Source organism: Taudactylus pleione, unplaced genomic scaffold (assembly GCF_031769625.1).
Source record: "Taudactylus pleione unplaced genomic scaffold, aTauple2 ptg000248l, whole genome shotgun sequence".
NCBI classification, from domain to species: Eukaryota; Metazoa; Chordata; class Amphibia; order Anura; family Myobatrachidae; genus Taudactylus; species Taudactylus pleione.
In genome coordinates, this window is record NW_028284650.1 from 2,059,911 (window position 1) to 2,131,999 (window position 72,089).

Sequence of the window (72,089 nt, forward strand, 5' to 3'; positions counted from 1 at the left end):
TTACTATAGGGAATAAGATGTTAATATTGTAAAAAGAAAGAGAGAGGGGAACTGCCTGAATTATGTAGTGGGAGTGACTGGAAGGATAGATTTAGATGCCAGTACTTGACTTGACTTAGGATTCATAAAACCCAATCAGTCAGGGAACCATTCCTGTCCTTTAGACGCTGCAGGCAGGCACCCTGCCATGTATACAGCTGCCCAGAGCATCGCAGTGCTGCACTGCCGGGTGCTGGCGGTCCCATCCTTTATGCACAATGTCATGACGTCATGCCAAAAAAAAAAGAGCATGGACGGCACAGGGTGCTGTTAAACCCTGTTACTGCCCTGCTGACCCCTTCCCCTCTTTTTCTTTATGATCTCACTAATAAAGGATATTCTTGTTCTATCTTGTCGCTGCTTCTGGGTTGGTGACACTGGGGGAGATGTTTGACACCTTCTAAACAGAACAAGGTGTGAAGTTGCCCATAGCAACCAGCCAATCAGTTTTTTAGCTATCATTTATCAAGTACATTCTATAAAATGATAGCTAGAACCTGATGTGTTGCTATCGGGAACTTCACCACTTATCCTCTTGAGAAAGTTTGATACATCCCCCCATTATGTACCAGTATGTATTTCCTTTCTATTTAATACCCCTTTTACACCAGAGCTAAAACCCGGGTTATTGCAGGGGTAACCCGAGTAGCTACTTGGTGTAAAAGGGGACTGGGTTGGATTCCCAGGTGGAGTGACCCAGCAATCCAACCCTGGTAACTTGCAGGGTTTGTCACAGGAATAACCCATGAAACCCTGCAGTGTAAACGGCGCGATCCGGGTCACGATGACCTAGATCGTGCCATATGCCTGCCGATTGGCCGGCTTCAGTGGCACTTGGAGATGACGTCAACTCCAAGCGTCCACTTCAACACCAGAAAAGCCGGGTCTCTGCAGACTCGGCTCCGGTGTGAACCGTGCCAACTCGGGAATATCCTTGGTCGTCGCCAGCTAAATTCCGGGTCTGATCCGGTTTGGAACCCAGTTCCAACCTCCGGGTCAGACCGGAATTTAGGTATAAAAGCAGTATTAGAAACAAATGTCAGGACTTGTTGGTCACATTCGGTTTTCCTGCCTAGATTCTGTTAATGATGTTTTCAAACACTGCCTCAACAAAAAACACCAGGGGATTTCCACTAATATGAATTTTTTTTCAACATATTAACGTTTATTTATAGTTCTAAATCTGACTGTTTTAATTCACTGGAGTTAAAACAATTTGCAGGAAAAAAAAGCTTTTTAGCGAGGCCAGCAGCTGGGCTGCATTATTGTTCAGGAAATGTTACACGGGGTCTCATTAACTGCAGTTTTCATTGGTCATAACTGGGGTTTACCTAACTGGCAGCTGGAAGGCAGACTCACTAGTGGGGTATATTTACTAATTTGAGGGTTTTTAGAAGTGGGGATGTTACCCATAGCAACCAATCAGGTTCTACTTAACATTTACAGCATCTAGCACCTTCTAGAAGATAATAGCTAGAATAACTAGAATCTGATTGGTTGCTATGGGCAACATCTCCACTTCTTAAAACCCACACTTTTGTAAATATACCCCACTAACTTTAGTTTTTGATCAGCAGAAGATGATTCCTTCTTATATATATATATATATATATATATATATATATATATATATATAGCAAGAAAGCCATTATGAGGGAACTGTAATGGAGTGTGAAATGCTCATATTGCTGGTGATTTTGGTTGATTTGCAAAATTACCAGTTGTATTAAATTTAAAATTACCAGAAAACCATGATGTTAAAATATAATTTGCCGCAATTTGCTGTTATCAGATTTTCAGTGTTAATAACAGACTTGAATGTACTGTACTGTAATAAGTGGAAAATTAAATTACAGCAGAAAAAAACATTGAAGTACAGATGTGTTCTCATGCAACCAGGGGTATATTTACTAAAGGTCAAATTTAATCGATTTTGATCGATTAAAATTGATAAAAATCAATCAACATCAATTTGTTATTTCTGGTCCTAGTACAAACCAAAAATAGACTGTTAGTAAATGTGTGATTTAGCCCCAGAAACACAACATCGATGTTGATCGATTTTAAATTGATTAAAATTGACCCTTAGTATATATACCCCCTAGTGTCCATATGCCATATGCTACAGGATGCCCAGTGTAACTGGAAGGCTCAGAGATGAGCAGCGCACTGTGTTTTTCTTTAAATTTTGCATCTAATTACAAAACAGCACTCACAGTGTACTAGCCATGCTGGGCTGCAACTTCAAACGCACAGGAATTAATTTAAAAACATATATAGTGTCAGAACTTGTTGGTCACATCCTGTTTTCCTGCCTAGATACTGCTCAACGGAATCTGGTGTGAAAAAAATGTTGTGGTCGCTGATTCCTATCACTTCATATAAAGATTCAGACTCAGTTGCACATTAAAATGATCAGTGTAAGCTAGCAATGTTTTTTTTGTAATTGCCAGTTGTTTATTTGTGCAAATAAAACACATTTTCAGCTAAAAAGATGTTCATTGCTGCCAAGTCGCCTGGGATCTGGTGCAATGAGAGGAGCTATTTGCCGTGACTAGAGCCACAGTGAATGAAAACATAGAGGTGATTGTGACAGGACAGCCAATCAGGAGCTGTTTTTCATTGTGAATACTGAAAGACCATACCTCTAAACATGTGTTAGGTGGGGAGTCGGACTTTGTGCGCAAAAAGAGTGTGTGGCCTTGTGGCAAGGAGGGTATCATTCTGGGGGCATCCCCAGTATTTTCCGAGCTCCTAGTCTGCCCTAGTCCCTCTCTCTAATGTTTAAATGCTGCGAGCATGCACAGCCGCAGCAGGTGAGATAGAGCCCTCCCATCCTTTCCTTCCCCACTGGACACTGTAGTATGATTGGGTGGTCTGAGACTTCTCCTGATTGGCTGCAAGTCTATACAGAAGGAGGGCTTGGCAAACTTAAGGCATTTGGGAATTTCTAGTGGTAAAGCTTTATGAAGCAGCCATGTAGCTTGATAAGGGCTTATTTTCCTATACCTTTTTACTACTTTGAATCAAGAAAGAAGATTAAGAAAGGTAAGTATAGTAGCCACTACATTACACTAAATATTGAGGGCAAAAAACTGATTTTTGTAATAAGGGTGCAAAAGGGGGAGGGGGCATAAATACATAAAGGGCCCATATTATCAAATAAATATATTAAAGCAGAACATGAAATATATTCGGGTGGAACATATTATTTTAAATTATAAAGGGCCACACCAGTGGCATAACTCCCAGAGGCAGCAGAAGCGCTTGGCAGGGCCGTAGCTAGGGTAGTGCGGCCGGTGCCATCGCACAAGGCACCACAGGTCAGGGGGCGCTGTTTGGGCCTGTCAAATTTCTGTTTATTTTCATTCTCACTTGTAGCTTCCTCTTATTTCATCCCCAGCATCTCCTGACCTCTCCTATCTTTTCCCTGGCCTTTCCCCATACATATTAATTTTATTTATTAGAGGTGCCCATATTTTTATCTATTAGTATAGATTAGGGGAACACAGGTTTTTTTTAACTCTGTTTTTGCTGGCTAGTGGTACTATATTCTGAGTGTCTCACTCTTAAACGGCCCGTAAATCGCTGACTAATTGCATTAGGACCCTACAAATACCTGGGTGTTGCCTCTGGCTATTTGGGAGCCAGATTTATACCATTACATTTACTCGTACAGGTATGTCACATTTTATACATCAAATGATGTGTATTACTGAGCTGAACAATATATCTAAATAACTAGAATGTTTATACCTAAAAAATTAAGGGGCATATGTATCAAAGCTTGATGTGAGATAAAATTGTGAGATATATACTGTATCACCAACCAATCAGCTTCTAACTTACATTTTGCAGGCTGTGTTTAAAAAATGATAGTTTGGAGCTGATTGGTTGGTGATATATATTTCACAATTTTATCTCACATCAAGCTTTGATACATATGCCCCTTAGTCCACTATACACTTAGGGCCTGATTTATTATGGATCGCTATTGCGATCGCAACTGCGATTATGCACACAGACCCGCTGTGAAAATATGATAATGTTTGCAATCACAATGCCGTTGCAGGCCAACATAAAGATGCCCACTTCCCCTTACTCACATCCATAATACCTGCGGTCTGCGAAACTTCGGTAACATCAAGTAACATCACAGCCTCACACACAATTACACAAGATGACACCTTACTCAGGAATTGCTAACCTTCCTGTACACAGTGAGAGCTCAAGCTGCGTATGGCATCATAGTGGATAATCTATGCACGCCCCTGTGAGTGATGGCGTTCAAACACATTTCATCGACAACCCCCCCTGTCACCACCCCCAAATGCTCACTTCCTGTCAATCACTCTGCGATGGGTCTGTGTGGTCTCTGCAATAGCAACACGCTTACACTGAGACCTCGCGCACGTGCATTGCGATGCATATGCATGCACAGTGTGCAACAATCGGCAGTCTGCATGCGTAATTGCAATTGCGGTTCCTAATGAATCAGGCCTTTAGATCTGTGCACCTGGTTGTTGTTTGGGGAGATGCTTCCCTATCAGAGTAGACTGACAATTGGCACACTTGCTTTGAGCTGTGTGGTCTGTGTCATGTGCTGGGCTACTGGTAGACCTACCCTACTGTGCAGTGGTACAAGTAGCTGAAATCTCTTTGTGGTACGCTGGCCTCTCATCATGGGGGTGTGACCACACATCAAGAGGGCATGTTTGCACGACACAACACACCCCTGTTTATTGTCATTCTGGGGGTATGCCCAGAGCTGCTGGGCTGCTTCCATCACTACATGACCTGGGGTCTGTCTCACCAACAAATGCTGTGATTCACTTAATGATACGCCTTACGGGCACCACTGCTGCTGTATGAGTCTCATATGCCCTGAAGGTCTGTTACTATCATAAATAAGTTGGAGGAGCTTCACCTTTCTGAAGTGGACTGTGGAGGTAAACTATGAACACAACTGAAACTTTACCTCACAAATGGTTATTTATAGAATTGCCAAGCAGCAGGCCCACATCTCAAATCTCCTCTGAGTGATGTCACCCTATCAGCAAATATCTTTTTTTTTTTCTACAGGGAAATTTGTTTTTGGCAGAGACTTCCGACATCTATGGGGGAATTATCCAATGGGAGGAGCTGAGTGGAGCCCTTGATGGCTCCTTGGTGATTGCAGACTGGATGAAGGAGCAATTAGTACGTATCCTAATAAGGGACCATAGGGATTTTTTTTCACACATCCTCAGAGTTGGTGCTACAGATTGCTGTCCCTTTTCTCTTGCATTTTTGTAAAATCTATCTTTTTTTTTGTCAATGACCAATGGAGCACACAATTAACACATATAATACAACAAGCTTGAAGATATCAACACAGCCAAGATTTTGATGTAAACAGGTTCCATCTTCTCTCCCCTGTTTTTTCCTGATGAGTCTGGTTCCGCTTCTGGAAATAAATGATCAAGCGTCAGATTTTGCATAAGAAGAGTTTGATATAAAAATCATAATGACAATAATAATAAAAACTGTCACTGATAATGATATACAGTCTTATAGTATATAAACTGGAAATACTCATATTCTGGACATTTCTCCTCTCAAAATCACTGTAGTGTTTCCATTCCCACAATAACTCTTAAATCTTGTTGATTAATTTCCTTATGTATACAATAAGAAGAGAAAGAGTGTGCTAAGTACACACTAATTTTAGGCGCCTATAGTGATGTTGATACATGAGAAAAAACTATATGCATTGTACAGTGCATTTATGTGTTAATAGATAATTAATAATAATAATAATAATTTTATTTATATAGCGCTTTTCTCCTAAAGGACTCAAAGTGCTTTACATTTACAGTACAAAATACAAAACAAGCTTAAACAAGGGACATTAGTGAAATGCTTGGGTGAATAGGTGAGTCTTGAGTCTATTTTTGAAGGATTCTAGAGTGGAGGCCTCTTGAACTGTGCGGGGAAGTGAGTTCCATAAGGTTGGAGCCACAAAACTGAAAGCTCGACCCCCAGACGAATTCCGTGAGATTCTAGGTACTGTTAATAGTCCTTCGTCAACGGATCGCAGTAATCGAGTGGGACAGTAGGGAATCAGAAGCTGCTTCAGGTACCCTGGGCCATGGTCATGAAGGGCTTTGTAAGTTATTAATCCAATCTTGAAAGCAATTCACCATCTGACAGGCAGCCAGTGAAGGGAGTAGAGAATGGGTGTTATGTGGCTGGAACGGGGCTGGTTGGTTAATAGCCTGGCAGCTGCGTTTTGTACCATCTGCAAGCGGTGTAATTCTTTTGCTGGGAGACCGAGGTAGAGGGCATTGCAGTAGTCTAGGCGTGATGATATAAATGCATGTATGACTTTAGGCAGATCTTCTGAGGGAATTAAGTGCTTGATTCTGGCTATATTACTCAGATGAAAGAATGAGGATTTGATTGTGGCTGATACCTGATGTTTAAGTGTCAAGCCAGTATCCAGGACAACACCAAGATTCCGCACATGTTTAGTGTTTTGTAATTCTGAACCCCCAAGCGTAAGTCCTGTTGGTTGGCTATGCTGTAGCCCTGTCCTGTGACCTATCATAAGAACCTCTGTTTTATCAGGGTTCAGTCGCAGCCAACTGGCACTCATCCACTCCTGAAGCTCAGCTAGGCAGCCATTTAGGGTTGTTATTGGGTCATTTGTACCTGGAGCAAAGGACAGGTACAGTTGTGTATCATCTGCATAGCAGTGGTAAACCAGGCCATGACGTCTGATTATTTCACCCAGTGGCAGCATGTATACTGCAAAAAGCATGGGAGATAGTATAGAACCCTGTGGGACACCGCATGGAAGTGACACTGGTGATGAAGAGTTTACTCCAGAAGAAACTCTCTGTGACCTGCCAGTGAGAAATGATTTGAACCATCTAAGGACTGTGCCATCCAGTCCACAGAAATTTTTCAGGCACTCAATTAGAATCCCATGGTCCACAGTATCAAATGCTGCTGAGAGATCCAGAAGGATTAAGATTGAACAATCACCTCTGTCTCTTGCCATCAGAAGATCATTAAGCACACATACCAGGGCTGTTTCAGTGCTATGTCTTCTCCTGAATCCTGACTGGAATGGATCATAAATATCATGGGTAGACAGGTGGGTTTCCAGTTGCATTGCCACCACTTTCTCAATGACCTTTCCTAGAAAAGGAAGGTTTGATACTGGTCTATAGTTGGTCATGCAGTCGGGGTCTAAATTAGGTTTTTTAAGAAGTGGTCTAACAATTGCTTCCTTTAGTGGTTCTGGAAAAATGGCTGATTGCAAAGAGCATTGAACTATTTTTGCAATTACAGGGCCAATTAATTAATGTCTTAATAAGTAATTAATCTTTACAGACAGGGGATCCACGGCAGGCGTCCCAGCAAAGAGATGTGCTCTCTCTGTGAATATATAAGAGAGATATACAGAAGCGCTGTGGATTCTTCTGTTAGTGTAAAGATAGGTATAAAAATAAATATATTAAAGAAAAATGTATATATAAAAAATACAATTTATAATGTGATAATAAAATCAATATATGGTATAATTGCTGAAATTTCCCAACAGCATTAAGTCTCAATCCTTATACATGTATAGCATTTAATTTAAAATAACATAGGTATGCATTCAGCGAATACAGATTAATCAGGCGCAGTTTCACTTCGGCTTATGAGTGATATGTTACATCAGTTATATTTTACAGCTAGTGAGCCATAAAGTAACAAATTGGTAGCATGAAACCAGCAGAATACATTGTTTTTGAAATCTATGTCTAGGTGCAATTTCCATTATGAAAAATGTGTTTATAACAGTTCAATCAGTCCTTGCATAGGCATATAACAATCTTATTAGTAGGTAACAGAGCTTGAGAAAAAGTGAATCCAGTAAACTAGATTATTTTTATTCTAGTTTTGTAAAATAAAAAGCAATTGTAAACAGATCTTTAGCTATACATGGTATAAAATACAGTCCCTGGTAGGTGTCTGTCTGTTTGTTCGAGGTAATCTCCAGAACCACTGGATGGATTTTTATGCAGTTTTCGCTATTCTATAGAACAGGGGTAGCCAACCCTGGTCCTCAAGAGCTACCAACAATGCATGTTTTCCATTTGTCCTCACAGAACCACCAGTGAAATAATTAGCTTCATCTGTGGATCTTTTCGAATGTGTTAGTGAGTAATGAATACACCTGTGCACCAGCTAGATGGTCTGGAAAACATGAACTGTAAGTAGCTCTCGAGGACAGAGGTTGCCTACCCCTGCTATAGAGCATTTGTAGAGGAGGGTTTAGGTGTATGAAACATTAATGTATGATAATAGGGAGCTGAGCAGTGACCATTTTAGTGAAGCAACTCAATTAAAAAACAGACATCCGAGTGCTTTCTTGGCTTATGCTGCCTAAAGCTTTATAGATATATCACAACGATGGACTTTATATTATACCATGTAGAGATTGATACATATTATCCGGTTTCTCCAGAAAAATTGATGTAAACCCTGTATACTGATACAAAATTTCAGCTTTTCTGTTTTATTACCATTCCTATTTCATTTATGTAAAACAATTCTTTAATTTCAAAAGAGTTCAATTCCCGGTAAGAGTCTGCTCTGACATGACAATAAAGCACAGGGGCAGACACTTAACGTGGCGGGAGTTGACCTAAATGGAGACTGTTTTTCTCATGCACAACTTTACATTGCCCTTTTGCGTGTCACGCCAAAACTAAATCTTTTTGTGTTGATGTCTGGATGTCTGGAGGAAAAACGACTGCTCCTGTGTGAAACCATCAGGGTGGATCACTAGTATATAATATATATATATATATTTGTTTGTTGTTTGTTTGTTGGTGAATAACTTCCACAACTCTAAAGGTAAAGCTGCCAAATCTTACATAGTTATTTAGTATAAAAAAGTAAGCTATTAGACCACATAGCGACAACATACTGTAACAAAGCGACAGTGCGACAAATCTTATATATAAAACTCATTGGTCTGTTTGTTATGCATTCGGACACCACTGCATTGATTGGGATGAAACCAACACGAGGATCCCAGAAGACATACTAGGGAATTGAGGTCCCTTTGGAACCTCCCGTTGGTGTACTCTTGGCAGACTTTTGACCCAGGGATGCTGGGCAGTACTTTGACTCAGGGAGCCTATTCTGGGCCTTCCACTTGATGGATCTGGATGAAAACTTCACAGAAGGGTGGCAATTGGTCTGAGATGCCTAGTGTAGATTGTTGGGTCCCAGTCAGACATCATGACGGAGTGCGCTGGGCTGAGCTTTGACCCATTGAGCCTGTTCTGAGTCTTCCACTGGACGGATTTGGATGAAAGCTTCACAGAGTGGTAACATTGAATTCCAGAAGACATACTAGGGGGGTTGAGGTCCCGTTCAGATCTCCTGTTGGTGTACACTGGGCAGAATTTTGACCCAGGGAGTCTGTTCTGGGCCTTCCACTGGATGGATTTGAATGGAAACTTCACAGAGCAGTAGCAATTGGTCTGGGATGCCTAATGGAGTTGTTGGGGTCCCGGTCAGACCTCATGGTAGAGTGCTCTGGGCATAACTTTGACCCAGGAAGCCTGCTCTGGACCTTACACTGGATAGATTTGGATGACATCACATAATAAAATGTAATTACTTGAAGATACACCCCTGCACCTATTGGGATGAAACCAATGCAAAGTGGTCCAGTTGGATCCTGCACAGATTTTAGGGGGGTTAGGATCCCGGTCGGACCTTCTATTGATGTATGCTGGGCAGAACTTTGACCTGTGGAGCCTGTTCTGAGCCTTCCACTAGATGGATTTGGAAAACATCACATAATAAAACTTAATAACTTGAAGATTTAAACCAGGGCAACACTGGGTACTTCAGCTAGTGTATACATATATATACACTATATTGACAAAAGTATTTGGCCACACCTGTTAATTATTGAATTGAGGTGTTTCAATTATACATGTTGCCACAGGTGTGCAGTCTCCATTTGCAAACATTTGTGATACAAAATGGGTTGTGCTGTAGAGCTCAGTGACTTCAAGTGTGGTACTGTGATAGGATGCCTCCTTTGCAATAAGATCGTGAAATTTCATCCCTGCTAGATATTCCAAGGTCAACTGTAAGTGATATTATTAGAAAGTAGAAGCATTAAGGAACAACAGCAATTCAGATATGAAGCGGAAGACCACATGAATGCACAGAACAGCGTCAATGACTGCTAAGGCGTGTGGTACAAAAAAGTCACCAACGCTCTGCTGATTCCATAGCTGAAGAGTTCCAAACTTCCAATGGCGTTAATGTAAGCACAAAAACTGTGCGGCAGGAGCCTAATGGAATAGGTTTCCATGGCCGAGCAGCTGCATGTAAGCCTCACATCACCAAGTCCAATGCCATACGTCGAGTGGTGTAATGCACACCGACACTGGACTGTGGAGCAGTGGATGTTATGTGGAGTGACAAATAACGCCTCTGTTGGGCAGTGAGATTGGTGTCTGGGTTTGGCAGATGCCGGTAGAACGTTACCCTTCTGACTGCATTTGTTTGGTGGAGGAGGGATAATGGTATGGGGCTGTTTTTCAGGGTTTGGGCAAGGACCCTTATCTTCAGTGAAGGACAAACTTAATTATTCAGCATACCAAGACATTTTGCACAATGCTATTCTTCCAACTTTGTGGCAACAGTTTGGGTAATACCCTTTTTTATTCCAACATGACTGTGCCCCAGTGCACAAAGCGAGACTATAAAGACATGGTTTGATGAGTTTGGTGTGGAAGAACTTCACTGGCCTGCACAGAGGCCCTGATTCAGAGCCGTACGCTCTGACAGAGCGCTCGCTCTGAATCAGGGCCGGGCCTCTTACTTTTTGGAGCGGCCTCCTGGCCGCTCACATAGCTGTGGCCAAAATGATAGTCGCAATGGCATAGCGAGTGGCCAAAATGGTCAAGACAATCGCGACCATCGGGCTTGCGACGAGACTCTAAGGTAGGGTCTCGTCTGCCGCAAACCCTGGAGTGCTATTGGCTCTATCAGAGCCAAAAGCACTCCCACTGACATCACTAGTGATGTCAGTGGAGCCGGCCCCACACGGTAGGCATACCCATGGGAACGCCTCCGTCTGGGCAGCCACGCCCCCGGCACGCCCACCAAAGGGGGCGTGCTGTCAATCACCATCGACACCACGCCCCCTTTGGTGCGAGACCCATAACGATGATTTGGCCGTCATTATTCGGGTCTCGCGCATGCGCACAACGGTGCCGCCTTCGTCGTGCGCATGCACACTTGGGCAACATCGACCCACTTGCGAGCGCTCAGCGCTCGCAAGCGGGTCTGAATCAGGCCCAGAGTCCTCACTTCAACCACATCGAGTACCTTTGGGATGAACTTAAACGGAGATTGTAAGCCAGGCTTCTCTACAAACATAAGTGCCTGACCTCATAAATGCTCTACAGATTGAAAGGGCACAAATTCCCACAGAAACACTCCAAAATCTTGTGGAAAACCTTCCAAGAAGAGTAGAAGCTGTTATAACTGCAAAAGGGGGACCAACTCCATATTATAGTATATGTGTCGCAAGCGGCCGCACTGCGAATGCAGGGCAAGATGAAGACCGGGCAAGCGTTCGCTGAAACTCCTCCCCTACCTCCTGTCCTTCATTATATGGTTTTGGTTCTAAATCATCGTCGTGTTTCGGTTTTGGAAAAACCACCCTCAAGTATTTTCATTCAGTTCCCGTTTTTGGTTTTGGATTTCTTTAACCACTTGCTTGGCACAGTCGTATCAGATACGACCATACCAGACTGGGCTTTCCCTGACATGGTCATATCTGATACGACCAGTCATAATAGCTCAGTAGGCGGCTGCTGGAAGATGATCTTCTAGCAGCCGCCAATCTCGGAGGGACCTCCCGGTCCCTCCGCACTCTTCCGTGTGCCCGGCGCCCGCACCTCCCTCACCCGGCAGCTGCAGAGAAGAGCAGCCGCCTGGAATATAACAGTCAACAGCGCGCTGTTGGCGCTGTCATCTCCCCCCTCCCGCCTCTGCAAGCGGCAGTCCGGTGGGACACGCCCGGATGTCAGAGCAGTCCGGTGGGACACGCCCGGATGCCCAGATGTCAGAGCAGCCACTGGGAAAATGTATACCAGCAGCGCTGTGCTGGTATGTATTTTCCCAGCAGCTGCTCTAACCCTCTGCAGCTGCGGGAAAATAAAGAACAGCACAGTGCTGTCGGCGCTGCCATCTGCTACTTCCCCTGCCCTGCTGGCGGGGTCCCGGCGGAACCCACTCCCGGCGGCTACAGATGTCAGAGCAGCCGCCGGAAGAATACATTCCGGAGGCGCTGAGTTGGTCCTCCTCCCCCAGCCCTCAAGCGCCGACAGCGCTGTGCTGGTATGTATTTTCCCAGCAGCTGCTCTGACCTCTGCAGTCACCGGGAAAATAAAGAACAGCACAGCGCTGTCATCTGCTACCGCCCCCTGCCCTGCAAGCCCGGCGGCACCCACACCCCCTGCAAGCTCCACCCCCCACAGTATACCCTGCCTCAACATATATATGTGTATATATATATAGATATGTATATACATATATATAGCTATATATGTATAGATATATATATATATATGTGTGTGTGTGTGTGTGTGTATATATATATATATATATATATATATAGATACATATCTATATATATATATTTGTGTGTGTGTGTATCTATATATCAGAAGTGGCTCTAGGCACAGGCAAGCTGGGCCATAGCCCGGAGCGCCACTGTATCCAGCGGGCGCAAGAAATGCCCACCCTCCCTCCCGGCACTATAGTGAATACGTAATCTCAGGGGGAGGGAGCGGAGGAGGGAAGGGGCGGCAACACAGGATGGCGCCGGGCGCAGCATAGCCTAGCGGTGGCCCTGCTATATATATGTGTGTGTATACTTTATATATATATATATATATGTATATGTGTGTATGTATATGTATATATATTAGGGGTGTGCACCAGCCCCTTTTTGTGTTTTGTGTTTTGGATCTGGATCTTTCTTCGTGTTTTGGATCTGGATTGGTTTTGCCAAAACCACCCTTCCGTGTTTTGGGTTCTGGGTTTTGTGTTTTGGATCTGTATTTTTTTTAAAAAAAAGCATAAAAACAGCTAAAATCACAGAATGTGTTGGTTTTTCTGCTTCTATGCTATTATTAACCTCAATAACCTTAATTTCCACTAATTTCCAGTCTATTCTGAACACCACGCACCTCACAATAATGTTTTTATGTCCAAAAGGTTGCACCGAGGTAGCTGGATGCCTATGCTAAGCGACACGAGTGGGCGGCACAAACACGTGACCCATCTAGGAGTGACACTGCAGTGGCAGACAGGATGGCAGTTTGAAAAACTAGGCCCCAAACTGTACATAATGCAAAGAAAAAAAAGAGGTGCAAGATGGAATTGTCCTTGGGCCCTCCCACCCACCCATATGTTGTATAAACAGGACATGCACACTTTAACAAAGCAATCATTTCAGCGCCAGGGTCTGCCACACGACTGTGGCTGAAATGATTGGTTCGTTTGGGCCCCCACAAAACAAGCTGGCAATTAATCTGTCCCTGCACAAACTGGCTCTACGGAGGCAAGATGTCGTCCTCATCCTCCTCATCCACCGATTCCTCACCCTCTTCAGTGTTGTGTACATCCTCATCCTCACAGAGTATTAACTCGTCCCCACTGGAATCCACCACCACAGGTCCCTCTGTACGTTCTGGAGGCTGGTCTCCCTGGAAGAGTTGATAATTCATTTTGATGAACATCATCTTCTCCACATTTTGTGGAAGCAACCTCCTACGCCTTTCGCTGCCAAGGTTCCCGGCTGCACTAAACACTCTTTCGGAGTACACACTGGAGGGGGGGCAACTCAGGTAAAATAGAGCCAGTTTGTACAGGGGCCTCCAAATTGCCTCTTTTTCCTACCAGTACAGGTACGGACTGTCTGACATGCCTACTTGGATGCTGTCACCGATGTAATCCTCCACCATTCTGTAAATGGTGACAGTATCATATGTAGTGACAGTAGACATGTCAGAAATTGTTGCCAGGTCCTTCAGTCCGGACCAGATGTCCAAACTTGGTCCTGCCTGCCCTGCATCACCATCAGCGGGTTGCTTAGGATAGCTAAGTTTTTTCCTGGCAGCCCCAGTTGCGGGAGAAAATGAAGAAGGAGCTGTTGATGTGTCACGTTCCGCTTCAGCTAACAGTGTGTTCACCAGCAGGTCTTTGCACCTCTGCAGGCTTGTGTCGGCCGGAAAGGGAGACACCACATAGGCTTTAAACCTAGGATCGAGCATGGTGGCCAAAATGTAGTGGTCTGATTTCAACAGATTGACCACCCTGGAATCCAGGCAAAGCGAATGAAGGGCTTCATCCACAAGGCCCACATGCCGAGCGGAATCGCTCCGTCTTACCTCCTACTTCACTTTCTCCAGCTGCTGCTGCAAAAGCCTGATGAGGGGAATGACCTGACTCAAGCTGGCAGTGTCTGAACTGACTTCACGTGTGGCAAGTTCGAAGGGCTGGAGAACCTTGCACAACACGGAAATCATTCTCCACTGCGCTTGAGTCAGGTGCATACCCCCTCCTTTGCCTATGTCATAGGTGGATGTATAGGCTTGTATGGCCTTTTGCTGCTCCTCCATCCTCTGAAGCATATAGAGGGCTGAGTTCCACCGCATCACAACCTCTTGCTTCAGGTGATGGCGGGGCAGGTTCATGAGTGTTTGCTGGCGCTCCAGTCTTCGGCACGCAGTCGCTGAATGGCGAAAGTGGCCAGAAATTTTTCGGGCCACCCAAAGCGTCTCCTGCACGCCCCTGTCGCTTTTCAGAAAATTCTGCACCACCAAGTTTATTGTGTGAGCAAAACATGGGACGTGCTGGAATTTGCCCAGATGTAATGCCCGCACAATATTGGTGGCGTTGTCAGATATCACAAATCCCCAGGAGAGTCTAAGTGGGGTAAGCCACTGGGCGATGATTTCCCTCAGTTTCTCTAAGAGGTTGTCGGCGGTGTGCCTCTTACTGAAACCGGTGATACACAGCGTAGCCTGCCTTGGAACGAGCTGGCGTTTCTGAGATGCTGCTACTGGTGACGCTGCTGTTGTTGCTGCGTAAGGTGATACATCTACCCAGTGGGCTGTCACAGTCATATAGTCCTTAGTCTGCCCTGTTCCACTTGTCCACATGTCCGTGGTTAAGTGGACATTGGGTACAACGGCATTTTTCAGGACACTGAGGACACTTTTTCTGACGTTTCTGTACAGTCTCGGTATTGCCTGCCTAGTGAAGTGGAATCTAGACGGGATTTGGAACCGGGGACACACTACCTCCATCAATTGTCTAAATCCCACTGCACTAATGGCGGATACCGGACGCACGTCTAACACCAACATAGCAGTCAAGGCCTCAGTTATACGTTTTGCTTCAGGATGACTGCTGTCGTACTTCATCCTCCTCGCTAAGGACTGTTGGAGGGTCAATTGTTTAGTAAAAGTAGTGGTGTTCCTACTTCCTCTCTGGGATGATGAACGACTCCCAGCAGCAGCAACAGCAGCAGCGGCAGCAGGAGGCGTAGCAATGCAGGATCCTCCGGAGGAATCCCGAATAGGAGAGTCAGTCATGCCAGTGACATGGCCTGCAGGACTACTTCCGATCCTGACTAAGGAGGAAATTGACGAGGAGGGAGTTGACGGTGTGGTTTGCAGGCGCTTGGATACAACAGGACAACGGGATTTAGGTGTCCCTGGACTGCTTACGGTCTTAGCCAAAGTTTCTGAACTTGACAGTAACTTTTTATGAACGCGCTGCAGGCGCCGTATAAGGGAGGATGTTCCTAGGTGGTTAACGTCCCTACCCCTACTTATTTCACCTTTACATATGGTACATATGGCAAGACAGTTGTTGTCTGGATTTGGATAGAAATATTGCCAGACCAAAGAGGTGGAATATTTGGTCTTCTGCCCAGGCATGACCGTGATGGGCTTTTTCATCCCACGGACAACAACTGTCTCCCCCAGAGCCTGATGTAAACAAACCACATCACCAACAGAATCCTCCTCGCCAACTTCCTCCTCAGCGCCAGCAACACCAGTATCCTCATTCTGTTGTACTTCAACAGTGACATCTTCAATTTGCATATCAGCAAGTGGACTGTGGGTGCTCCTTTCAGCACTTGCAGGGGGTGTGCAAATGGTGGAAAGAGCCACCTCTTCCCGTCCAGTGCTCGGAAGGTCAGGCATCGCAACCACCACCACACTTGGACTCTCCTTGGGGATTTGTGATATCTTCTTAGAACGCACAGTTCTTCGCTGTGCTTTTGCCAGCTTAACTCTTGATTTTTTTTAGCGGGAGGAGGGCTTCCATCATCATGTGAAGCTGAACCACTAGTCATGAACATAGGGAAAGACCTTAGCCATTCCTTGCCACTCCGTGTCATAAATGGCATATTGGCAAGTTTACATTTCTCTTCAGATGATTTAAATGTTTTTTTCAAGGTCATTTTCCTGAACTTTGCCATTTGGGATTGTATGTGCTCTCTACTATGACATTGGGCATCGGCCTTGGCAGACGACGTTGATGGCATGTTATCGTCTATGTCATGACTAGTGGCAGCAGCTTCAGCACTAGGAAGAAGTGGTTCTTGATCTTTCTCTATTTTATTTTTATCGGAGAAAGTTTGGTCCTCCATTTATGTTATATCGATTTGATATATACGTGCGGCTATGGCGCACACAAACACACAAAATATTTTTTTATTTTTGCTGGAGAGTAGTGAACTTTGTGGGTTACACCTCCCTTTAAGAAATGAGCCAGCCGGCTCTTTACTTATGGGACACAGGCGCACTCTTGGCGCTGCTCCTTTGTTGACGCACGTGTGGCTACTGCGCACACAATTCACAAACAGAGAAAACATTTTTTTATTTGGTTTGGAGTGTACTTTGGGGGTTACAGCACCCTTTAACGGTCAAGCCAGCCGGCCCTTTACTTATGACACAGGCGCACGCTTGGCACTACTTTGTTGATGCACGTGCGGCTACTGCGCACACAATTCACAAACACAGAAAATATTTTTTTATTTGGTTTGGACTGGAGTGTACTTTGGGGGTTACAGCACCCTTTAATGGTCAAGCCAGCTGGCCCTTTACTTATGACACAGGCGCACGCTTGGCACTACTTTGTTGATGCACGTGCGGCTACTGCGCACACAATTCACAAACACAGAAAATATTTTTTTATTTTGTTTGGAGTGTACTTTGGGGGTTACAGCACCCTTTAATGGTCAAGCCAGCCGGCCCTTTACTTATGACACAGGCGCACGCTTGGCACTACTTTGTTGATGCACGTGCGGCTACTGCGCACACAATTCACAAACACAGAAAATATTCTTTTATTTGGTTTGGAGTGTACTTTGGGGGTTACAGCACCCTTTAACGGTCAAGCCAGCCGGCCCTTTACTTATGACACAGGCTTGGCACTACTTTGTTGATGCACGTGCGGCTACTGCGCACACAATTCACAAACACAGAAAAAATATTTTTTTTTTTAGCACTTGGGGGGAGCACCCCTGATGGACAGAGCACCCCCTGAACAACACTACAGCACCCCTTTAGGACTGGGACACTGCACAGGACTTTGGTACAACACAGTACAGCCAGCCCCTATGGACTTTGAAGTAGTGGACACAGCCCCTATGGACAACAGCAGCACAGCACAGCACAACACTACTCTGCACTACACTACACTACACAGCCCAGCCAGCGCTAACTCCCACCCTCCCTCTTCACTGACCACAGCCGAGTGAGAAAATGGCGCCGACGTGGGCAATTTATATAGGATCCAAAACCCGCGAGACCCGGAAGGCGGGATGATGACGTTTTGCCTCGATTTCAGATCCGAGTCAGGCGGGAAAAGTCGAGCCTGACTCGGATCGGCCTCGGATCGGGGGGGGTTCGGATTTCAGAAATCCGAACCCGCTCACCCCTAATGTATATATATATATATATATATATATATATATATATATATATATATATATATATACATACACACACACACATATATAGATGGCAGCCCCCAACCGATGGAAACATCGTCAGCTGTGGTCACAATCAATGTTTCTATCGATGGCCATCACTACTATATACCATAAAAATTGCCATTTTTATGGTATACAGCGTTTATAAAAAATATTTTTTTCCAAAAAATCGTGTTGAATAAGTTTTAAAAAGCTGTTCTTGACCTAGGGCCTGATTCAGAGCCACTCGTAAGTGGCAGCTCGTTCGCTCCGAGCGATGTTTGCCCAACTGCGCATGCGTACGGATCGTTATACGCATGCGCGAGCCAGTCAGTGCGGCCGAAAATCATGTGCTCGCAAAATAGCGAATGCCTGCTATTTTGAGTGACAGGATGAGGCGTATGTGGGTGGTAACAGGGGAAGGTGCTTGAAAACGGGGAGTGGAGATCCGATCGCAGGCGTGCTTAAAGGTCAAAACGGGCGTTTTATGGGTGTGCATATTTAAAACAGCAGCGTCATTGACCACGTCACTGGGTTATTTTATAGCCAGAACTGCTCGCAAAATTGTGGTAGCAAAAACCAACCACAAGAATAGCGAGCAGCTCATACCCTGTTCGATGTACTCGATTAATCTAATAAATAGCGGACATGACGTAGGATGCGAGCGGACAGGGGGCGTAGTTTCCCAAAAAACAACCGCAAGTTTTGTTCGCTCGTTCAGACCTAGAGGCGTGAACAGACCGCAAACAGCGAACGGTTCATTTGAATAGCCACCCCTATTTTCTGGACGAGCGAGCGCAAATAGCGAGTCGCTCTGAATCAGGCCCCTAATTCAATCATAAAAGATACCGACAATTTTGGAGCGGTTTTTGGAAAAAGAATTCGTCAGTTAAGTGGTTAAAAATTGCTAAAAAGTGAACAGCTAAAATCATGGAACTTAGACCTTTTTTTTGTTCCTATAGTTTTATTAACATCAGTAACATTAATTTCCAGTTACTTATAGTCAATTTTGACTGCCTTACAGCACTTGAAATCAGGATCTTTGCAATCCAAAGATCCGTTTTTTAGACCAGAGTTCCGAACTTGCAAGAAGACCCGAGTCAAGACTCGGTTCCACTTGAAATCCTAAAGTGATGCAAGACGGGACTCATAGAAACATAGAATTTGACGGCAGATAAGAACCTCTTGGCCCATCTAGTCTGCCCTTATTTTTACCTTTTTAGTAACCTTAACCCTATGTGATCATTAGTTATTTGTAAGGATATTCTTACGCCTATCCTAAGCATGATGAAATTCCTCCACTGTCTTAGCCTATACCACCTCTGATTGGAGGCTATTACTCTAGGAAACCTCAAAGTTCCGGTGCGTTCGGAACCTCTCATCTCTAGTTTTCAGCAGATGTTTTGAGGAGTCATCTCAGTGACATGTAGTACCCATAAGAAAATAATTAATTAAGCAAACTAATTTCTTGGTGAAGTTACATTTTATTTTATTCTCTCCCATTAAAACACTACTCTATATCAGAAGAGCTATAGCTAGGCATATGTACAGAAGGAGAACAAGCTATACCAGCTTGGGTGAAAGGAATATTAGTGTTCTATATGTCTCATACTTACTTTGAATGTACATCTTTTGTGGCTTGCTTTGGGTTTTAAAAATGGCTTCACATATGAACTTCTTGTCATGAATGTCTTTGGTGACATTCAGCGCACACGTGACATTTGGATAGTGTCCAGTTCCTTTAATACATATTGTAAATGTTGCATTGCTCTTTATCTTTAATTCTACGTCCATAAAGTCACTGGATGGCAGTGCGCAGGTGAGCTTTGTTTCATGACCATCCTTTATGTTGTCCTCAAAATGCAAAGTGGGCGTTGGCAGTATAGCTGGGGAGAGAAAGAATCCATTAGATCAGCAATAAGATTCAGTGCTTTGACATTACACTGATTTACATATAACAGCGTCATCGCATCATTGCCTCATTGTGTTTGTCAGTTCTGTCCTCAAACCTCCCACAGTGGTCAACTAGCTCTATCTCTGTGCTAAGAGACCAGATGCAATGGGCCTCAAGGTACAATGATTCTATCACAGCTTGTTGATATTTTATTAGCACCAGTTTCTGATGTTGTCAAAAATTTTAACATAACAAGGAGGTGGTTCACAGATGGTTAATGTCCCTACCTCTACTTACCATGGTTTTACAAACACTATAGATGCATAAAAAATAATTCCACACATAAGCGGTGCATTTATTGGTTCTGTGCCCAGGAATCACAATGGCCTTCCTCTTATCATGGCCAAGAGCTGCTTGTACTGCTGTTTGACTTACATAAACCACATCCTCATCCTCAACATTCTCATTAGTGCTGGCGTAGGTTACACAAATATCCCCCTCACCCTCTTGCACTTCCTTGGTGGCATCCTCAATTTCTATGTTATCAGCTATATTTTTGCTGCTCATCCCCACATTTGCAGAGGGAATCGGTATGAAATACTGCCGGCCGCAAGGTTCAATTCCCGGCAGCGGCAGCCCGAAAGTTCAACAGATCCCGGCAGCGGCAGGCCGACAGTGCTGGAATTCCCGAATGTCCAAAAGGTAAGTAAAAACTAACCTAACCCCCCTAACCCTAACCCTCCTTAGGGGTGCCTAACCTTAACCTCCCCCCCAAGTGCATAACCCTAATCCCCCCTCTAAGTACCTAACCCCCCTCTTCCCCGCTGCCTAAACATAAGTCCCCCGGGGGGGTGCCTAACCCTAAGTCCCCCCCGGGGGTGCCTAACCCTAACCCTCCCTCCCCCTAGCCTAACCCTAACCCTCCCGGGGGGATGCCGAACCCTAAGTCCCCCTGGGTGCCCTAAACCTAACCCTCCCCCCCCCACAGCTGTCCGCTTGCGGCGCCCGGCATCCCTTCGATCAGGATGCAGGGCGCCTGTCTCCCGGCGTCAGGAAAAAGACAGGCGTCTAGATATAGACGCCTGTCATTTAACCCACCCCGGGATAAAGCAGTCGGGAAGCCGGCTGTCGGGACCACGTCAGCCGGTTTCCCGATTGCATCCCTTTGCAGAGGGAGCAGAAATGGTAGAATGCGGCTTACCACAGTATCAAATAGTGGAATGCAAGTACAACAGTATTAGAAAGGTCAGGCTCACACATCGCACTCATGGACACACTTAGACTCTTCTCAGGGAATTGTGATATTTCTGTTTCTGAACACACAGTTTGTTCTACTGCCTTAGTTGTTTTCATTTTCTTTACACCTCTTCTACACTCTGAGTGATAAGGTCCTGCCGAAATATGAGACACAGAGAAAGATACCTCACTGACACTTGCAGAACCACCACTCATAAATAAAGGCCATGGCGTCAGTCTTTCTTTGCCACTGCATGTGGTAAATATGTTTTTCCACACTCTCCTTATTAGATATGTTTTTTTGTTTAGCACTGTATATTGTTTTTTTGATTTTAGATGCCCTGAATTAGACACTATGCCCATCAGCATTGGATTTCGTGGATGATGTTGCAGGACTAGCATCATCATCATGACTGGTGGCAACAGCTGCAGCAACAGTATTTGGTTGCTCTTCTCTAAACTGAACTTTATACATTTTTAAATTTGCAGATCACTGCGTGGCTTATACAGTATATGCACGTGAACAAAGCACACCAAACAGTACAAACAATACAATTATTTAATTTATTTTTTTCATGTCGCAGCTCTATTTCTGTGTGGACTGGAGCCACAGGGCTTGCCTTATATTTGCACATGAACAAAGAGCACCAAACAGTACAATTATTTAAATTATATGTTTGATGTTGCAGCTCTATTCCTGCGTGGACTAGAGCCACAGGGCTTATATATGTACATGAACAAAGTGCACCAAACAGTACAAACAATACCATTTTTTTTGTATGTCGCAGCTCTATTCCTGCATGGACTGGAGCCACAGAGCTTATATATGCATGTGAACAAAGCACAACAAACAGTATAAATAATAAAATGATTGAATTTATTTTTTTGATATTGCAGCTCTATTCCTGCGTGAACTAGAGCCACCGGGCTTATATATGAATTATGCATGTGAACAAAGTGCACCAAACAGTACAAACAATACAATTATTTTTTATTTTTTTTATGTTGCAGCTCTATTCCTGTGTGGACTGGAGCCACAGGGTCTGCCTTATATTTGCACACGAACAAAGCACACCAAACAGTACAATTATTGTATTTCTTTTTTTGATGTTGCATCTCTATTTCTGCATGGACTGGAACCACAGAGCTTATATATGCACATGAACAAAACGCACCAAACAGTACAAATAATACAATAATATATATATTTTTTTTAAATCGTAGCTCTATTCCTGCGTGGACTGGAGCCATAAGGCTTATATATGAATTAGGCCTGTGAACAAAGAGCACCAAACAGTACAATTATAATTATTTAATTTATTTTTTTGATGTTGCAGCTCCATTCAAACTGTGTGAAGTCACAGTGCATATAGTGTGCACATGAATGTCTTTATTGATGGACACAGCACAGCCTATATACATCAGAGTACAGCACAGCATACAGCAGTGTGCACCCCCTATACACATTGACTAAGCAGAACAGCCACTTGTGACTTGTGAGTCTGGACACAGCACAGCCTATATACATCAGAGTACAGCACAGCATACAGCAGTGTGCACCCCCTATACACATTGACTAAGCAGAACAGCCACTTGCGAGTCTGGACACAGCACAACCTATATAGCAGAGTACAGCATGGCATACAGCAGCGTGCACCTCACTTTACACATTGACTAAGCAGCACAGCCACTTGTGAGTCTGGATGCACTACAGCCTATACAGCAGAGTACAGCACAGTATACAGCAGCGTGCACCCCTTATACACATTCACTAAGCAGCACAGCCACTTGTGACTTGTGAGTCTGGACACAGCACAGCCTGTACAGAAGAGTACAGCACAGCATACAGAAGCGTGCACCCCCTATACACATTCACTAAGCAGCACAGCCACTTGTGAGTCTGTATACAGCAAAGTCTATACAACAGAAAAGCGCAGCATACAGCAGCGTACCTGACAAGGAAATGGTGCTGAGTCCCATCCATGCCGCCTTATATAAAATCCAAAACCCATGAGAATCCAACACCACTAGGATGACGTTTTGCCTTGAAGTATAATCCGAGTTTGGCGGGAAGACCCAAGCTGCCACTCAGATTTACTCGAATTCCTGATGTTTGGGCGGTTCTTATTCCAAGAAATCCAAACTCCCCATCTCTAGACAAATCATGAATGCAACTTTTTGTACCCAGAGCATAATGGGAGAATATATCTACATGTGCCCTGCTCTCGCCAAACTGATTGAAATATATAAAATGTCCCTTACCCCAAACTCACTGTGTGGCTGATGCAAGTTGGCTATAAATGGCCCTGTATATGCTGATCTGTGTGGCCAGACAGCTCCATCCATACGGGGCATCATCAGTGCTTACTGACACCCCAGCCTTAGCCTTGGAGCAGAACAATCATCATAAGCATAGGCACAACTCTGTATAACCTGCAATTCAGCTGCCATGCCAGTTCAGAATTTAGCCTATTACAGCCCAGTTATGACCCTTCAGTCACAAGCAGATGTATGCCTGAGATTTGGTGTGTTGCCTATAACCATGTGCAGTGCGACAATACATAACATATGCTCTGCAAATAAACTTGCTTTAAACTCTGCGTCAGCCCATACTTACCTACTCTCCAGGTTGGTGCGGGAGGGTGCCAGAATTTTCATAGTGAAGTGGGCAGGATATGGAGTTAATTGCCTGGAATCACGACTCTGTATGGAGGGGGCGGAGCTAAATTATGCAAAACGCATCATTTAGCCCCACCCCTAATAACATAGGAACCAGACCCCGCCCCACAAAGTGTCCAGCAGTGTCTCCTCTCTAGCCATCTAATGGAGAGGAGATATTAAAAGTCGCCTCTTTATCTTTTTACCACAAAGTTAAAATTGGGAAATTCCACTCTCCTTTCACTCCTGCGCCTTGGGAACCTGCCACAAAAACTGACTCATTACAGCCAGTAATAAGAAAGGGAAAATTAATTTTGCAAGACATACTCTGACGTAACAATGATCTGTGCAGAAACTAAACTGATAACAGCGAGCACAACAAACCTGAGGTTTATGCTATGTGAGTATTTAAAACATGTTTTTATTATGTTAAGTTTAACCCATTATTATGTTTAGGTTATGGCCCGTACACGGTCAGATTTTACAGGACGATTTGAATAACAATATCGTTCATATCGTTATCGTTCAAATCATCCTGTTTTGGGGCCCTTCCAACCCGCAAACGATGGTCGTTGCTCGGGCACAGATGGTCAATATCGACCATCGCCTGTGCATGCATGCCAACCTAGTTGATATCGACCAGGTTAGCCGGGTTACTATAGGGACCTGCGATCATTGAATGCGGGTCATTATAGTCGTTTGGGGGTAGGTGCATGTGCTGGATGTTCGATATTGAAAAAACAGCACATGTAGGACGATCAGACTACAATCATCTGATCGTTGTCTGATCGACCCGTGTGTGCGGTCCATTAGACAGCAGCTCAGAGCAGAAGACAGACACAGCTAAGGGAGTTCCTGGCTCTTGCTTCAACAGTGCTTGAACGGAACAGGGATAATTTTTTGTGTTACACTTACAATTACTAAACGCGGTCTTCAAGGCTTCCCAACAGTTCAGGTTTGAGAGATATCCATGGTTGAGCACAGGTGACTTAATTAGTACCTCAGTCAATTGATTTAAGGTACTAATTAAATTAGGTACTAATTAAGTCACATGTGCTCAAGCATGGAAATCTCTAAAACCTGAACTGTTGGGGAGCCTTTAGGACCGTGTATGGGAACCTATGGGTTAACCCATTAAATTAGATCTATTTGTAGCTGCATTGAGGAAATAAGGGTCTATTTAACAAAATGATTACTGCAGAGCAATCACAGACTCCTGGTTTCCATCTAAGTATGACTTTTACTGAAGTCTCCATAACCTGCTATGGGAACTTCGCAAAGGGGAGAATTCAATTAGCTGCGATAATCCACTAATGGTGAAAATCTGTTTTTTATTTTGTTTTACGGGAGACGCGAATTTGAAGGTATTCAGTTATAATATGCGTTAATTCTCCATAGGAGTTAATGCGTTTTTTTTTTTTCGGGACCTCCTGAGCAGGTGAACCGTTGGGGAAAAACCCTATTTTAAGGTACAAATATGGTGACTTGGGCCCTCATTCAGACCCGGACGCAAGTGGCCGTTCGTACGTTCGGCGTACGTAACAAAATATGTAAATTCAAGCACACGCTCGTATTTTCGAACGCAGCCAAACATCCTCCCCAAACTCAACCGACCCCTCCTCTAACTAACGAGCGTGCCAAATAGCGAGCGTACATCCCCGAAATGGCTTGAAGGGAACGCACGCACAAGTACAACCCGGAAGTGGGACTGTCAGATTTCGATTAACTGCTCGTTTATTCTGCCTACCTCCCTCAATCGTATCATGGCAATCAATATATCAATTATCTTAATTGTTTTTTTTTTTTTTTTTTAACACAATGCAATAAACTTTAATCTTGTCCGTGTTTGTGTTTACCCGCAGAATACGTACGGCTTAAACATTCACTTTTATTTGTCAAAATACATGTTAGCCCCAATTAAACAATTGTTCTATTTGTTTTTCTCCCCGCATATTTCCCGGGGTTCATTTCTTTATTTAAATTTGCTTACGCATGTCACTGCATCAAGCCTATCATAACTCTCAAGAGATTTGTGGCCCTGTCGAACACATGACTCATACACTAACCAATAGAATTGGTCCTGTTAATTACCCAAATACATTAGCCAATCAAAATTATTTTTGGCTCTTTATTAAAAATTATTTTTAACAAATACACCATTGCCATCATGAGAGCCTCGGCATTCACCAGGCGCGAGCTGCTGGTGCTAACGGAGGTGATGGATAGGCGGATCACCAGCCAGCCTCCACCCATCACCAATCGCGAAAAGCGTTCCGCATATATGCGGAGGTACGTGGCCGCCTGCGCTCCTTCGGCTCACGCCGCCAGATCGGGCAGCTGGAGCGCAGGTGGTCGGACCTGCAACGGCGGACGCCCCGCCTGCTGGCATGCTTTCGCATGCAGATCGCTGAAAGTAAGTTTTAGGGACTGTGGTTTTCATGTTTATCTTTGTGGCCCTAACTGCGTGTGCATGTTTTCATGTATGTCCTATTTAATCATTGTACTCATATCTGCATGGCCATGTTTTCATGTATGTCCTATTTATTCATTGTACTCATATCTGCATGGCCATGTTTTCATGTATGTCCTATTTATTCATTGTACTCATATCTGCATGGCCATGTTTTCATGTATGTCCTATTTATTCATTGTACTCATATCTGCATGGCCATGTTTTCATGTATGTCATATTTATTCTTTGTACTCATATCTGCATGGGCATGTTTTCATGTATGTCCTATTTATTCATTGTACTCATATCTGCACGGCCATGTTTTCATGTATGTCATATTTATTCATTGTACTCATATCTGCATGGCCATGTTTTCATGTATGTCCTATTTATTCATTGTACTCATATCTGCATGGCCATGTTTTTCGATTTTTTGTGTTATAAAATAGTGTTTTTCTCGGATTTTGGTTGAAACTAACCACAATTTGTTTCACATCTTTTAGGGGCACAGCGAAGACTACGGTGTCATCGTCATCCAAGACGGCGCTCACGCCCACTCTCCCCAACCCCCAGCCAACCCTCCACAACCCCAAATTCCCCTATTTCCCACTCCTCCCCAGCCTGCCAAGACCCTGTGGCGGATATTTCGGGGCTCCTTCCCCTCCATCCCAATTCCCCCTCTCCTCCAACCACCCCTCTTCGAACTACCCCCTCCCCGGATTCAGAAATCACCCCGCCCAGATCGTTGGGGAATGGAGGCACCTCCGAGGACGAGGGAGTGCCTTCTGGAGCTGCCGTTTTTTCGAACGGTATGTTTTTGATTTTGTTTTTTTTCGCCACAAACTGTTTGTATGTAATCATGTGTCGTTCCCTTTTTTTGTGTTTTTTGGTAGACTTTTGGGGAATTTTCGGGTTGCCTTTACCTGTTACTGCTGATTTCACCATACACATATCACACCTGTCAGAATCTGTTTTTTGGACTTGTATTTTTGGGCTACACCATTTTGGGGGGCTGGGTTTTAATGGTGTAATTATGCTTTGTTTCAAAATATTTTCATTTTTGGTTTGTTTGTTTTGGCTTGTTTTTTAATGTGGTTTCATTATTGATGTATTAATCCCCACACTTTTCTAACCCACAGAGGAACAGAGGCGTAGGGCTGAATTAGCCGGCTGTGTGGGCCGTATGCGGGAACATATCATCGGTCTGCTGGTGGTCCTTGACCATATGTCGGTCCTCATTAGGGACTAGGTTTTTTTTGTTTTTTTGCTAAATGTAAATAAATTAATATTTTCAACTTAACGTTCTGTCTCATTCGTTGTTTCAAAATCAGAGATTGTTTACACTGACATAAGTAGACTCTTCCAGCAAGGATTTGCAATTTTTGTCACTAAGATTGTGTGTTGTATTTTTAAGGAAAACAGGCACAAGAAACACCTAACAGTAACAATCTCATTTCCCTTTTTTGGTGTAGTCAAAATTAAATATTACTACATTTTACAGGTTCCTATTTGGGGTGCAAGCTGCTTAGGCCGATATTACGAAGCCAACTGATTGTACAGGATTCCTTTGGGTGTTGGTTTGGACCCAGAAAACATATAACATTTTAGCTCAACTTGCGTCATTACTGGATTACCCCTTAGGCAAATGTAACGTGTGTGAACCTTGTTACACTTGCTTGTAACGTTCAAAAAAAGGTACAAAATTACACTCTCAAGACATTTATTCACAACATAACTCCAAAATCAAAGTGGTCACTCACAAACAAAACACACAGTGATAATCATAAATACAACACATACCAAAAACTGAAAAAAAACACACAACAAATCAAGAACTGGTTGACGAAGGACCATGCCAACATGATTCCACAAATATGGCGTTGCAATATGGGTTCCATAATATATTCCCAAAATTTCCACATAAAAGGTTAAGGGTAGCAGGAAGTAGTCATCGTTGGAGTGCCAAAGATTATGGAAAAAAACAGAAGATGGAGAAAAAAAAACAATTAATTAGATGTTCTCAAACAAACCGTACCACATTGGGTATAAACACTGTTGTTTTGACAATAATTACCTAAAATATCTGGCCACCACATCATCGCGTATGGCCCCCCCCACATACTGACCTCCGACCAACCTCGGGGGGGCCATCCTTAGGTAAGGCATCCTCTGGCTGCATTGGGACACCACTCCTTATGGCGATGTTGTGAAATATCCCACACAGGACCACAATTTTCGAAACCATATCCGGCAAATACATGAGCTCGCCACCAGAGCGGTGGAGGCATCTGAATCGGCCTTTTAAAAGGCCGATACAGCGCTCCACCACTTGCCTGGTGGCTGTAAGTGCGGCATTAAACTCACTTTGTGGCCCTGGTGTGGGAGCCAAATAAGGAGTGAGCAGCCAGGGCGTGCAAGGGTAGCCACTGTCTCCTGTGAAAAAGAATAGACAACATCAGGATCACTCTGTATGAAGCTTAACATTGTTATGTACTAAAGGTCTCCACTTACTCAGAAGCCACGCATCACCAGCTTGTAGGTTGGTTAATTTGTGCCATATCCCTGATTGCCGGATGACGAAGGAGTCATGTGCACTTCCTGGTAATTTTGCATTCAGGGACAGGATCTGGAGGGAGGCATCACATACCACCATTACATTCAGGGAGTGATAGTGTTTCCGGTTTCGAAATATGGCCTCCAGCCGTGCTGGAGGCTGAAGTGGTATGTGAGTACCATCCACAACCCCTATGATGTGTGGGAAGCCAGCTATTTGGTAAAAATTGGCCTTGGCCACACTAAGGGCACCCATATCCAAAGGCATTTGAATAAAATGATGGAGGTGCTTGAAAAGTGCCTCCATCACTGCCCTAAGGATCCGGGAAAAGGAGGATTATGAGATGCCCGCCACTATTCCCACCGTTGTTTGAAACGATCCTGAGGCACAGAAATGTAACACCGCCATAAATTGCGTAAGTGGTGGTATTGCTGTAGGACTGTCAATTTGCCGCTCAAGATCACTCTCTATTAATGAGAGAGTGTCTATGATGATTTTGGGATGAAGACGGTAGCATCTTAAAACCTCATCATCGGGCATTCCAAAAAAGGGTGACACATGTTCGAAATATCTGGGGCCTTGCACGCCTACGATGCCTACGCCTGGGACGAGATTGAGGTTGGTCGGCTTCCGGGAGCATGGCCAGAACAATCCGACCCAGATCAACCTGAAATGGCAAGATTTGAATGTAAGGCTTTTTAACCCCCCCCAAAAAAATAAATATAACTTAGCTTGATGATACCATCCATTGATGCTTACATGCCGGGGTATTGTCATGATACGTGCAAACTGGAAATAATCACAATATAAAAATACATAATTTTATGCTGGGCATTTCTGTTTCAAAATTTTGTGCAAGGCAAAACATAAAAGGGGAGAAACACACATTTGCCCAAATAGCAAAACGACATTGCGCACACTACGTCAAATTGGGGCCAAATGTAAGCAACAAATGCTAAAGGGAAAACACAAACAATTTAACGGGATGAATAAGCATTTAAAAATGCGCTAATTAGTTCGCAAATACAAGTCACAATAGAAACTGATAAAAATGCGCTAATTAGTTCGCAAATACAAGTTACAATAGAAACTGATAAAAATGCGCTAATTAGTTCCGACCAACATAACCTCCAACAATCCAAAAACGCCACCTCGACTCGAGACGCCCCAAGCCATAAAAGTGTTTCGTTTCCCGCACAAATTAAGGAGGGATCATAGGAACGCACAATCAATGATGCGGACGAAAAATAAGGACGCATGTATAAATACGTCACGAGCCAAACCAAACATTCTGGTGTATTTCTTGTTTTGAGCTCAGACATGGCTACAGACCAGGGAAACAATGGGCAACAGTCTGGCGGTAAGTATTTCAGGCATTTTGAAACAATGATTAATTAGAAACATAATATAGTGCAAGTTGTGAAGCTTACAATTCTCAACATTTAAACAAATAGGTGAGGAGGATGACATGGAAGAGGCTGCCGGGCCCAGTATTCCGGGCAAAGCTGGCAAAAAGAAAAGGCAGCCACAATTCACAAGAAAGGAGATGGAGGTTTTGATTCAGAAGTGTGTGGACATCCTGCCACAGGCAGACAGGAATATGAGTGCAAGCCAGAAGTGGAGAATGTGGGAGGAGGTAGCCATTGCTGTCAATAGGGTGGGTGATTATGTCCGTCTAGCCCGGGATGTCAAACGGCGGTAAGTAAACAGTTGACCCCCCCTAAAACCGAAACCCATTTAAAACAAAAGGATAATGGTTCCAATTTCACCCACAGATGGGCCGACTTCAAATATCGCCTGAAGCAAAAACTGGCGGACAGGGCTAGGCATGCAAGGGGGACAGGTGGGGGTCCCACCCCTGTGTCATTGGAGTTGAATGATTTAGAAGAGCTGGCACAGGGGTGTGTGCAGCCTGTGGAGGTGTTTGGCGTGTCCAACATGGATACGGACATGCCAGACTTTGCGGCTCCTCATGTTGTCCAAGGTAAATATTGTGATGTCACCAACTCTGAAATGTTATTGTGCCAATATGTAGATTCTAATGTGAGTCTTTTCTCATTTTTCCAACAGAGACACAGGCGGATGAGTCTGCTCCAGAGGGGAGCCTTGGCCGCAGAATTTCTGCTGGCTCTGCAGGGGAGGAACCAGTACATCCGGCTGAGGACCCTGCAGAAGCCAGTCCAGGGCAATCCCCCTCGCAGGCAGTGTCCCTCCTCACAGAACTCAATTTTAAATCGGATTTCCATACGGAGATTCTGCAGAGGATGGACGCCAGTCTGGTACGGGTGGCTGAGGCCCTGGAGCAAAATGCTGCGGCCAACGTTACCATTGGTCAGGCCCTGGCGGAAAATACCAGGGCCAACATCCGCATCGCCAATGCCCTGGAGCAGCTCGTTCGCCAGCACATGGTGGAGCCGACCTCCCTTCCTGCCGAAACATCAGGATCCTCCACCTCTGGCACAACATCAGCCAATCCTCCAAATGTGCCTAGCCCTGTGCCTAGTCCAGAGGCCACAACATCTGCCTCTGGACAGGCCAGCCCGATGACATCCCGGACCCGGTCTGGCGCCCTCCCTCCCCCAGCCAAACGGGGGAAAAAACGTTGACAGCATTGGCTACTTTCCCACACTCCTTCTGTGCTTGCCTCATATTCCTTTCTGGACAAAACTTCCCTCTCCTTTCTTGTGAATTGTTTTTAATTTTTTGCTTTACGTTTACAAAAAATTTTATGTTTGCACAATTATTAAATATTGTGGAATGAACACTGCAAAAAATGTTTGTGTAAAATATGTGCATGATTTTTTTTTTGGATAGCAATAAATTTACATAAAATGTACGACTTTGTATTCTGACATTATTGTCAAAATGGGTTACATTTAATCCGGGCCCACAAGGCAACAACGTTCAACAACAACATTTTACATGGGGAAAAAAAAGGGCTCTTTAAGGAACGTTTAAAAAATTACCTAAGGATGCAAATTCACCTGGCAAAAACAAAATGGCCAAAAAAAACTAAACATGATGACATTATTGTTACAATAGTCCAAAAACCAAAAATTGAGCCCAAAATAAACCCCCACAAATGTACGCAAATTGATTGTGTAATCCTGACATTAGCAGCTATGATTTCCACCTGCGTTCGGTTTTATGCTAACCCAAAAAACTGATTTCCAAACACATACTAAGCCGGTTTTCAATCCAACACTAATTGATTTTCTGACAAGCCGTGATTAATCGATGCTACATCGTGGAGTGCCGGGACGGAGGAGAAGGCCATCGCCAATGTGGTCGAGTAATCCAGACCCTAAACTGTGCGAGCATTTTGAAGGGAAAGAGGATCATCCAGTGACGTATGAGTTGGTACGAACACATTTGACGTTCGCATTTGTTAATGTATGTACGCCCCAAAAACGCCTCGCCACGCCTGCGTTTTTCCATCCCCTCCCCCGTCAACACCCAAAAACGCCCTGTTCTGTCAATCACATTTGACATGTCACTTCCTGTACGCTATTTGACGAACGAGACAAAAAAAACTTGCAATCTGCCGTACGCACATGCGCAGTGTAACACCGACGCATGCGCGGTTAGTCAACATCGGAACGCAACGAGCGTACTGCTGTTAACGAACGGCTCTGAATCAGGGCCTTGGTTCAGAACTACTGGGACACCTTAGTGATTAATCAGGCACTTAGAAGTTTAAGTAGCTTAATTTGGCCAATAATGACATGTTATTTTTGCGGTGAAATTCTGCAAAATGCAGAATAATGGGTTACAAGATGTAGGACAGGTATAAGGGGGTGCTGTATGAATGGAACAGACGTATTTAAGCTTGCAGGTGGGAATTACATGTGTTTGACACATTAAAAGTGGCTTAAAATTACACAAATATCTACTTACAGGCATTTTTTGTGCACCCCATATTTATCTAGAGCAATTACTTTATAGAAAAGCACTAACTTTCTATAATTCTTTCACTATTTTTTAAAAATACATATAACAATCATTTGACACAATTTAAGAACCCCAAATACTTTGCTTTTGGCCACTTGCAGACTTCTATACTGTTATACAATATTAGTTAGAGTTTTTAGGGGGTACGGATAGATTACTCCATTTTCACCCACCCTTAATGCAGGTATTACATAGTTATTTTTCATTTTCAGATCATACTTGTCAAAAAATAAAGATGAAACAAAAAAATGAAGTAGAGATTAAAAAGTTTGATTGCTTCCATAATAAGTAACATATTAGTGCCCACAGTGTTTAATAAGTAACTACAGTACAGTAGTAGTGCCCTTAAGTAAATAATAGAGCCCCCTGGTAGAAAATAATTAAATAGTAATGCCTCCTTAATAAATTCTGCCCCCCACCTTCCCACTACTGCCACAAATAATAACTCATTGCTGCCAGTGATAGCAGAGGGAGGTCAAGTTTTGTAGGAAATAAATTACACTGTTCTGTGGAGAAACGAAACTGTTAGTAGTGAGCCCAAAAAATCTGCCTGTGCCTTCATGTCAATATGTCTTAATAAAGATTATATTATGTGAGTGTTTAAAACATATTTGTTTCTTTAATACATGATTGTATCGCATTTTGAACATCACATCACATACAGTTATGCCGGCTCAACTTAAGCCTGCATTAAAGATATAGTCATTTTCTATTCTCATCATACTTGGTGAAAAAAATGATAATACACTTATACTGTATACAGTATATAGAAAAATACAATCAAACCAGAGTACACGGAGGAAACCCACGCAAGCACAGGGAGAATATACAAACTCAGCACAGTTAGGGCCGTGGTGGGAATTGAACCCACGACCTCAGTGCTGTGAGGCAGTAATGCTAACCATTACACCGTCTGTGCTGCCTCAGTTGGCGTTACCCAATAGAAACCTATGCGCTTCTTATCGGAACGTCCCCTCTTGGGAGGGATCCAATCAGATCCCTCCCATCACCCCCCATGGCCTGCATCCATCTGCACATGTACCTGAAGACAGGCGGAATGTACTGCAGCGTTGATGCGATGCTTAGTACATCCCGCCCTATAGCACATGTATGAAACATTGCCATACAGTAGTGGCAGACAGGATGGCAGTTTAGTAAACTATACAAACCTATAGAAACCAAGAACATTTCATTAATCAAGAACTAGAGTGGATCCTGCTGGCAGTACAGTAGCAGGTAAATGAAGGAAGGATTGATTGGTTAGTAAATGTAATTTATTTGATAGATTGACTAAGAAAATTTATGAGAGAGTATGGGGGTAGTATGGCCAGCAGGTCAGCCTCTTAATATTTGTTAGTTTAAGATAAGCCAATTTGGAGTTTGCAGCTCTGCAATACAATTATGAATTTCTTGGCTTCTTGTTTCAACCCTAGTCAGGAATCCTTGGCTATTAATATTATATTATTTTCTGGTTACAAATGTGTTGCAAATGAGAAATTTATTATATAAATAATATTTATAACCAATAAAAATATTTGTCTATACAAAAAAGACCATCCTTATGCCCCCAAAAATACAGCCCAGAATAAAAAGAAAAGTGGTACAATATGAAATTGTCCTTGGGCCCTCTACCCACCCTTAGGTTGTATATTAATAAATGACATGCACATTTTAACAAACCAAGCACTTTCAGTGACAGAGTCTGCCACTTTTGTGGCTGAAGTGCTTGGTTCGGGTCTGCCACTTTTGTGGCTGAAGTGCTTGGTTTGTTTGGGCCCCCACAAAACAAGCTACCAATGGGCTAAATGCAGCTAACAGTGTTGTTATCGTCTCTAAACTGGGAAGATGTCATTATCATCCTCATCCTCCTCACCCTTATCAGAGTTAATATCATCATCACACAATATTAGCTCATCGTCACTGATATTCACCATTAAAATCTCTGTACATTGACAGGAAAGGTCTTTCTCATGCAGTTTGCAGTTAATTTTTATAAGCATCAGTTTTTTCACATTTTTAGGAAGCAACCTCCTATGCTATCACTCACAAGGTTCCCAGCTGTTCTAAACACTTTTTCCGAGGACACACTGGAGGGTGGGCTGCTTAAGTAAAGCAAAGCAATCTTTTCCAGGGGGCTGCAAGTTGCCTTTTTTTTCCTCCTAGTAGTCAAAGGGACTGTCTGATATGCAAACTTGTACAAAATAATCTTCCACCATTCTATTGATGGTTACTGTATTAGAAAGAGTTATGTTAGAGGGGTCAATCATTTTGGGCAATTCTTTTATGCCTGACCAGATGGCACAATGTTGTTTCACTCTGGTGCACTGAGTGGACCCATTCCCTTCACCAGTGGGTCTCTGGGAAATAGGTTAGTTTGTTCCTGGCAGCAGCACTTGCAGGAGAAACTGAAGCAGGAGTCTTAGCCATGACATGTGCCACTTGAGCTGACAACTTGCTCACAAGGAGCTCATTGCATCTGTGTCAATTGTAAAGAAATACATTATGTATGCCTTAAACTGGGGATCAAGCTGGCTCTCAATTTGGATGTATTTCTTTATGTGCCTTTATCATGAGGCCTTACAACAGATAATTACATGGCCCAGAGTGGGCACTGTTATCATGCAGAGTAGGGACTGCCAGCATCAGAGAAGCCATGAAGTGACCTGGCAGCTTACCATGTACTTATAAATGCATGCAGCAAATATCTCTGCATTTCTATTACCATATAGTTTTCATGTATTGTTGCAGGTAAAATTCTGTCATAGTTGGAGTCTGAGAATTACCTGACTCAGGTGTTGAAGTGGATTCAGCGGAGACCGGCTTGACTGAAACCATGGTTGAGGTAAATAGCTCTATTTGCAAAATAATTGTATAGCAGTGAGAACTGCCTTTGGTGATAAATGACAGGAACAGGAAACTTGTAATGTTGGAGTGGAACCAGTAGAAGACTTGGAGGAACTGGACTGGGACCGGCAGGAAGACTTGCTGAACTGGACAGGATATCAGTAGATGACTTGGAGAAACTGGACTGGGACCGGCAGGAAGATTAGCTGAATAGACTGAAGGAAAGAGTCTTCCAATAATCGCTGAACCTGTAAAAGAAACTGTAGACATGAACTTAAGTGAACTGGTACTGGATCTCCGGACAGGAGTAATGAGGTTTGAACTTGAAGGATTTGGAACTTGACTCTGGACTGGAATAATGTGGATCGGATTGAAGAACTTTAACTTGGACTCCAGACTGGAGTAACGTGGACTGAGCTGGCGAACTTGGAACTTGACTCCGGACTGGAGAAATGGGAATTGAACTGATGAACTTGGAACTTGACTTCAGACTGGAGCAATGTGAATTGGCTTGGAATATCACTCCAGACTGGAATATCATGAAATGGGTAACTTGGAACTTGGATCTGACTCCGGACTGGAGTAGAGTGGAATGGGTAACTTGGAACTTGAATCTGACTCCGGACTGGAGTAGAGTGGAATGGGTAACTTGTAACTTGGTTCTGACTCCGCACTGGAGTAGCGTGGAATGAACTTGTAACTTGGAACTGACTCCGCACTGGAGTAGCGTGGAATGAACTTGGAACTGACTCCGCACTGGAGTAGCGTGGAATGAACTTGGAACTGACTCCGCACTGGAGTGGCGTGGAATGAACTTGGAACTGACTCCGCACTGGAGTAGCGTGGAATGAACTTGGAACTGACTCCGCACTGGAGTAGCGTGGAATGAACTTGGAACTGAGCCCGCACTGGAGTAGCGTGGAATGAACTTGGAATTGACTCCGCACTGGAGTAGCGTGGAATGAACTTGTAACTTGGAACTGACTCCACACTGGAGTAGCATGGAATGAACTTGTTGTGCAAGGAAGCAAAGGTTTCACACTGGGAGCTCAGGAACACAGGTCATGCTGCAGCAGGATCTCTGGACATGCCAGGTACTGCTGTCAGCAGGATTTCTGGATATACTAGGTATTGCTGTTAACAGGATTTCCGGATATACCAGGTATTGCAGTTAGCAGGATTGCTGGATATACCAGGTATTGCAGTTAGCAGGATTGCTGAATATACCAGGTATTGCGGTTAGCAGGATTGCTGGATATACCAGGTATTGCTGTTAGCAGGATTGCTGGATATACCAGGTATTGCTGTTAGCAGGTTTGCTGGATATACCAGATATTGCTATAAGCAGGATTTCCGGATGAACTGGTCTAGGAACCAGCAGGAGCAGGAGCCTGGGATACCCTTGTACTCAAAAGTAGCATGAACTATACACCACGGGAAGTAACGAGATGTTCAGGCCCAGAATGCTATCAGAGGAGGATGTATATACCCTGGGTCTGGCAGGAATTGGTGGATACGGTCAGGTGGTCTGGTAGTAGCACTCTGAGTGGTGGAGGGCACAACATGCAGAGGGGGTAATCATCTCTGCAGTGCTGGGAGTTAGACCTACACCTGCGATTCCAATCAAGGCTAGCAGTGTTCACAGACAGAGTAGGGCCCAGGTGAACAATCACTGTGGAAAGGAGAGCACAGTCCAAATGCATACACAGAAGTGCTGCAGCCAGCGTGATCAGGACAGATCTTCCAGGTGAGTTACACATACAGCTCCACGGGACAGCTGACAGGGGTAAGTCTCAAGGCAAAAGGTGAAAAATTAGCCAGGATTGTGACAAATTCAGAGTGCCCGGAGATATCTAGGGGATACTCCCCTTTCTGTTTTTCTGTTTAGTATGACCCCTACCTTTCATGCGCCTGAAGAGTATTGCCAGATTGATTTGCGCAGCTTACATTATATGTTTGCATGCATAAATTAGCCGGGGCTTTCCACGTGACTTGGAAAGTTAGCAATTTGTGAGTAAGGTCTGACCTGCCATAATGCTTGGTGTGGGTTCGATGTCCTTTGATATGTCTGATGTAACACCTGGTATGGGCGGTGTTATGAATGTGAGCGTAAGCAGAGGATGTGTGTATGTTAGCCATGCGACAGCATTGCGAATGCAGAATTTGCATATATTCGCCTAAGACCTGCCTACAGAATTGCACACAAGATAGCAACTGCGATCCAAGCTGAATCAGGCCCATAGTCATGTAATCTTTCATTTGACCAGTACCACTTGTCTACATATCTGTGGTTAAGTGGATAGTGGGTACAAAGGCATTTTCTAGGACAAAAACTAGTTTTCTGTTAACGTCCTGGTAAGCCAATGATTAACGTCGATCTCCAATGTTGAGGGGCTTGTGTCTGCGCAGGACCCTTTCTGCATACATGATCAGCTCCCACAGCCTGACCAAAGGCGCCACCGTTGGTGATCCCAGCCTTTGACTTTGGCCTGTGACAGCCGGTGATCCCAGCCTGTAACGTTGGCCTATGACAATCCCAACCTGTGACACCTCCTTCTGCATTTGCATCTGAGATTGATAGAATTGCACAGATGCTTGTGTGCAGTTCTGCAAATCTCTGAATCAGGCTCATTGGATGCAGATCTAATGCTAGCATGGCCATCATAGCTTATGTGACCAGATGTGCAACTGGAAGGCTGCTTTCATACTTACTATTGCAAAGGATTATTTCACAATAAATTGTTGTTTAAAACTAGTCTTCTTGGTCCCCTTCTGGGTTGAAGATTCACCCACAGCAGCAGCAGCAGACCTAGTGCTCAAGGATACTTCTGGGCAATCCTGGATAGGGAAGGAGTCAGTTAGCCTTCACAAAATGGATGCAGGAGGACTACCTCTAATCATTAATGATGAGTTGATGATAAAGGTTTTGGCAGTGGAGATTGCATGAGCTGGGAGCTAGCTGATGCTGGACTGCTTGTTAATATTTATCAGCTTTTTCCAAAAACTTTGCATGAACTTGCTGCAAATGATGTACAGTAACAGGGAAGAGGTTCCTAGATGGTTAAGGTCCCTACCATTACTTTGACTACCCAAGCAGTACAGATGGCTTGAGAAATGTTTTGAGTATTTGGGTAAAATAATTCCACACATAAGGTGGATTTTTTGGTCATATGCTCAGGCATGACAATGGCCTTCTTCTTATCATAGGCAAAAACTGCTGCCATTGGTGCCTGACTTATACAAACAACATCCTCATAATCAATATTCTCATTAATGACATCAGCTACACAAATATCCCCCTCATCCTGTTCACTTCCACAGTAGCATCCTCAATTTATGTCTCCATCTATACTTTCACTGCTCATCTCCACATTGGCAGAGGGTGCAGTAATGGTGGAAGAAGGCTTCTCTACGAGACACCCTTAGACTTGCCTCAAGGATTTGTGAATGTTTCTGAACACATAATTTGTTCTTCAGCCTGAGTGGGTTTTCTGCAATGATTTGCTTGTTTTACATTTGACACCTCTTTTAGACTATGCATAAGAGTGTTGCATCATCATGTGAGGTTATAGAAGAAAATACCTGACTAACAGCAGTTCTATACCACCACTCTCAAATAAAGGCCGGGGCCTGAGCCTTTCCTCCTGCGTGTGGTGTACGGCATCCTGGCAATTTTAGGTTTTTCAACAGTAAACTTTACCTTTATTCCCTTTTATTAGAGGTGATGTTTTTTTCTTTAACATTGTGAAATGTTGTTTTGGTTTCATGTGCCCTGTCTTAAACCCTTTATGCCCTTGAGCACCGACTTTAGTAGATGTTGAAGTACTAGTATTATCATGACTGGCAGTAGCTCCAGCACTAGTACTTGGTTACTGCTCCTGCTCTTCTACAGACTGATCGTGATCCATGTTGACTCTCAGTGCTTCTAGAAACAGTGGCACTGCACCTACTCAACTTTATTTTATAACACAATGGCCCTGAACACACACAAGTTTTAGAAAAAATATATATTTTTACTTTATTTACATGACAACTTCACACTGCAGCTCACAGCGCTTATATTATTAACACAGGAATGGCACCTAGTGAATGTTATTTTATTACACAGTGTCGCTGCCTGGCCCTAGACACACACTAGTTTTAGAAAAAAAAATTCTTATTATTTAAATGACAACTTTACACTGTGACTCACAGCACAGTATATTATAAAAATGGTGACACAGCACCAACTGAACATTAATATTTAACACAGTGCTACTGTCTTGTCCTGGACAGACACAAGTTTTAGAAAAAAATGTTTTATTCTTTTTTTTTTTAAATGTCAACTTCACACTGCAACTCATAGCACTTATTTTATTAATGCAGTGGCACGGTACCTACTGAACTTTATTATTTAACACAGTGCCAATGCTGGACCCTGAACACACACAAATTTTAGGAAAAAAAGTTTTTACTTATTTTAAAAAATTACAAATTCACACAGTGACTCACAGCACTGCTCCTAAATGAAACACACAGTACCCCTTTTAAAAAAATGCAATGCTCCTAATGGCATTTTTAAAATTACTAAATGCCCCTTTAAGAACACAAAGCTCCCTAATGGCATTTTTTTAATGATGCAGTGCCCCTGCCTTTAGTGGCTTTAAGGTACATTGTGCAGTCCAAAATGAGTCAGTGCACCTAAGTTTGTTAATTTTTTGCTAAACCAATCACAGAGCCTTGCCCACATCCTCTCCATCATATGTCCTATGTGAAATGGCACCTGAACACCTGATCGAAGGGAGTGATTTGTTTAAATATGCAATCCAAAGCAAGTGAGATCCAATGCAGGGAAGATGACCTTTTGCCTCATTTTTGGATCCAAGCCAACTAAGTCGGGACATGAGACCAGGCCCGGCGACAGGGGGGGACTAGGGGCTAAGCCGTACCGAGCCCGAGATTCTAGGGGCACCAGAGGGGCCCACAGACAATCCTAATTGTAATGAGTCAGACTGACTCATACAGTACACTGCCACAGTGCCACGGGCCATATCAAAGAAGGAGGAGGTGATCCTACCCTCCCCTCTCGTCTCCTCCCCTTACCTTCTTCTCCTCTCATAGACTGCATTTGTTTTTGATTGATACATCCCACGTGAGAGCTGTACTGGGATGTGCAGATTATTAGACACAAACAAGGAATTTAAAACAAAGTCACACTTTTTCTATAAAACTCTTTTATTGACACACTGTTTCAGGAGTATAAGTTCATGCCAGGCACCAAAGTTAAAATATATGGTGGTGCCCCACTTCCTACCCGGTGGCTATGGCTTGCTCCAAGCCCCAGGGTCTCTCTAGCTTCACAAAGAAGTAGATAGCTTCAGTCAGTCCCCTTCTGTCTTTCCAGCTAGCACCCTCAGTGTCTCTCCAGCCAGCACCCCCAGTGTCTCACCAGCCAGCAATCTGTGTCTCTCCAGCTAGAAACCGTTTTGTCTCTCCAGCCAGTTACAGTCTGTCTCTCCAGTCAGCCCCACTATCTTTTCTGCCAGACCCCTCTGTCTATCCAGTCATCCCCCTCTGTCACTCCAGTCAGCCCCCTCTGTGTCTTCAGCCAGCCCCCTGTCTTTCCTGCCAACCCCCCTTGTCTCTCTTTCCAGCCTCCTTCTGCCTCTCCAGCCAGCCACGATCTGTCTCTCCAGTCAGCCCCTGCTGTCTCCTGCCAGCTCTCACTATTACGTGAAGCATATTAGTGTAGTTTAACCATTTTTGTATTTTATATTTTGAAATTTATTTATTTTTATTTTAGGGAACTGTTTTGCATTTATATAATATGTGTCATATACTGTATCTAAAGTGGTTGCAGGATATTGTGGCTAGACATACCAGGTTGTTTTATGCTATTTAATACTTTCACATCCACTTGTCAAATATGCCCAGGTGGTGTTACTCATCATCAATAATGATGATGATAAACAGGGGCATTGAGAGCTGAACGGGCCCGGGTACCGGGGGATGTGGCCAAATCCAGGAGACGTGGCCTTTCACTCAACTATGCAAGGCACCGCAAAGTTAGAAGGGGGGGGGGCATTTGTCATCCTCAGTAGCTGCCTCTGCTGGGTCTCTCAAACTAGTCAGAGCCTGGGTAATCAATACCCTCCCTCCCTAATTTCTAAAGACACAATGGGATAAATGTAATAATTTGCAAATTGGTTAAAAATGCGAGTTTTGCTTTGAAGTCATATTTTTTAGTCACTCGCAATGTAATAGAATGCGTGTATCGTAAAACTCACATTTTTCGGGTTTTACTATAACTCCCAAAAAATATCTTGCATCCAGATGTTTTCCTATTCTCTAGCTAGAACTCGGGCAATGTAATAGAGTGCTTCACTCGCACATATTACTGCCTCAGAAGTCACAAAAACAGTAGACCAGCTTCAGGATAGCAAGTTTATCCTAAGCAGGTCAGAGTAACACAGAAACATGCACGTATCCATGAGATACGTGCATGTTTCTGTATGTACATATAAAAACACTTTTAAACATAAAAACAAAGACGTGCACTCCCTCCCCAGAAGCTTAACCAGCACCAGGCTATATAAAACCTGTAAGCCTGTCCTGGTTCTAAAAATCCCTGGCTGCATCATTACCACCCATGGCTAGAAAAAGTCCGGAGCTGGTTATGGAAATTACAGGGGACTCCTACTCATTTTGTCCACTGTTTTTCCACAACCAGGACCAGCTCAGAAAAACCCTGTGCTGATACTTAATTTACAGGGGCCCCCTATGCATTTTGGCCCCTGTATTTTTAGAGCCAAGACAGGCTTTATATGGCCTGATGCTGGTTATGCTTCTGGGGAGCGGGTGCACGTCTTTTTTTTTTTTAAATACACAGAAAGAAGCCTTCATGAATCTCACTGATCTGTGATTGATTCTGTATAACTCGCACCTTTTAATGCTAGTCGCATTAAAAGGTGTAAGTTTGCATAGGGAAATCCTCGCACAGATTCACAGTGTAGTAGCCTCAAGCTGAAAAGTTTGCAGGCTATTACATTTGCCAGTCCCTGCACCAATTCGCACCTTCAAAAAATACGTGAAGGTATGAGTTGGACTATTACATTTGGCCCTATATGTAAAAAATACAGTGACAGAATGTGCAGCTGACACCTGGCAGCGGCAGGGGGCAGAGCAGAGGACCAGCGGCAGGACGGACCAGCGTCTCTGGCTCATTTACAGTGTCTCTGGCTCCAGCAGCTTATGGTCAGCGGTGGTGCCGTGGGTGTGCGGCCCACAGGTGTGACATACTGCCCTTCTTGGTGTCACCCCCTTGAAGGGTGACACCCGGTGCGGGCCGCACCCCCCTAGTGACGCCACTGGATGTACAGTATATAAAGTAGGGATGAGGGGTTCGAATCTCAGAGATACGAACCCATCCGAACTAAGGGGATCCAAGTCAGATCCGAGTCAGCTCCGGTTTTCCCGCCTGACTCGGATCTGAAAACGAGGCAAAAGATCATCATCCCGCTGTTGGATTCTTGTGGAATTTGGATTCTATAAAGGTCCCGCGATCGCCGCCATTTTTCATTCCAGCTGTGGAGAGTAAAGAGGGAGGGAGCTGGGAGCTGTGCTGCTGTGCATGCTACAGTTGTTGCTTTGCTTAATTTCCATAGGGGCTAGCTGTTGTCCATATAGGGGCTGGCTGTTGTCCATATAGGGACTGGCTGGCTGTTGTGACTGAGTCACTGAGGTTGTTCTGACCATCCATAGGGGCTGGCTTTCTGTTGTCCATTATATAGGGGCTGGCTGTTGTCCATTATATAGGGGCTGGCTGGCTGTTGTCCATATATAGGGGCTGGTTGTTGTCCTGTCCATAGGGGCTGGCTGGCTGTTTTCCAATCCATAGGGGCTGGCTGTTCTGCTGTGTTGTCCAGTGGGTGCTCTGTCCATAAGGGGTGCTCTTCACCAGGGCCATAGGGAGGGTGGTGCGGCCGGTGCCTCCGCACAGGGTGGAATCCTGAATGGTCACTGGCCGCTACCTGCTGGGCTCCAGAGGTCTGCAGGAAGAGACCTCCTGGAGTGCTATGCAGCAGAGCAACGCTAAAGAAATCCCCGCCCTCCATCTGACGGCTGGGTGAAAAGCTATGCGCTTACTGGAAGGAGGTGGCGGGGGGGAGCGAGAAGGGCAGCAGTGCAGCACAGAGCACACTGCCATTCTGCTACAGCACTGCTCTTCACCCCCAGTGTGAAAAAACAAACAATTTTTTTCTGTGTGCGTGTTAGCCACACTTGTCATCAGCGTAGGTGCGCAGGGGTGCTGTGCTGCTGTCTATCAAGGGGATGCTGCCTTTTTTCTGTGTGCGTGTTAGTCTGCCACACCACCAGTGAAAAAATAAAACAAAAACATTTTGTGTGCATGTGAGCCACACCAACAATGAAAAAATAAAAACTATTTTTTGGTTGTGTGCGTTAGCCACAACTGAGCTGCACTATAATTGCTTGGTGACACTGCTGTAAAACCGCAGTGAGTATGAAGGACAGTCACATACCAGTCTTGTAACTGCCGGCAGCAGTCATGACGATGCAAGACCGTCAACATCATCTATGAAGGCCAATGCACCAGGGCTTAAGTCAGGCAATGTAAAAAAAAATACTTTTACCCTAATAAAGAAAAAAAAAGCTAAAGCTAAGTTAGCTTTAGAGAAACAAAAACTGTGCCATTCACTACACGTAGTGGCAAGGAAAGGATAAGGCATTGGCCTGTATTTATGACTGATGGTTCTAATGATAATTTAAGCCCCTCTGCTTGTAGGAGAGTGACAACAAAAATGTAAATTGTTAAGATGAGTAAGACACCGGAACCAACTGTGTGCTCGGAAAAATCACAAATCCCAGAGGAGAGTCCAAGTGTGTCTGTGGTTGCCATGTGTGAGCCTGACCTTTCTAATACTGTACTTGTAGAGGATCCTCCTTCCACCATTTGTGTGCCTTTATGACGTAGAAATCGAGGATGTTTCTGTGGAACTGCACGAGGAGGATATTTATCTAGTTGGCGATAACAAGGATGATGAGGATGTTGATGATGATGAGGATGTTGATGGCAAGGATGTTTGTGTAAAAACTGTAAATCAGTCAACAGTTGTTGCCCATGGTGGGAAAAATCCCATTGTTCTAATGCCTGGGCAAAGGACCAAAAAATACACTTCTCATGTGAGGAATCATTTCCACCCAAATCCAGACAACCTTTACTAAGCCATTTGTGACTATTGCTAAGTAACAGTGAGTAGAGGTAAGGACCTTAACCATCTTGGAACCTCCTCCCTGTTACATCACTTGCAGTTCATTCATCAAATCGAAAAGGGTATTGAAACTTTGGGGACAAAAAAACAAATAACAATCAATCCAGTGTCACCAAGCTGCTCCCTTCACCTGCATCATTATCCAACATCCTCATTCATGATCGGAAGTAGACCTGCATCCAATATCATAAGGACTGACTCCTATCCGTTGTTCCTCAGAAGGATCCTTGAGTGTTATGCCTGCTGCTGCTGTTGCTATAAGTGGATCTTCATCCCAGAAGGGGACCAGGAAGAAGACTACTTTTAGTAGTTGTAGAAGTTCAACCAAACAATTGACTGTCACACAGTCCTTTGCATTGGTGAACAAGTATGACAGCAAACACCCAGCTGCACAGTGGATTACTGACGCCATAACAGCTATGCTGGTATTAGATGTGTGTCCAGTGTCCGCCATTAATGCAGTGTGATTTACCCATTTAATGGAGGTCCTGTGTCCCGGCTACAATGTGCCTTCTAGATTACACTTCTCTAGAATAGCTATTCCCAATCTGTACAAGGGCATTAAAAAAAATCTGATTAATGTCCTCCGAATTGCCATTGTGCCCACTGTCCACTTAACCACAGATACGTGGACAAGTGGGACAGGGCAAACTAAAGATTACATGACTATGACAGCTCACTGGGTAGGTGTATTGCCTCCAACAGTGCAATCAGCGGCAGCAGCAGCAGCTAACGAATGCCAGCTCATTCCGAGGCAGGCTACTCTGTGTATCTCCAGTTTCAGTAAGAGGCATACTGCTGAGAACCTCTTAGAGAAACTCAGGGAAATCATTGCAAAATGGCTTACCCCACTTAGACTGTCCTTGGGATTTGCGATTTCTGACAATGCCAGCAATATTGTGCGAGCATTACATGAGGGTGAATTCGATTACATCCCATGTTTTGCTCACACAATTAATTTGGTGGTGCAACATTTTTTTAAAAAATACAGGGGTGTGCAGGAAATGCTCTCGGTGGCCCAAAAGATTTCTGGGCATTTTCGACATTCATCAACTGTTTCGGAGATTGCAGAACCAGCAACAACTGTTCAATTTGCCCTGCCATCAGCTGAAGCAAGAGGTAGTAACTAGGTGGAATTCTACCCTCTATATGCTTCAGCGGATGGAGGAGCAGAAAAAGGCCATCCAAGGCTACATTATGGCCTATGACATAGGGAAAGGAGTGGCAATGCAGCTAAATCATGCGCAGTGGAGAATAATTTCCATGTTGTGCAAGGTTCTCAAACCCTTTGAACTTGCCACACGTGAAGTTAGTTCAGACACTGCTAGCTTGAGTCAGGACATTCCCCTAATCAGACTTTTGCAAAAGCAGCTGGAGAAATTGAAGGAGAAGCTGAAACAGAGTGATTCCACTAAGTATGTGGGACTTGAGATCAAGCCCTTCATTAGCCATCTCTTGAAATCAGATCACTATATTTTGGCAACCATACTTGATCCTAGGTTTAAGTCATACCTTGTGTCTTTCTTTCCGACGGACATAAATCTGAAAAGATGCAAAGAGCTGGTGGTGAAAAAATTGTCGGCTCAAGCGGAACGTGACTTGGCAGCATCTCCTCCTTCGGTTTCTACAGCTGCCAGGAAAAAACAAAATTTTCCCAAGAGACCCACTCAAGGTGGTGATGCAGATCAGTCAGCAAAATCGAATGACATCTGGTTGGGTCTGAAAGAACTGCCTATAATGAGTGCCAAGTCTACCGTGATTTTGTCTGATACGGTCACCATTCAGAGAATGGTGGATGACTATTTTAGGGATAGCATCCAAACAGGCATGCCAGACAGTCCGTATCACTACTGGCAGGAAAAAGAGGCAATTTGGAGTCCCTTACACAAACTGGCTTTGCTGTACTTAAGTTGCCCACCCTCCGGTGTGTACTCTGAAAGAGTTTTCAGCACAGCCGGGAACCTTGTCAGTGATCATCGTAGGAGGTTACTTCCCCAAAATGTGGAAAAGATGATGTTCATCAAAATGAATTACAAATTCCATGTTGAAGACCTTTACCAGCAATTAAGTCTAAAAAGTACAGAAGCGTCTGACTCTGTAATGGTGGATTCCACAAGGACTAATTCATATTGTGTGAAGAAGAGGAGGATGCACACACTGATGGGGATGGCGATGATGACATCTAATCTAATGTATTGTAAAGCCAGTTTGTGTATGGGATCATTTCCACCAATATCCACTGCGCATTGGCAGCTTGTTTTGTGGGGGGTCCAAACAAACCAGTAATTTCAGCCACAAGTGGCAGTCCCTGTCACTGAAGTGATTGGTTTGTTAAACTGTGATTGTCCTGTTTCATATATGCAACATAAGGGTGGACTGGAGGGCCCAAGGACAATTCCATCTTGCACCTTTTTCCTTTCCACTATGTGTTGGTTAGGGCATTGCTGCCTGACATTTTCAATGTTATGGTTTTTGAATGTCCAGAAATTGTAATGGCCACAGACAGCATCTCCTGCATGTCCCTTTCATTTTTTTTAAAGAAAATTCTGAACCAATTGCTGCTTGTTGTGTCAACCCGACGACACAAGTCACACAACAGTGACATTCAGCCAAGAGTTCTCAGCCCTTAAGACTGCTACACAGCCCAAAGGCCGCATCCTGCTTCATGGCCCAAAGGCTACCTGTCGTCACTCCTCACCAGCCCTCAAGCCTGTAATGGCTGCAACTTGCCAAGAGTTCCAGGCTTCAAGGCTGTTGCAGGACTAGTCATAGCTCTATATTCCACTACTACTCAGCCCGGAGGCTGCATCAGCAATTAACTATCAACTATCAATTCTTCAGCCAGGGGCTGCACCAATTATCAATTCTTCAGCCAGGGGCTGCACCAATTATCAATTCTTCAGCCAGGGGCTGCACCAATTATCAATTCTTCAGCCAGGGGCTGCACCAATTATCAATTCTTCAGCCAGGGGCTGCACCAATTATCAATTCTTCAGCCAGGGGCTGCACCAATTATCAATTCTTCAGCCAGGGGCTGCACCAATTATCAATTCTTCAGCCAGGGGCTGCACCAATTATCAATTCTTCAGCCAGGGACTGCACCAATTATCAACTCTTCTTACTTCAGCCAGTGGCTGCACCAATTATCAATTCTTTAGCCAGGGGGTGCACCAATTATCAACTCTTCTTACTTCAGCCAGTGGCTGCACCAATTACCAATTCTTCAGCCAGTGGCTGCACCTATTATCAATTCTTCAGCCAGGGGCTGCACCAATTATCAATTCTTCAGCCAGGGGCTGCACCAATTATCAATTCTTCAGCCAGGGGCTGCACCAATTATCAATTCTTCAGCCAGGGGCTGCACCAATTATCAATTCTTCAGCCAGGGGCTGCACCAATTATCAATTCTTCAGCCAGGGGCTGCACCAATTATCAATTCTTCAGCCAGGGGCTGCACCAATTATCAATTCTTCAGCCAGGGGCTGCACCAATTATCAATTCTTCAGCCAGGGACTGCACCAATTATCAAGTATCAACTCTTCTTACTTCAGCCAGTGGCTGCACCAATTATCAATTCTTCAGCCAGTGGCTGCACCAATTATCAATTCTTCAGCCAGGGGGTGCACCAATTATCAATTCTTCAGCCAGAGGGTGCACCAATTATCAAGTATCAACTCTTCTTACTTCAGCCAGTGGCTGCGCCAACTATCAATTCTTACTTCAGCCAGTGATTGTATCAATTATCAACTATGAATTCTTCAATTGGAAGTCAATTGGAAGCAAGCAAGGGCAGTGTGTGTTCATAGACGGGGTAAAGGTGTCTCACCACTAGCAGCTCTCTCTGGAAGTATCCCCACTTCCTATGACAGTATAAAAGTAATTAGATAAAGCGCTCTGTGGTATTGAAATACGTATAATCAATAATAACAATAATAAAGTATGTTGGATTAATGTCCAAGATCTGATTAAATGTTAATGCCCGTATACAGAATCACAGATAAGGATGTAAAAATGTTCTTGACATCGGGTTGGCAAAAACTGTTGGCAGGGTGTTGTAGATACACAATAACTAACAATAAAATATTACAGGTATGCAAAAACTGTAGGCAGGATGTTGTGTGGATATGAACAGACCTTGTCCAGGAATGGTATACGAGTGGCTACCTCCTTCACTGCTCTCACCACCTCAGGAAAGGAACGCAGCATCAGAGTGACAGGTACACTAGAATGCAGTGTCTTAGGTGAGGAATATTTGCTTATCTGGCCATGATGTCTGCTGGTCCTGCACGTTCCTGCATCCACAATCACTGTGTGTAGGTGTGAGCGGGGGGCCTCTAATGAATACTGATGACTGTGTATTCAGGTCTAATACAAAACACTGTTTATTGAACAGTAAAAAGTGACAGAAAGTACCCTTCAAACAGGGATTGAGAATTAAAAGTACATGGGTAAATATATCATGTCCCAATGCGATTCATCTCTCTTTGAGACTTTTTCAAGGGCAAATGTTGGTTGCAGTGCTCCTTACATCTTAAATACTGTGCCTCCTCATTAATCAGTCCCCGAATGTCACAGCACCGCACTTCCGGTTTTTACTTCCGGGTATCGCGTGGATGTCAGACATTGTGGCTCCTAGTGTTTGTTCTCCGCCCACAGACAACATTACCTAATGTGCAGGAAATTAGATCTGTGCCTGAGTCTTAATACTGGCAATGAGTATTAGTCATGTCTCCGTCTCCCCTCTGTCTTCACTAGTTACAGCGGCCATCTTTTGTGAGGTTTTATGATATCTATGTGGTCCTACTGCTGCCAGTTTATTGTTTACACCAGCGGCCATACTAAAATAATAGGTATATCAAAGGAATATATCTACAGTGATGCACTACTAACTGCAATTAATTCTAGTATATAACTGAGACTAATAATAATTATATTGTCAAACATAGTGACAAATTGTTTATATTCAAAAGGTAGGGGCATGGAATTTTTACTTAATAATAATCACTGATCATAAGTGAATGATGGTATTTTGTGTAAACCTGGAGTAAGTGGTGAATAACTGACTCAGTAGGTTCTAGAGTAATGTTAGTGCTAGAAAATGAACAATTCAGAAAACTAGAAGGTACTGAATAAAAATGGGCATAAATAAAGGATTGTTTGATAATAAAATAATATGCGGCAATCCAAAAAGTGCCTATAGGGTGCAGTGGGGTATGTTGTGTAGTATGGTAAAATCCTCTAGATAGGGTATATTGTGATATATATACATAAACTCCTACTGACTGATGGGTACATACAACTCAAAATTAATTGGACTCCGGAGTGAGGTACCAGTAAGAATAATAACTTAAGGATCTATATTTAGGCCTTCCGGATGTATAGTTTGTAAGTCATATATCCACCTGCTCTCTGCATGATTTATGGTATCTATCTTGTTACCTCCCCTCCAGTTGTAAGTGATTTGTGCAATCCCCGTAAATTTCAGGCCTTGAGGGTTGCAATTATGTATAGTCCTAAAGTGCTCAGATACACTGTGGTTCTCAAAACCTTTGAGAATATTCCTACAGTGTTCAGAAATCCTTAATTTCAGGGCTCTTGTTGTACATCCCACATATTGTAGCCCCCATGGGCATTCTAGAAGATATATTAGATTCTCACTATCACAGGTCAATGTACCCCTAATCCTATATTCCTTATTAGTTTGGTTAGATGTAATTGTACATGTAGGCCTTGTGCTTGTGTACCCCAATTTTTTGCAATTGGAGCACCTACCACACTGGTAAAATCCCTCTCTTACATCATTCCCTTCTAAAGTGATTTGTCTCGTTCCTTTATTGACTTTAAGATGATTACGTACTAATTTTTTCTTAATATCAGGGGCTTTCCGGAATACCATATATCAAATAGTACCGTTTTTAGACTGTTGTCCAAACCCAGAATATGCCAATGTTTTTTTAGTATGTTTTTCACTTTTGCGAAGCGCCTGTATATTCGGTTATGAAATATACTTTATCATGTTTTGTATTTTTGGTTGGTGGTTCTGTCTTGGAGTACTGAAGTAGTGTCTCTCTTGATCTAGTTTATAGTTCTATAAAAGCTCATTCTACTGACTTCATGTTGTAGTTCTGATCTTTAAACTTCTGTTTCAAATCCATACCATGTTCGACGTAATCTTTTAGTTTGGAACAATTGCATCTTAAACACGTAAACTGATCTTTGGGGATTCCACTTATCCAACTCGGTCTTGATCTACCCTGATTTTGGATCTGGATTGGTTTTGCCAAAACCTCACCTCTGTGTTTTGTTTTCGTGTTTTGGTTTTGGATATGGATTATTTCCGAAAAAATCATAAAAACAGCTAAAATCACATAAAATGGGCCTGTTTTTGCTCCTACAGTATAATTAACCTCAATAACATTTATTTCCAGTAATTTCCAATCAATTTTGACCACCTCACAATATTATTTGCTTAATCTTGTTAAGGCCAAAAGGTTGCATCCAGCTAGCTGGCTGACTAAGCTAAGTGACACAGTGGGCAGCACTAACATGTGGCAGTTCGTTTCTAATTTCCAACACGGATACAGTATGTAATACAGTGTGGGTTGGATACACCAATAGTGCACTTACTGTGACAGCAGTGTCCGCAGAGCGGGTTTGCTGACGGTGTCCTCATTACATGGAATGGCAGTGCTGCGGTACTGGCAGTGTCCTCAGTGAAGGGTACCGGTGATGTCAGCAGTGCGGGGGTGCTTGTGGTGTCTTTTGTGCAGGTTTGCTGGCTGTGTCGGCAGTGCGGGGGTGCAGCGGTGTGTTAGTGTGGGTTTGCTGACTGTGTCGGCAGTGCGGGGGTTGCTGGTAGTGTCCTCAGTACATGGAATGCAAGTGTTCTCAGTGAAGGGTACCGGCGGTGTCGGTAAAGTGGGGGTGCTAGCAGTGTCCTCATTGTAGGTTTGCTGACTGTGTTGGCAGTGCACGGGTGCTGGTGGTGTCCTCCCTGTGGGAGTATCGGCAGTGTGGGGGTCGCTGACTGTGTCCTCGGTACGTTGAGCAGCAGTGCAGGAGTGTCGGCAGCGGTGGTGTTGGCAGCGGGGGAAGCTGGGAGTTGGGGTGTCGGCAGCGAGGGGGGCCGGCGGTGTCAGGCGGTGGGGAATGGCAGGCACCATCTTTTTTCCTCCTTTGTAGTGTTTTCAATGGGCTTAACACTGATTTGTTGAGAACTGTGACAGACGGCTCTCTCAGGCAATCAGCGTTAAGACCGCTGAAAAGAAAACCTTGATCGCTCCCCCCACAGGCATAGGAGACTGCTGTGGCTGCTTCTTAGCAGCCGCAAGCAGTCTCCCGCAAGCAGTCTCCCAGTGCAACCCAGCACACAGCAGCGTGTGCTGGGCTGCTGTGATGTAAGAGGGGGGAAGCGGTGCCGGGCCCCTCCAGCAAGATGGGCCTGGATAATTAGTACCCACTACCCCCCTCTCGGCGCCTCTGATTGGGAGTCCTTATGCCTGTATTTGGGTGGAGTCTGATGTTGTAGTCACTACATGTACGTGTGCATGTCTGTACATAGGGCGGACAGATGGAGAAAAGTTTGCGGCATTTGATATGCATATCTGTTTTTAAATTTTTAGTTTTCTCCTTGTTTTATACCTATACAATATTTGCAGTGGTATGTGTATAATACAGAGAACTTACGTTGCATGATGGTTTCTGTAGTCCTAGAGCGAGGTTCAGTTTCACTCTTAGGCCTACACCAAACTACAACTCCCAGCATGCTGGTAACCACCGTCGTCCTCCTCTCCCGACACTGGTTGGATAAATAGTCTGTAAAAGGAGGTGCTATTGGCTGCATGTGTTCCCAGAGTTGCGCAGTAGCACTGTGTTAGTGTTGTGTCTGTGAGTGAGCAGACTGGGAGAGAGAAGTGATGTCAGCTTACACAGGCCAAATCAGCCAAAGCCAAGAGGCTTACTGATCTCTGGGCCTGATTCAGACCCGGTCGCAAGCGCTGTGCGCTCACAACCGGGTCGATGGTGGGCCAGAGCGCACGCACGGCGTGCGCACTGTGCGTGCACGAGCCCCGGAGCGAGCACAAAAAGCGCTCGCTCCGGGACTCACTACAAAAGGGGCGGCTGTCGATGTTGATCGACAGCTCGACCCCTTTTGTAGGCGTGGCCGGGGAATGGCTTCACAAACGAAGGCGTTCCCAAGTGAACGCCTGCCGTTTGTGGGCGGCCTCACTGACATCACCAGTGATGTCAGTGAGAGAGCTTCCAGCTCTGTTAGAGTCGAAAGCTCTCTGGGGCTTGCGGCCACAAGACCCTACCACAAGGGTCTCGTTGCAAGCCCGATGGTCTTGACCATCGCGACCATCATCATGGCCGCTCGCATAAGCTGTGGGTGGTAACCCACAGCTATGCGAACGGCCAAGAGGCCGTAACTTAAAAACCAAGCGCCCGCCCTGATTCAGAGCGAGCGCTCGCTTTTTGCGAGCGCCTCTGAATCAGGCCCTCTGTCATTAGGTAGGTGGTGTGGAAGATTATTCTACCTGTCCCTGAGGGGGCGACATTCAGCAATTTAGGGATACCAAAATTATATTATATCTTGCCCTCCCCAACCTAAGAATATGGTGCCCCTGTATTATTTATTTATTTATTTATTAGGTTTTCATTTAATTATGATTTGTTATATTAAATTCTGATTTACTGTATATCTAGATTCATTAATTCCTGGAATATCCTAGAGTACATGAATAAATGAAAAAAGTTTGATTAGGATCTATGGGGGTCTTTCAGACCCACTCGCGAGCGGCAGTACACTCGCAAGTGGGTCGATGTTCCCCACTGCGCATGCGCACGGCGGAGGGAGCTCCGTCGTGCGCATGTGCGAGACCCAGCGAGCGAAGGACTTTCCTTCGCTCGGAGTCTCGCACCAAAGGGGGCGTGCTGTCGATGTTGATTGACAGCACGCCCCCTTTGGTGGGCGTGCCGGGGGCGTGCCTGCCAGACGGAGGCGTTCCTACCGTCTGAAGCCGGCCCCACTGACATCTAGTGATGTCAGTGGGAGTGATTTTGGCTCTGATAGGGCCAAAATCACTCCAGGGCTTGCGGTTGAGAAACCCGACCACAGGGTTTCACTCGCAAGTCCGATGGTCGCGATGGTCAAGACCATCGCGACCATCTTGTTGGACGCTCGTATATGCTGTGGGTGGTGACCCACAGCTATACGAGCGTCCAGGAGGACGCTCCATTTTAATGGAGGTGGGCCCTGATTCAGAGCGAGCGCTCTGGTCAGAGCGTCCGGCTCTGAATCAGGGCCAATGTTTGAACATTTAGGGGCCCATTTATCATTGTATATTTTGCGGTTTAATCCCCGAAAACAGGGGGTAACTGCAAGTATTAAGTTTCCCCCAGATGTATGACAGAGGGACCACAGCAGATATCTCCGATACCTGCTATGATCCCTCCATTCCCGCTGGCAGCTAGGTTTCTATGGAGTATGCGATGCTGCCAAATTTACCAACTTCCTGAATGCGATGCATTCCAGAGATTGGCCCCCACAGCGAACACCATCTAAAGATTGCGAACATATTGATTTTTTTCTTTTTTGTAAGGAGGGGGTCTGGCTTCACCCCTCCGGGTTGGTGACGTTCCCTCCCAGTACCAGGGCCTGGCAGAGCTTTTGGCAGCCCTATGCTTGAATTGCTTCAATTTCAACAAAAACTGTAATTGGGGGAGTTCTAAAACTTCAGACAGGTAGTGTCCAGGCTCCAGACTAACAATGCCTCATACCTTACAGTCTGTTATCATTGAGTTGCACAGCAAGATCCATAGTGCTTATTGGTTTAAGAATTATATTATATATTCATATACATATTTTATTAATAAAGGTGGATCTATCTCACTGACATATATTTATGAAAATGTTATTACATAAGAAGAGTGATATTGCATTGAACAGTGCACTTTCTGTTTTTTTTCACATTATCCAGAATTTAGAAAATAAAGAAGGGATAGAATTGCTGTTGCTCAGTAATACTGTCACATACATCAGTATAATCACGTGGTCCTCCAGCTATAGTCACTGTAAGGAGCGCTGCTAAATAATTGAGTGAGGAGGACAATACCAAGGATAGTTTCAGAAAAGAAAGTGATTACAGTTGAATGTCCTTTAAAACATTTTATGAATGGTGCTCCAAATTACCGAAAAGACCAAGGCCCTCATTCAGAGGCGGTCGAAGGATGCAAGCGGTCGCTCAGAAACTGGGCGGCCGCTTGCATCCTGACCGGCCGCCTCTGTTTCGGTCGTTAGGCTGTGGGTTTACACCCACAGCTCTAACAACCGCTAGGGTGATGGTCGCAATGGTCCTTGACCATCGCGACCATCGGGGCTTACGACGAGACCCTAGGGTAGGGTCTCACTTGTCGTAAGCCCGGGAGAGCTTCTGGCTCTGTCAGAGCCGGAAGCTCTCCACTGACATCACTAGTGATGTCAGTGGGCCTCCCCCAAACGGCAGGTGTTCCCATGGGAATGCCTCCGTTTGGGCTGCCACCCCCCTGGCCCGCCTTCCAAACGGGGCGAGCTGTCAATCAACATCGACAGCTCGCCCCCTTTGGAAATATATGGCCCCAATAGCCATAAGAACATGTTTAATTAAAGATGTTTGACCCTTTGCAAAGGACTTTAAAATTTTGGATCGTTTCATAATAACTTACTTAAAACACAAAGGATGCATGTAGCAAAATTAAAGTTTATTTATACCACTTTCAGACAAATTTCCCCAAAAAGTCAGCTTTTACCCGGCATTTTCATGCCGGGTTGTTTTGCTGGTCCCAGCCTGAACCCCTGTTCAGACAGAAGAGCAAATTACCAGGTCAAAACATTTCAACCCGATAATTTACTGATTAAGGGGCCTATTCATTAAACCTAAAAATTCTCTGGAGATAATTAGCTTTAGAACTCGCATCATTCCACCTCTCCATAAGTATCTATTTCGAAAAGCTGTCATTTTTGCGATGACAGCTTTTCGGGAAATAGATACTTTTCCTTGCCTACACTACCTTATCGCATCTGGAAATAGTGCTGCGCATGCCCTGTTACATCTGTAAAACCAGCGCATGCGCAGCACTGCCTACAGATGCGTTAAGTTTGTGTACCACCCCCCCACCCCCTCCACTCACCTTCCCCCCCCCCCGACTTACCTGTCCGCGCAGCAGCCTCCGGCTCCGTCCTGCTGGTCTGTCATGTGGTTTCCCAGCAGACCACATGACAGATTAGAAAAAAAAAAAACTTTTTTTTTTTGTCTAAACTTTCTTGTGCTCTGCTGGGGAGCACACATGTCCGACCAGCCTCCGGAGCCTGAGGACGGAGCAGAGCGCCGAAGGAACTCGTCGGGGGACCTGCACACGCGGATACAGGTAAGTTTCACCTGCTATTCGCCACCTCACAGTGGCGAATAGTAACTGCATCAAATTCCGAAAATTGATAATTTTCGGAATTTGATGAATACCATAATTTCCACATCCCCATACTAATGTATGGGGAGTGTGGAAATTAATGCAGGGGAACTTAGCAAGGAGATATCTGTGATATCTCCTGTGCTAAGTGGCTACATGAATACCAAAATAACGTTATTTAAGGAAAATGTCCTTTAAAAACGTTATTTTAGTGTTGATGAATAGGCCCTAACACAGGTATTTCTTCTGTCTGAAAGGGTCAACCCGGGTCTCCGGCCTTGGTAAATTCCATGGTCGAAGTCCTGGGAATTTCGATCCAGGTTAACCCTTTCAGACAGAAAAAGGACCCGTGTTGATCAGCAAATTACCGGGTAGAAATGTTTGGCACAGTAACTTGGTTTTCTGTCTGAAAGGGGAATTAGTAATAACGTGGAAGCAAAGTCTGAAGTGAACAATTGGTTAATACAATCATTGTTGTCTTTGTGCTTAAGCCCCGCCTCCTTGTGAGGTCAGCCGCCAGTGATTGGAAAGGCAGGGAGAAGAGGGCTGGATGGGTGGAGAGTCTGAGAGGCAGTGATGCGAGCTAGTCGGTTCACTGCAAGGGGTCTTGGTCTAGGGGTGGACATCAGAAGCCAAACATCGAATAGTTGCCTGGCTTCTGACATCAAATCATGCGATGTGATGGCAACTAGCCATCACATCGCAACAATTCCATCCTATAACCATTGCGATGGTTCTAGTACTGGCCGAAAAGGGGCGGGGCATGTGGGAAAGAGGCCTCGCAGCACCCCTGCCCACGTCAGTGTGGGTTTGTGCCCAGCTTTCTTCGAGATGCTGGGCTGCTCCCAGGCTCCCCATATACAGAGAATAGATGCGCATGTGCTACACACCCGCTGCTCTGTTATGCAGAGCAGGCATGTGTGCTCCCCCTCCACAGCCAGCCATAAGATGGGCATCCATTGGATGGGCATCGGAAAGCTGCATCCGATGGCTGGCAACCTTTGAATTTCCGGTATTCGCTGGAAAAAAGTACTTCCATCAAATCTGAAACATCCCTTGTAAAACACAATACATGGGCAAGCTTTGAAAAGTATCAGTGTGTTTTCATCAACCAGTAGATCTTACTAACTACTTTGGGGCTCGTTTACATTTGGATGTAAGTCAGTGTTACGACTGGAGTTATGCGCATGTTTTGGTTTTGGATCTGGATTCAACTTTGTGTTTTGGTTTTGGATCTGTATTTAAAAAAAAAAAAAAAACAGCTAAAATCATGTCATTTTGACCTGTTAGCATGCAATCCAAAACCAGAAGTCGGTTTTAAAATCCGTGTTCTGAACCGCAGGAAGATTTGGACCGGGACTCTGTTTAACTCAGTACCCCAAAGTGATTCCAAACTCAGACTCGGGGCCTGATTCAGAACCAGACGCTCTGTCAGAGCACTCGCTCTGAATCAGTGCCCGCCTATTGTATTTTTAGAGCGGCCTCCTGGCCGCTCGCATAGCTGTGGGTGACCACCCACAGTTAGTGCGAGCGGCCAGGATGATGGTCGCAATGGTCAAGACCAGTGGCGTAACTATGGAGGGTGCAGGGGGTGCGGTTGCTTTGGGGCCCGGTGGCTTAAGGGGCCCGCCGGCCCAGCGATCGCACCCCCTGCACTCTCCATATGCCGGGCGCCTGCTGAGATTGTGTTACCAGCGGGCGCCCGGCACCTAATCAAACCACCGGCGGCAGCCGGAGGACGGAGCTCACTCCGTCTTCCGGGTCCCGCAGTGCCCTATGGGAGTGACGTTGTGACGTCACTCCCATAGTGCCGAGGAGCGGGTGCCGCGGCGGACGGCGGCTTCGTTTCACAGGAGCAGGGATAAAGGTAAGTGGGGTTTTTTTGTGTGTGTGCGTGCGCGCGCTCGGGGTCAGGTGAGGGGGGGCAGCTACTGGGATCTCACTACTGGGGGCAGCTACAGGGGGCTCACTCCTGAGGGCAGCTACAGGTGGCTCACTACTGGGATCTCGCTACTGGGGGCTCACTACTGGGGGCAGCTACTGGGGGCTCACTACTGGGGGCAGCTACAAGGGGCTCACTACTGGGGGCAGCTACAGGGGCTCACTACTGGGGGCATTACAGGGGGCTCACTACTGGGGGCAGCTACAAGGGGCTCACTACTGGGGGCATTACAGGGGGCTCACTACTGGGGGCATTACAGGGGGCTCATTACTGGGGGCAACTACAGGGGGCTCACTACTGGGGGCACTGCGTAAGGGGCACCATTACAGTGGGCATTTAATGTTTTAGGGGAACTACTATGGCTATTGTTAAGACCTAAGTTAGGGGGGCCCTTTAAAAATGTTGCTATGGGGCCCAAAAAGTTCTAGTTACGCCCCTGGTCAAGACCATCGCGACCATCGGACTTGCGACGAGACCCTTGTGGTCTCGTTGCCGCAAGTCCCAGTGGACTTCTTGCTCTTACAGAGCAAGAAGTCCACCCACAGACATCACTTGTGATGTCAGTGGGGCCGGCCCTAGACAGTAGGCGTTCCCATGGGAACGCCTCCGTCTGGGCAGCCACGCCCCCGGCATGCCCACCAAAGGGGGCGTGCTGTCACTCAACATCGACAGCACGCCCCCTTTGTAGCGAGATCCGGAGCGACGGCTTGCCCGTCACTATCCGCTATCAGCGCTCGCGAGCGGGTCTGAATCAGGCCCTCGGTTCGACTCGCAACTCCTAAATTCAGTTATTGTCTGTTCTTTGGGAACTGAACCCACACATCTTATTTATGCCATGCCTCTCAGATATAGCAGTACACGTCCACTTTAACGCCTCAGTCATACTGTAGATGTTGTTTTCACAACCACCCTGAAATGCTTTTTCATAAGTAGGCAAGTATGCTACAAGGTCATATGGCATACAGTAATTAGGAGCCCCCATTAGGATGGAGTCCTCAAATTTGTAGAAGCACCTGAGAAGCGCCACCATGGTGAGGGGGTGGGGTGACTCCATGGACACTATGGCTGTATGTAGTCCCAGAAGCAACAGTGTGGTGGCTGTGAGGGTCCTCAGCGAGATGGGGATGGCTCATCCAGAGTGAGTCCCTGTTGGAGGGAATGTGGTGCAGGAACCTCATGTGACAGTCCGCTGTGTGCCTCACTGTATGAGAAATTGCAATCTGTGATGCGGTGGCACTACTGGTCTCATAATAGCCGAGTGTGTACTGCTGTTTGTCATATCTTATGCCTCTGGTACTAAGTACTGTGCTGGCGGAAGTGTCCTACTGTGGACTGATGCAACCAATACGATTATGTGCAGCAAGATATTTGACTTACATGTAACAATCAATTATATTTTGTGCTGGAGGAGAGGATTTTGTTACCCTGCTTTATTTCTAATAAACTTTTCATCCTGTTTTTATGAGATGCTTGGCGCCCAATTTAACTGCACTGCTCTGGCACCTGTAACCCACTCTGCCACAATACACCTGTATTAAACTCCCGAGCATTTGGGGACCCACAAGTAACTGCCGCACCCACAACCAGCAGGAGCACCATCCACTGTGACACTGCAGACATATACACTCAGTACCAGAGGTTTTACATCTGGGTAGTGTGGAGTGTGAAATGAGCTAAACGCTATGTAGATCTTGCTGTGAAAGTCAATGGCGCACCCTAGTGGTTAATATGAAAACTATACTACTATACTGTATTAAAAATCACTTAATAAAAGACACTTAAGTGGGGGTAGGAAGTGAACAGAGGCCTCTTTTATGAAGAATAAAATTCAACATCAGGTATGTTTTGCTGAACTGTGAACTTTGATGACATGCCTCTACATTTTAGCCAAAGTGCATCGGTTTTTGTAATAGAACACAACATTTGCTGGGGGTTGGGACTTTGTACCAGTATATGGAAGAGTTAGGCCCGTATTCAATTTGAGGCCAAAAGCCGTTTTCGTGTGTTTTTGGCGGAAACTTTTCGCCGATGACGTCATATTCGCCTGTTTTGAATACTATTCTGCACCACGTATACAAAAACACTATTGAGCCCGTTTTAAAACACCAAATACCTTCAGCAAGCCAAATCGGGGGGTACCATAGCTAACCCCCATGTCACAGCATCTTTTGGGGGGTGTCAGGCTGATTTCCCCAAATCTGACAGTACTTTCCGCCTGTTCAAGTCCCGTTTTTGCGCACTTTCAAATTGAATATGGGGTAAAGCGTACACGCGCGCGATACTTTTCTGCCTACAAAACATGCAATGTAGGCAAAAAGTCTGGGAGGCGGAAAAGTATCGCGGGTCCGCTCTAATTGAATACGGCTCTTAAGTGGAGAAATAGCATTCCTTGAAAAGTACAGTTGTAGTCACCTAGTTTTATGGAGCAGATCAAAAACAAAATGTCAAACAGTATTCAATATTCCTTATTTGCTTTATTGGGAGATATGTAATGAAGTTTAAATTAAGATGTGCACCAACCCCCATGTTCTGGTTTTGGATCCAGATTCATCTTTGTGTTTTGGTTTTGGTTTTGCAAAACCACCCTCACATGTTTTGGATCTGTATTTTTAAAAATAAAACATTTAAAATGATGTAATTTTGACCTGTTTGCATGCAATCCAAAACCCGAGTTTGGTTTTTAAATTCTAGTTCCGAATCGCGGGAAAATCCAAACTGACACTCTGTTCGACTCAGTACCCCAAAGTGATTCCGAACTCGGACTCAGTTCGACTCAGAACCCCAAAATTTGGTTGTTATCGGTTCTCTGAGAACTGGACTCGCGCATCTCTAGTTTAAATATTTAAAAATAGCTTGGCACCTGTGCGTAACTAGGGGAGGGCCGCCGGAGCTCTCGCCCTGGGACCAGTGGCGCCGCTGGCTACGGTACAGGCCCGCCCTAGTCACTCAGTGTAGTGCAGACCGCAGTGACTGCAGTCCACACTACACAGTTCCACACACATCGCCTCCGGTGCTGGGTATTACATGCCGATATGCAGGGCCGGACTGGCCATCTGGCAGTTCTGGCAAATGCCAGAAGGGTCGATACCAAGATGGGCCGGTCCAGCTGTTGAGATGCCCGAAGAGTATGTATCTCTCCACACCACATAGAAAAATCCCCCCCAAAATGGACGCCACAACATAGTGCAAATGTAAAAAAATGTCAAGAGGCAGAAATGGGCTCTAGTGTCTGTAAACCATGGTCGTCTGGAGGAGGAGCTACTGCTCCTTTGCGCTCTTCACATGATCACAGGTGCCCCCTCCCGTGATCACAAGAGCACCAACTCTTCTCCCCTGCGATCACAAGAGGACCCCATGCGGTGCCCCCCATCACAACAGCCAACCCCCCCACCGGTGCCCCCCCCCTGCGGGTGCCCGACCCCCCCCCCGTGACTATAACAGCCCCCCCCTCCTGATGAAACCAGCGCTTCCCCATGATCACAGGAGCATGCCCGTCCAATGATCATAGCAGCACCAACCTGCAGGTAGGTGCTGAGGTTGGAACCCCCTTGCAAGTGCTCAGGTATGTGTATATACAGTCAAACTCCCCACCTGCCACTATATATATATAATATATATATATATATATATATGTGTGTATTTGTGTATATATATATATATGTATCTTTGTGTGTGTGCATATATATGTAATGTGTATGTGTATATATAAATGTATATGTGCATGTATATATGTGTGTGTGTGTATATATATATATATATATATATATATATATATATACTGTATATACAGTATATGTATGTATAATATATATATAAATATATGTATGTACAGTATATATATGTGTATATTAGGGGTGAGCGGGTTCGGATTTCTGAAATCCGAACCCCCCCGAGCCCCCCCGATCCGAGTCCGATCCGAGTCAGGCTCGACTTTTCCCGTCTGACTCGGATCTGAAATCGAGGCAAAACGTCATCATCCCGCCTTCCGAGTCTCGCGGGTTTTGGATCCTATATAAGGTACCCGCGTCGGCGCCATTTTCTCACTCGGCTGTGGACAGTGAAGAGGGAGGGTGGGAGTTAGGGCTGGCTGGGCTGTGTAGTGTAGTGTAGTGTAGTGTAATGCTGCTGTTGTCCACTACTTCAAAGTCCATAGGGGCTGGCTGTGTTGTGCTGTGCTGCTGTTGTTAATAGGGGCTGTGTCCACTACTTCAAAGTCCATAGGGGCTGGCTGGACTGTGTTGTGTCCATAGGGGCTGTTTCCACTCCAAAGTCCTGTGCAGTGTCCCAGTCTTAAAGGGGTGCTGTAGTGTTGTCCAGGGGTGCTCTGTCCATCAGGGGTGCTCCCCCCAAGTGCTAAAAAAATAATATATTTTCTGTGTTTGTGAATTGTGTGCGCAGTAGCCGCATGTGCATCAACAAAGTAGTGCCAAGCGTGCGCCTGTGTCATAAGTAAAGGGCCGGCTGGCTTGACCGTTAAAGGGTGCTGTAACCCCCAAAGTACACTCCAGTCCAAACCAAAAAAAAAATTATTTTCTGTGTTTGTGAATTGTGTGCGCAGTAGCCGCACGTGCATCAACAAAGTAGTGCCAAGCGTGCGCCTGTGTCATAAGTAAAGGGCCGGCTGGCTTGACCGTTAAAGGGTGCTGTAACCCCCAAAGTACACTCCAGTCCAAACCAAAAAAATATATATTTTCTGTGTTTGTGAATTGTGTGCGCAGTAGCCGCACGTGCATCAACAAAGTAGTGCCAAACGTGCGCCTGTGTCATAAGTAAAGGGCCGGCTGGCTTGACCGTTAAAGGGTGCTGTAACCCCCAAAGTACACTCCAGTCCAAACCAAAAAAAAAATTATTTTCTGTGTTTGTGAATTGTGTGCGCAGTAGCTGCACGTGCATCAACAAAGTAGTGCCAAGCGTGCGCCTGTGTCATAAATAAGTAAAGGGCCGGCTGGCTTGACCGTTAAAGGGTGCTGTAACCCCCAAAGTACACTCCAGTCCAAACCAAAAAAATATATATTTTCTGTGTTTGTGAATTGTGTGCGCAGTAGCCGCACGTGCATCAACAAAGTAGTGCCAAGCGTGCGCCTGTGTCATAAGTAAAGGGCCGGCTGGCTTGACTGTTAAAGGGTGCTGTAACCCCCAAAGTACACTCCAGTCCAAACCAAAAAAATATATATTTTCTGTGTTTGTGAATTGTGTGCGCAGTAGCCGCACGTGCATCAACAAAGTAGTGCCAAGCGTGCGCCTGTGTCATAAGTAAAGGGCCGGCTGGCTTGACCGTTAAAAGGTGCTGTAACCCCCAAAGTACACTCCAGTCCAAACCAAAAAAAAAATATATTTTCTGTGTTTGTGAATTGTGTGCGCAGTAGCCGCACGTGCATCAACAAAGTAGTGCCAAGCGTGCGCCTGTGTCATAAGTAAAGGGCCGGCTGGCTTGACCATTAAAGGGTGCTGTAACCCCCAAAGTACACTCCAGTCCAAACCAAAAAAAAAATTATTTTCTGTGTTTGTGAATTGTGTGCGCAGTAGCCGCACGTGCATCAACAAAGTAGTGCCAAGCGTGCGCCTGTGTCATAAGTAAAGGGCCGGCTGGCTTGACCATTAAAGGGTGCTGTAACCCCCAAAGTACACTCCAGTCCAAACCAAAAAAATATATATTTTCTGTGTTTGTGAATTGTGTGCGCAGTAGCCGCACGTGCATCAACAAAGTAGTGCCAAGCGTGCGCCTGTGTCATAAGTAAAGGGCCGGCTGGCTTGACCATTAAAGGGTGCTGTAACCCCCAAAGTACACTCCAGTCCAAACCAAAAAAATATATATTTTCTGTGTTTGTGAATTGTGTGCGCAGTAGCCGCACGTGCATCAACAAAGTAGCGCCAAGCGTGCGCCTGTGTCCCATAAGTAAAGAGCCGGCTGGCTCATTTCTTAAAGGCTGGTGTAACCCACAAAGTGCACTACTCTCCAGCAAAAATAAAGAAATATTTTCTGTGTTTAGCCGCACGTATATATCAAATCGATATAACATAAATGGAGGACCAAACTTTCTCCGATAAAAATAAAATAGAGAAAGATCAAGAACCACTTCCTCCTAGTGCTGAAGCTGCTGCCACTAGTCATGACATAGACGATAACATGCCATCAACGTCGTCTGCCAAGGCCGATGCCCAATGTCATAATAGAGGGCACATACAATCCCAAATGACAAAGTTCAGGAAAATGACCTTGAGAAAAACATTTAAATCAGCTGAAGATAAACGTAAACTTGCCAATATGACATTTACGACACGGAGTGGCAAGGAACGGCTAAGGTCGATCCCTAGTATGTTCATGACTAGTGGTTCAGCTTCACATGACGATGGAAGCCCTCCTCCCACTAAAAAAATCAAAAGAGTTAAGCTGGCAAAAGCACAGCAAAGAACTGTGCTTTCTAAGAAGATATCACAAATCCCCAAGGAGAGTCCAAGTGTGGTGGTGGTTGCGATGCCTGACCTTCCCAGCACTGGACGGGAAGAGGTGGCTCTTTCCACCATTTGCACGCCCCCTGCAAGTGCTGAAAGGAGCACCCACAGTCCACTTGCTGATATGCAAATTGAAGATGTCACTGTTGACGTACAACAGGATGAGGATACTGGTGTAGCTGGCGCTGAGGAGGAAGTTGGCGAGGAGGATTCTGATGGTGATGTGGTTTGTTTAAATCAGGCTACGGGGGAGACAGTTGTTGTCCATGGGATGAAAATGCCCATCACGGTCATGCCTGGGCAGAAGACCAAACATTCCACCTCTTTGGTCTGGCAATATTTCTATCCAAATCCGGACAACAACTGTCTTGCCATATGTACCTTATGTAAAGGTGGAATAAGTAGGGGTAGGGACATTAACCACCTAGGAACATCCTCCCTTATACGGCACCTGCAGCGCGTTCATAATAAGTTACAGTCAAGTTCAGAAACTTTGGCTAAGACCGTAAGCAGTCCAGGGACACCTAAATCCCGTTGTCCTGTTGTATCCAAGCGCCTGCAAACCACACCGTCAACTCCCTCCTCGTCAATTTCCTCCTTAGTCAGGATCGAAGTAGTCCTGCAGGCCATGTCACTGGCATGACTGACTCTCCTATCCGGGATTCCTCCGGAGGATCCTGCATTGCTACGCCTCCTGCTGCCGCTGCTGCTGTTGCTGCTGCTGGGAGTCGTTCATCATCCCAGAGAGGAAGTAGGAACACCACTACTTTTACTAAACAATTGACCCTCCAACAGTCCTTAGCGAGGAGGATGAAGTACGACAGCAGTCATCCTGAAGCAAAACGTATAACTGAGGCCTTGACTGCTATGTTGGTGTTAGACGTGCGTCCGGTATCCGCCATTAGTGCAGTGGGATTTAGACAATTGCTGGAGGTAGTGTGTCCCCGGTTCCTAATCCCGTCTAGATTCCACTTCACTAGGCAGGCGATACCGAGACTGTACAGAAACGTCAGAAAAAGTGTCCTCAGTGTCCTGAAAAATGCCGTTGTACCCAATGTCCACTTAACCACGGACATGTGGACAAGTGGAACAGGGCAGACTAAGGACTATATGACTGTGACAGCCCACTGGGTAGATGTATCACCTTGCGCAGCAACAGCAGCAGCTTCACCAGTCGCAGCATCTCAGAAACGCCAGCTCGTTCCAAGGCAGGCTACGCTGTGTATCACCGGTTTCAGTAAGAGGCACACCGCCGACAACCTCTTAGAGAAACTGAGGGAAATCATCGCCCAGTGGCTTACCCCACTTAGACTCTCCTGGGGATTTGTGATATCTGACAACGCCACCAATATTGTTAGGGCATTACATCTGGGCAAATTCCAGCACGTCCCATGTTTTGCTCACACAATAAACTTGGTGGTGCAGAATTTTCTGAAAAGCGACAGGGGCGTGCAGGAGACGCTTTGGGTGGCCCAAAAAATTTCAGGCCACTTTCGCCATTCAACGACTGCGTGCCGAAGACTGGAGCGCCAGCAAACACTCTTGAACCTGCCCCGCCATCACCTGAAGCAAGAGGTTGTGACGCGGTCGAACTCAACCCTCTATATGCTTCAGAGGATGGAGGAGCAGCAAAAGGCCTTTCAAGCCTATACATCCACCTATGACATAGGCAAAGGAGGGGGTATGCACCTGACTCAAGCGCAGTGGAGAATGATTTCCGTGTTGTGCAAGGTTCTCCAGCCCTTCGAACTTGCCACACGTGAAGTCAGTTCAGACACTGCCAGCTTGAGTCAGGTCATTCCCCTCATCAGGCTTTTGCAGAAGCAGCTGGAGAAAGTGAAGGAGGAGCTAAGACGGAGCGATTCCGCTCGGCATGTGGGACTTGTGGATGAAGCCCTTCATTCGCTTTGCCAGGATTCCAGGGTGGTCAATCTGTTGAAATCAGACCACTACATTTTGGCCACCGTGCTCGATCCTAGGCTTAAAGCCTATGTGGTGTCTCTCTTTCTGGCCGACACAAGCCTGCAGAGGTGCAAAGACCTGCTGGTGAACACACTGTCAGCTGAAGCGGAACGTGACACGTCAACAGCTCCTTCTTCATTTTCTCCCGCAACTGGGGCTGCCAGGAAAAAACTTAGGTATCCTAAGCAACCCGCTGGCGGTGATGCAGGGCAGGCAGGACCAAGTTTGGACATCTGGTCCGGACTGAAGGACCTGGCAACAATTTCTGACATGTCTACTGTCACTGCATATGATACTGTCACCATTGACAAAATGGTGGAGGATTACATCGGTGACAGCATCCAAGTAGGCATGTCAGACAGTCCATACCTGTACTGGCAGGAAAAAGAGGCAATTTGGAGGCCCCTGTACAAACTGGCTCTATTTTACCTGAGTTGCCCCCCCTCCAGTGTGTACTCCGAAAGAGTGTTTAGTGCAGCCGGGAACCTTGTCAGCGAAAGGTGTAGGAGGTTGCTTCCACAGAATGTGGAGAAGATGATGTTCATCAAAATGAATTATCAGCTCTTCCAGGGAGACCAGCCTCCAGAACGTACAGAGGGACCTGTGGTGGTGGATTCAAGTGGGGACGAGTTAATACTTTGTGAGGATGAGGATGTACACACTGAAGAGGGTGAGGAATCGGTGGATGAGGAGGATGAGGATGACATCTTGCCTCCGTAGAGCCAGTTTGTGCAGGGACACATTAATTGCCAGCTTGTTTTGTGGGGCCCAAACGAACCAATCATTTCAGCCACAGTTGTGTGGCAGACCCTGGCGCTGAAATGATTGATTTGTTAAAGTGTGCATGTCCTGTTTATACAACATAAGGGTGGGTGGGAGGGCCCAAGGACAATTCCATCTTGCACCTCTTTTTTTTCTTTGCATTATGTACAGTTTGGGGCCTAGTTTTTCAAACTGCCATCCTGTCTGCCACTGCAGTATCACGCCTAGATGGGTCACGTGTTTGTGCCGCCCACTCGTGTCGCTTAGCATAGTCATCCAGCTACCTCGGTGCAACCTTTTGGACATAAAAACACTATTGTGAGGTGTGAGGTGTTCAGAATAGACTGGAAATGAGTGGAAATTAAGGTTATTGAGGTTAATAATAGCACAGGAGCAGAAAAATCTACAAATTCTGTGATTTTAGCTGTTTTTATCCTTTTTTTCAAAAAAATACAGATCCAAAACACAAAACCCAGAACCCAAAACACGGAAGGGTGGTTTTGGCAAAACCAATCCAGATCCAAAACACGAAGAAAGATCCAGATCCAAAACCAAAACACAAAACACGAAAGTGGCCGGTGCACACCCCTAGTGTGTATATACTGTATATATAGTGTGTGTGTATGAATATGTATATTTTTATTTTATAGGAAAAGACACAATTTCTAAATATATAGTTGTATTTACCTTACACGTTCTAAATTTGTCTATTATCAATTATTATCTTCATTACTTGTAAAAATAAAAATTGTATTCACTTTGCATGATGCTTCTGCATTTTATATACAGAGTGTAAAACCGCATAGACACTGGATGATATGCTCCATGAGCGATATCATCTAGTGTTTCCCCTGCACTCGTGGGCTCAATGAGCACATTGAGCACACACACTGAACGATATCCCCAAACATGCACAACCTGACGATATCGTCAGGTTGCCCTACTTGTTCGGGCGACGAAAGACATCGTTAATGAACTGTAGGAGTGTGCATCGTTAACGATATCTTGCATACACACTGGACGATATTGAAGGCGATGAACGATAACGTTATTATTGTTCATATCGTCCAATTTATCGTCCAGTGAGTACGTGACTTTACTTTCAGATTTTAAGGCCCTCAGCTGGAGGTCCACTGAAGGCTGAACAATAATGGACTTTTTTTAATTACACCCATCCCTATTAGAAATGCTTTGCTGTAAAGCCGTACATCCACTAGGTGACTAGGGAAAGACAGAACGATTACGACATCGTAATCGTACCGTCGTTCCCCTACCCCTGCACCCTCCCCGAACATGGTCAATCTGGCATTATCAGCAGATTGACCAGCATGTTCGGGTGATGCTTGATGTCGGAAACGACCAGCGGGAGCGCGCATCGCTGGTCGTTTCCAACATTTTGGTGCGCGATTTGTGCACGATTAATGAGCGATTGCACAATTATGATGTCGTAATCGTGCAATCGCTCATTAATATCGCCTAGTGGATGTGCACCTTTAGTGTAAAATCAAATGATGGACCATCTGCCTTCATCCTGTGGAAAAGTTTAATTTGGTTGTTTTCTTAAATAACACAATGACACACATTAATCTCTATACGGACCAATATTTAAAGCTGTGTAAACCTCACTTATCCATACTAATAAAATTATATATAATATATGGATAAGTTCAGTATGGACTGCCGGCATCCCAAAGATAGGTAGTGTGGTTAGGGTTTAGGGTTAGGCACTAGGGCAGTGTTTTTTAACCACAGTACCGTGGCACACTAATGTGCTGTAACGGTTGTCAAGTGTGCCGCGGCGGTGAGGACAGCGCACTTGTACTGTAATGTGTTTTAATCCCAAGGAGGCCAATGTAGTGAGTTTTATTCCTGAGGATGCCGATGTAGTGAGTTTTCTGCCTGAGGAGGCCGATGTAGTGGGTTTTATTTCTGAGGACGCCGATGTAGTGAGTTTTATTCCTGAGGAGGCCAATGTAGTTAGTTTTATTCCTGAGGAGGCCAATGTAGAGAGTTTTATTTCTGAGGAGGCCAATGTAGTGAGTTTTATTCCTGAGGAGGCCGATGTAGTGAGTTTTATTTCTGAGGACGCCGATGTAGTGAGTTTTATTCCTGAGGAGGCCGATGTAGTGAGTTTTATTCCTGAGGAGGCCGATGTAGTGAGTTTTATTTCTGAGGAGGCCAATGTAGTGAGTTTTATTCCTGAGGAGGCCAATGTAGTGTGGTTTATTCCTGAGGAGGCCAATGTAGTGTGGTTTATTCCTGAGGAGGCCAATGTGTGTTTATTTTTTTATGTGGGAGCCAATGTGTCTGTTTTTTCATTGGTCACGCATGCTGCATCGCCGGATGGTGTTTTAAAAACTTGTGTAGTGTGCCTCGAGTTGAAAATCACTGCACTAGGGGGAGGGTTAGGGTTAGGTACTGGGGAAAGAAGTTGTTAGGTTACCATGTCGGTCGGGATGCCAGCGTCGGTACTTATCAGCCGGCGTCTGGATTTTCAATAGTCGGCCTTCCGGAGTCGGGATTTGAACCAGTGGCTGTACTGAACCCATACATACATACATACATACATACATACATACATACATACATATGTAATACCCAGAGGTACACTCACTAGTCTTCATGCAGAATTCATTTATTGTATTATATCACATAGAGAATAATCAGAGACTTCACATCGACGTTTCAGTCCGGTACATGGACCTTTGTCAAGGTAACCACATAAGTGGACCAAACACACTATATACCCCCATTTATGTCGGGGGCTGCAAAGTTATTAGATTTTCCAAGCTCTGAAATATGAAGCATTCAACGGTTTGGCTCCCGCAGCTTACACCATCTGAAGATGGTGTTAGCCCGGAATCCTCCCCAGCAATGGCCGCTGCACGTGATGAGTAGTCAGCAGACCAGGAGTGCGCAGGAGTCCCGAAAGAGGAGTGAATATATCGCTTATGCAGTCACTTCATTCCTAATGCTGGGTATACACTGCCAGATAAAATGCCTGTCAGACCGACAGACATTTTATCTGGCAGCCTGACACCCAACAGATATTGCGGGCACACACTGTGGGGCAGATGTACTAAACTCTGGAAAGGGATAAAGTGGAGAGTGATAAACCACCAACCATCAGCTCCTGTCATTTTTCAAACACAGCCCGTAACGTGACAGTTAGGAGCTGATTGGCTGGTAGTTTATCACTTTCCAATTTATTACTTCCCAGAGCTTAGTCCATCTCTACAGTGACTGTGAAATATCTGCGCTCCGCCACTGAGGAGGTTCCTTCCCGGTGAAGGGGAAATGTCTGTCAGTTGGCTGTGGTTGGGCATACACTGCCCAATTTGGCCAACATTTATCTTACAGAATATCGCATCGGACGGGCATACTAGTTGATCCGGCATGCCGACCAATCAATATTTTACCCTTGGTCACCCGCACAAACAGTACAATTATCAGGGCGATCTGCTGATATCGGACGGATCATCCCGATAATTGTATAGTGTATGCCCAGCATAACACATCGCAGGGACTAAAGTTGAAGCTAGAAAACGTTACCTACGTAATGTTCATGAGTCGGTGGCAAACTGTCAAGGTTACAAAAGTTCTGATGATGGGTTGGAACTGGGACCCAGGAGGATGGGCACAAAGTACCCCAGTCTCTTTAGGGGCATAGGAGTACAGGTGTAACCAATGTCTCCAATATGCAGCAACCACACACAACTCAACTCACACCTCTGTTTCACAGCAGCTCACACTATAATCATGCTGTAAATGAGAGGGAGTTGCCATGTCCTCCCATGTAGTCATGCACTCCCACCATACCTGGGCGTGCCCAGTGTCTTGGGAGCCCTGCTGGAACCTCCCATTACCAAATGTCTAATTTTGCCTATGTGTGTAATGGTCATTATGGTGTATGGCATAATGTGTAAGGGCCATTACGGTGTGTGGCATAATGTGTACGGGCCATTACGGTGTGTGGCATAATGTGTAAGGGGCACTACTGTGCAGTATATTTGAATAAGGGGCATTACTGTGTGGCATAATTTGAATTGCGGGTACTATTGTGTGGTCATGCTCTTTCCCAGCAAGACTACACCCTGTTTATTTTCAAAGTGTGCCTATGGCGAGCTCTTCCCCTCCTTAAGGTGTGGAGGGGGGCACCAATGCTCTTTATGTACACAGAGCACTGAAAAGTGTAGTTATGGATCTGCTTTGGGTGTGCACCTATGTGTCCATTGAGTTCAGAACCCCTGCCCTAAAAAATTCCTACAGTGAACACTATCTAATCCTCTACAACTGCTAAGCTAGGACTTGGTCAATTGGGAAAATGCCTTCCCTTATTTGTGTGTAACCCACACCAATGAAGTGCCAGCTTTACCTAACAGAACCAACAAATACCAACTGTCTGACTATGGCACATGTTTGAATCCTCTGCAGGATGAGCTCTTTTGTGTGTATTTTAATTAGGGGTGTGCACCGGCCACTTTTCGTGTTTTGTGTTTTGGTTTTGGATCTGGATCTTTCTTCGTGTTTTGGATCTGGATTGGTTTTGCCA

General features: G+C 45.0%; 1 long non-coding RNA gene across 1 annotated transcript; it reads right to left on the reverse strand.

Moving 5' to 3' along the window:
* Window positions 1-3,976: 3,976 nt before the first annotated feature.
* LOC148515546 (uncharacterized) lies at window positions 3,977-49,573 on the reverse strand. The gene is made up of 3 exons (XR_015879406.1): window positions 49,108-49,573; window positions 19,732-20,001; window positions 3,977-5,485 (listed from the first exon to the last, which is right to left on the reverse strand). It is a non-coding gene; the product is annotated as an uncharacterized LOC148515546 (long non-coding RNA).
* Between the last annotated feature and the right edge of the window lie 22,516 nt (window positions 49,574-72,089).